The sequence below is a fragment of the Schistocerca cancellata genome, chromosome 3 (genome assembly GCF_023864275.1).
Source record: "Schistocerca cancellata isolate TAMUIC-IGC-003103 chromosome 3, iqSchCanc2.1, whole genome shotgun sequence".
NCBI classification, from domain to species: domain Eukaryota; kingdom Metazoa; phylum Arthropoda; class Insecta; order Orthoptera; family Acrididae; genus Schistocerca; species Schistocerca cancellata.
Genome location: NC_064628.1, coordinates 962,949,481 through 963,021,569, shown reverse-complemented (window position 1 = coordinate 963,021,569; position 72,089 = coordinate 962,949,481).

Here is a 72,089-nt window from a genome sequence, read left to right as displayed (position 1 = left end):
CACCTAATGACGATGGATCACTCAAATTGCGTCCCGATTCAATACATCGTCCTCCAGCAGACTTGTCTCCATGGGTCTATTGCTGCCTCGGGCACCTTATGGTCGTTCTCCCGTGAGTCTAGATTTTCGAATGGGACGAAGAACTGATAGTGAATTGTAACGTTCAGGGCCACCTAATGACGATGGATCACTCAAATTGCGTCCCAATTCAATACATCGTCCTCCAGCAGACTTGTCTCCATGGGTCTATTGCTGCCTCGGGCACCTTATGGCCGTTCTGCTGTGAGTCAAAGATTTTCGAATCGGAAGAAAAACTGATAGTGAATTGTAACGTTCAGGGCCTCCTGATGACGATGGAACACTCAAATTGCGTCCCGATTCAATACCTCGTCCTCCAGCAGACTTGTCTCCATGGGTCTAATGCTGCCTCGGGCACTTTATGGCAGTTCTGCTGTGAGTCAAAGATTTTCGAATCTGACGAAAAACTGATAGTGAATTGTAACGTTCAGGGCCACCTAATGACGATGGATCACTCAAATTGCGTCCCGATTCAATACATCGTCCTCCAGCAGACTTGTCTCCATGGGTCTATTGCTGCCTCGGGCACCTTATGGTCGTTCTCCCATGAGTCTAGATTATCGAATGGGACGAAAAACTGATAGTTAATTGTAACATTCAGGGCCTCCTAATGACGATGGAACACTCAAATTGCGTCCCGATTCAATACATCGTCCTCCAGCAGACTTGTCTTCATGGGTCTATTGCTCCCTCGGGCACCTTATGGCCGTTCTGCTGTGAGTCAAAGATTTTCGAATCGGACGAAAAACTGATAGTGAATTGTAACGTTCAGGGCCTCCTAATGACGATGGAACACTCAAATTGCGTCCCGATTCAATACCTTGTCCTCCAGCAGGCTTGTCTCCATGGGTCTATTGCTGCCTTGGGCACCTTATGGCCGTTCTGCTGTGAGTCAAAGATTTTCGAATCGGACGAAAAACTGATAGTGAATTGTAACGTTCAGGGCCACCTAATGACGATGGATCACTCAAATTGCGTCCCGATTCAATACATCGTCCTCCAGCAGACTTGTCTCCATGGGTCTATTGCTGCCTCGGGCACCTTATGGCCGTTCTGCTGTGAGTCAAAGATTTTCGAATGGGACGAAAAACTGAAAGTGAATTGTAAATTTCAGGGCCACCTAATGACGATGGATCACTCAAATTGTGTCCCGATTCAATACATCGTCCTCCAGCAGACTTGTCTCCATGGGTCTATTGCTGCCTCGGGCACCTTATGGTCGTTCTCCCGTGAGTCTAGATTATCGAATGGGACAAAAAACTGATAGTTAATTGTAACATTCAGGGCCTCCTAATGACGATGGAACACTCAAATTGCGTCCCGATTCAATACATCGTTCTCCAGCAGACTTGTCTCCATGGGTCTATTGCTGCCTCGGGCACCTTATGGGCGTTCTGCTGTGAGTCAAAGATTTTTGAATCGGACGAAAAACTGATAGTGAATTGTAACGTTCAGGGCCACCTAATGACGATGGATCACTCAAATTGCGTCCCGATTAAATACCTCGTCCTCCAGCAGACTTGTCTCCATGGGTCTATTGCTGCCTCGGGCACGTTATGGCCGTTTTGCTGTGAGTCAAAGATTTTCGAATCGGACGAAAAACTGATAGTGAATTGTAACGTTCAGGGCCACCTAATGACGATGGATCACTCAAATAGCGTCCCGATTCAATATGTCGTCCTCCAGCAGACTTGTCTCCATTGGTCTATTGCTGCCTCGGGCACCTTATGGCCGTTCTGCTGTGAGTCAAAGATTTTCGAATCGGAAGAAAAACTGACAGTGAATTGTAACGTTCAGGGCCTCCTAATGACGATGGAACACTCAAATTGCGTCCCGATTCAATACTTCGTCCTCCAGCAGACTTGTCTCCATGGGTCTATTGTTGCCTCGGGCACCTTATGGGCGTTCTGCTGTGAGTCAAAGAATTTCGAATCTAACGAAAAACTGATAGTGAATTGTAACGTTCAGGGCCACCTAATGACGATGGATCACTCAAATTGCGTCCGGATTCAATACATCGTCCTCCAGCAGACTTGTCTCCATGGGTCTATTGCTGCCTCGGGCACCTTATGGTCGTTCTCCCGTGAGTCTAGATTTTCGAATGGGACGAAGAACTGATAGTGAATTGTAACGTTCAGGGCCACCTAATGGCGATGGATCACTCAAATTGCGTCCCGATTCAATACATCGTCCTCCAGCAGACTTGTCTCCATGGGTCTATTGCTGCCTCGGGCACCTTATGGCCGTTCTGCTGTGAGTCAAAGATTTTCGAATCGGAAGAAAAACTGATAGTGAATTGTAACGTTCAGGGTCTCCTGATGACGATGGAACACTCAAATTGCGTCCCGATTCAATACCTCGTCCTCCAGCAGACTTGTCTCCATGGGTCTATTGCTGCCACGGGCACTTTATGGCAGTTCTGCTGTGAGTCAAAGATTTTCGAATCGGACGAAAAACTGATATTGAATTGTAACGTTCAGGGCCACCTAATGACGATGGATCACTCAAATTGCGTCCCGATTCAATACATCGTCCTCCAGCAGACTTGTCTCCATGGGTCTATTGCTGCCTCGGGCACCTTATGGCTGTTTTGCTGTGAGTCAAAGATTTTCGAATCGGACGAAAAACTGATAGTGAATTGTAACGTTCAGGGCCACCTAATGACGATGGATCACTCAAATAGCGTCCCGATTCAATATATCGTCCTCCAGCAGACTTGTCTCCATTGGTCTATTGCTGCCTCGGGCACCTTATGTCCGTTCTGCTGTGAGTCAAAGATTTTCGATCGGACGAAAAATTGATAGTGAATTGTAACGTTCAGGGCCACCTAATGACGATGGATTACTGAAATTGCGTCCCGATTCAATATATCGTCCTCCAGCAGAATTGTCTCCATGGGTCTATTTCTGCCTCGGGCACCTTATGGCCGTTCTGCTGTGAGTCAAAGATTTTCGAATCGGACGAAAAACTGATAGTGAATTGTAACGTTCAGGGTCTCCTAATGACGATGGAACACTCAAATTGCGTCCCGATTCAATACTTCGTCCTCCAGCAGACTTGTCTCCATGGGTCTATTGTTGCCTCGGGCACCTTATGGGCGTTCTGCTGTGAGTCAAAGAATTTCGAATCTAACGAAAAACTGATTGTGAATTGTAACGTTCAGGGCCACCTAATGACGATGGATCACTCAAATTGCGTCCCGATTCAATACATCGTCCTCCAGCAGACTTGTCTCCATGGGTCTATTGTTGCCTCGGGCACCTTATGGTCGTTCTCCCGTGAGTCTAGATTATCGAATGGGACGAAAAACTGATAGTTAATTGTAACATTCAGGGCCTCCTAATGACGATGGAACACTCAAATTGCGTCACGATTCAATACATCGACCTCCAGCAGACTTGTCTCCATGGGTCTATTGCTGCCTCGGGCACCTTATGGCCGATCTGCTGTGAGTCAAAGATTTTCGAATCGGACGAAAAATTGATAGTGAATTGTAACGTTCAGGGCCACCTAATGACGATGGATTACTGAAATTGCGTCCCGATTCATTACATCGTCCTCCAGCAGACTTGTCTCCATGGGTCTATTGCTGCCTCGGGCACGTTATGACCGTTTTGCTGTGAGTCAAAGATTTTCGAATGGGACGAAAAACTGATAGTGAATTGTAACGTTCAGGGCCACTTAATGACGATGGATCACTCAAATTGCGTCCCGATTCAATACATCGTCCTCCAGAGGACTTGTCTCCATGGGTCTATTGCTGCCTCGGGCACCTTATGGCCGTTCTGCTGTGAGTCAAAGATTTTTGAATCGGAAGAAAAACTGATAGTGAATTGTAACATTCAGGGCCTCCTAATGACGATGGAACACTCAAATTGCGTCCCGATTCAATACCTCGTCCTCCAGCAGTCTTGTCTCCATGGGTCTATTGCTGCCTCGGGCACCTTAAGGCCGTTCTGCTGTGAGTCAAAGATTTTCGAATCGGAAGAAAAACTGATAGTGAATTGTAACGTTCAGGGCCTCCTAATGACGATGGAACACTCAAATTGCGTCCCGACTCAATACCTTGTCCGCCAGCAGGCTTGTTTCCATGGGTCTATTGCTGCCTCGGGCACCTTAAGGCCGTTCTGCTGTGAGTCAAAGATTTTCGAATCGGACGAAAAACTGATAGTGAATTGTAACGTTCAGGGCCACCTAATGACGATGGATCACTCAAATTGCGTCCCGATTCAATACATCGTCCTCCAGCAGACTTGTCTCCATGGGTCTATTGCTGCCTCGGGCACCTTATGGTCGTTCTCCCGTGAGTCTAGATTATCGAATGGGACGAAAAACTGATAGTTAATTGTAACATTCAGGGCCTCCTAACGACGATGGAACACTCAAATTGCGTCCCGATTCAATACATCGTCCTCCAGCAGACTTGTCTCCATGGGTCTATTGCTGCCTCGGGCACCTTATGGCCGATCTGCTGTGAGTCAAAGATTTTCGAATCGGACGAAAAATTGATAGTGAATTGTAACGTTCAGGGCCACCTAATGACGATGGATTACTGAAATTGCGTCCCGATTCAATATACCGTCCTCCAGCAGAATTGTCTCCATGGGTCTATTGCTGCCTCGGGCACCTTATGGCCGTTCTGCTGTGAGTCAAAGATTTTCGAATCGGACGAAAAACTGATAGTGAATTGTAACGTTCAGGGCCTCCTAATGACGATGGAACACTCAAATTGCGTCCCGATTCAATACCTTGTCCGCCAGCAGGCTTGTCTCCATGGGTCTATTGCTGCCTCGGGCACCTTAAGGCCATTCTGCTGTGAGTCAAAGATTTTCGAATCGGACGAAAAACTGATAGTGAATTGTAGCGTTCAGGGCCACCTAATGACGATGGATCACTCAAATTGAGTCCCAATTCAATACATCGTCCTCCAGCAGACTTGTCTCCATGGGTCTATTGCTGCCTCGTGCACCTTATGGCCTCTCTGCTGTGAGTCAAAGATTTTCGAATCGGAAGCAAAACTGATAGTGAATTGTAACGTTCAGGGCCTCCTAATGACGATGGAACACTCAAATTGCGTCCCGATTCAATACCTCGTCCTCCAGCAGACTTGTCTCCATGGGTCTATTGCTGCCTCGGGCACCTTATGGTCGTTCTCCCGTGAGTCTAGATTATCGAATGGGACGAAAAACTGATAGTTAATTGTAACATTCAGGGCCTCCTAATGACGATGGAACACTCAAATTGCGTCCCGTTTCAATACATCGTCCTCCAGCACACTTGTCTCCATGGGTCTATTGCTGCCTCGGGCACCTTATGGCCGTTCTGCTGTGAGTCAAAGATTTTTGAATCGGACGAAAAACTGATAGTGAATAGTAACGTTCCGGGCCACCTAATGACGATGGAACACTCAAATTGCGTCCCGATTCAATACCTCGTCCTCCAGCAGACTTGTCTCCATGGGTCTATTGCTCCCTCGGGCACCTTATGGCCGTTCTGCTGTGAGTCAAAGATTTTCGAATCGGACGAAAAACTGATAGTGAATTGTAACGTTCAGGGCCTCCTAATGACGATGGAACACTCAAATTGCGTCCCGATTCAATACCTTGTCCTCCAGCAGGCTTGTCTCCATGGGTCTATTGCTGCCTTGGGCACCTTATGGCCGTTCTGCTGTGAGTCAAAGATTTTCGAATCGGACGAAAAACTGATAGTGAATTGTAACGTTCAGGGCCACCTAATGACGATGGATCACTCAAATTGCGTCCCGATTCAATACATCGTCCTCCAGCAGACTTGTCTCCATGGGTCTATTGCTGCCTCGGGCACCTTATGGCCGTTCTGCTGTGAGTCAAAGATTTTCGAATCGGACGAAAAACTGAAAGTGAATTGTAACGTTCAGGGCCACCTAATGACGATGGATCACTCAAATTGTGACCCGATTCAATACATCGTCCTCCAGCAGACTTGTCTCCATGGGTCTATTGCTGCCTCGGGCACCTTATGGTCGTTCTCCCGTGAGTCTAGATTATCGAATGGGACAAAAAACTGATAGTTAATTGTAACATTCAGGGCCTCCTAATGACGATGGAACACTCAAATTGCGTCCCGATTCAATACATCGTCCTCCAGCAGACTTGTCTCCATGGGTCTATTGCTGCCTCGGGCACCTTATGGCCGTTCTGCTGTGAGTCAAAGATTTTCGAATAGGAAGAAAAACTGATAGTGAATTGTATCGTTCAGGGCCTCCTGATGACGATGGAACACTCAAATTGCGTCCCGATTCAATACCTCGTCCTCCAGCAGACTTGTCTCCATGGGTCTATTGCTGCCTCGGGCACTTTATGGCAGTTCTGCTGTGAGTCAAAGATTTTCGAATCGGACGAAAAACTGTTAGTGAATTGTAACGTTCAGGGCCACCTAATGACGATGGATCACTCAAATTGCGTCCCGATTCAATACATCGTCCTCCAGCAGACTTGTCTCCATGGGTCTATTGCTGCCTCGGGCACCTTATGGTCGTTCTCCCATGAGTCTAGATTATCGAATGGGACGAAAAACTGATAGTTAATTGTAACATTCAGGGCCTCCTAATGACGATGGAACACTCAAATTGCGTCCCGATTCAATACATCGTCCTCCAGCAGACTTGTCTCCATGGGTCTATTGCTCCCTCGGGCACCTTATGGCCGTTCTGCTGTGAGTCAAAGATTTTCGAATCGGACGAAAAACTGATAGTGAATTGTAACGTTCAGGGCCTCCTAATGACGATGGAACACTCAAATTGCGTCCCGATTCAATACCTTGTCCTCCAGCAGGCTTGTCTCCATGGGTCTATTGCTGCCTTGGGCACCTTATGGCCGTTCTGCTGTGAGTCAAAGATTTTCGAATCGGACGAAAAACTGATAGTGAATTGTAACGTTCAGGGCCACCTAATGACGATGGATCACTCAAATTGCGTCCCGATTCAATACATCGTCCTCCAGCAGACTTGTCTCCATGGGTCTATTGCTGCCTCGGGCACCTTATGGCCGTTCTGCTGTGAGTCAAAGATTTTCGAATCGGACGAAAAACTGAAAGTGAATTGTAACGTTCAGGGCCACCTAATGACGATGGATCACTCAAATTGTGTCCCGATTCAATACATCGTCCTCCAGCAGACTTGTCTCCATGGGTCTATTGCTGCCTCGGGCACCTTATGGTCGTTCTCCCGTGAGTCTAGATTATCGAATGGGACAAAAAACTGATAGTTAATTGTAACATTCAGGGCCTCCTAATGACGATGGAACACTCAAATTGCGTCCCGATTCAATACATCGTCCTCCAGCAGACTTGTCTCCATGGGTCTATTGCTGCCTCGGGCACCTTATGGACGTTCTGCTGTGAGTCAAAGAGTTTTGAATCGGACGAAAAACTGATAGTGAATTGTAACGTTCAGGGCCACCTAATGACGATGGATCACTCAAATTGCGTCCCGATTAAATACCTCGTCCTCCAGCAGACTTGTCTCCATGGGTCTATTGCTGCCTCGGGCACGTTATGGCCGTTTTGCTGTGAGTCAAAGATTTTAGAATCGGACGAAAAACTGATAGTGAATTGTAACGTTCAGGGCCACCTAATGACGATGGATCACTCAAATAGCGTCCCGATTCAATATATCGTCCTCCAGCAGACTTGTCTCCATTGGTCTATTGCTGCCTCGGGCACCTTATGGCCGTTCTGCTGTGAGTCAAAGATTTTCGAATCGGAAGAAAAACTGATAGTGAATTGTAACGTTCAGGGCCTCCTAATGACGATGGAACACTCAAATTGCGTCCCGATTCAATACCTCGTCCTCCAGCAGACTTGTCTCCATGGGTCTATTGCTGCCTCAGGCACCTTATGGCCGTTCTGCTGTGAGTCAAAGATTTTCGAATCGGACGAAGAACTGATAGTGAATTGTAACGTTCAGGGCCTCCTAATGACGATGGAACACTCAAATTGCGTCCCGATTCAATACTTCGTCCTCCAGCAGACTTGTCTCCATGGGTCTATTGTTGCCTCGGGCACCTTATGGGCGTTCTGCTGTGAGTCAAAGAATTTCGAATCTAACGAAAAACTGATAGTGAATTGTAACGTTCAGGGCCACCTAATGACGATGGATCACTCAAATTGCGTCCCGATTCAATACATCGTCCTCCAGCAGACTTGTCTCCATGGGTCTATTGCTGCCTCGGGCACCTTATGGTCGTTCTCCCGTGAGTCTAGATTTTCGAATGGGACGAAGAACTGATAGTGAATTGTAACGTTCAGGGCCACCTAATGGCGATGGATCACTCAAATTGCGTCCCGATTCAATACATCGTCCTCCAGCAGACTTGTCTCCATGGGTCTATTGCTGCCTCGGGCACCTTATGGCCGTTCTGCTGTGAGTCAAAGATTTTCGAATCGGAAGAAAAACTGATAGTGAATTGTAACGTTCAGGGTCTCCTGATGACGATGGAACACTCTAATTGCGTCCCGATTCAATACCTCGTCCTCCAGCAGACTTGTCTCCATGGGTCTATTGCTGCCTCGGGCACTTTATGGCAGTTCTGCTGTGAGTCAAAGATTTTCGAATCGGACGAAAAACTGATAGTGAATTGTAACGTTCAGGGCCACCTAATGACGATGGATCACTCAAATTGCGTCCCGATTCAATACATCGTCCTCAAGCAGACTTGTCTCCATGGGTCTATTGCTGCCTCGGGCACCTTATGGTCGTTCTCCCGTGAGTCTAGATTATCGAATGGGACAAAAAACTGATAGTTAATTGTAACATTCAGGGCCTCCTAATGACGATGGAACACTCAAATTGCGTCCCGATTCAATACATCGTCCTCCAGCAGACTTGTCTCCATGGGTCTATTGCTGCCTCGGGCACCTTATGGGCGTTCTGCTGTGAGTCAAAGATTTTTGAATCGGACGAAAAACTGATAGTGAATTGTAACGTTCAGGGCCACCTAATGACGATGGATCACTCAAATTGCGTCCCGATTAAATACCTCGTCCTCCGGCAGACTTGTCTCCATGGGTCTATTGCTGCCTCGGGCACGTTATGGCCGTTTTGCTGTGAGTCAAAGATTTTCGAATCGGACGAAAAACTGATAGTGAATTGTAACGTTCAGGGCCACCTAATGACGATGGATCACTCAAATTGCGTCCCGATTCAATACATCGTCCTCCAGCAGACTTGTCTCCATGGGTCTATTGCTGCCTTGGGCACCTTATGGCCGTTCTGCTGTGAGTCAAAGATTTTCGAATCGGACGAAAAACTGATAGTGAATTGTAACGTTCAGGGCCACCTAATGACGATGGATCACTCAAATTGCGTCCCGATTCAATACATCGTCCTCCAGCAGACTTGTCTCCATAGGTCTATTGCTGCATCGGGCACCTTATGGCCGTTCTGCTGTGAGTCAAAGATTTACGAATCGGACGAAAAACTGAAAGTGAATTGTAACGTTCAGGGCCACCTAATGACGATGGATCACTCAAATTGCGTCCCGATTCAATACATCGTCCTCCAGCAGACTTGTCTCCATGGGTCTATTGCTGCCTCGGGCACCTTATGGTCGTTCTCCCGTGAGTCTAGATTATCGAATGGGACAAAAAACTGATAGTTAATTGTAACATTCAGGGCCTCCTAATGACGATGGAACTCTCAAATTGCGTCCCGATTCAATACATCGTCCTCCAGCAGACTTGTCTCCATGGGTCTATTGCTGCCTCGGGCACCTTATGGGCGTTCTGCTGTGAGTCAAAGATTTTTGAATCGGACGAAAAACTGATAATGAATTGTAACGTTCAGGGCCACCTAATGACGATGGATCACTCAAATTGCGTCCCGATTAAATACCTCGTCCTCCGGCAGACTTGTCTCCATGGGTCTATTGCTGCCTCGGGCACGTTATGGCCGTTTTGCTGTGAGTCAAAGATTTTCGAATCGGACGAAAAACTGATAGTGAATTGTAACGTTCAGGGCCACCTAATGACGATGGATCACTCAAATTGCGTCCCGATTCAATACATCGTCCTCCAGCAGACTTGTCTCCATGGGTCTATTGCTGCCTCGGGCACCTTATGGCCGTTCTGCTGTGAGTCAAAGATTTTCGAATCGGAAGAAAAACTGATAGTGAATTGTAACGTTCAGGGCCTCCTAATGACGATGGAACACTCAAATTGCGTCCCGATTCAATACCTCGTCCTCCAGCAGTCTTGTCTCCATGGGTCTATTGCTGCCTCGGGCACCTTATGGCCGTTCTGCTGTGAGTCAAAGAATTTCGAATCTAACGAAAAACTGATAGTGAATTGTAACGTTCAGGGCCACCTAATGACGATGGATCACTCAAATTGCGTCCCGATTCAATACATCGTCCTCCAGCAGACTTGTCTCCATGGGTCTATTGCTGCCTCGGGCACCTTATGGTCGTTCTCCCGTGAGTCTAGATTATTGAATGGGACGAAAAACTGATAGTTAATTGTAACATTCAGGGCCTCCTAATGACGATGGAACACTCAAATTGCGTCCCGATTCAATACATCGTCCTCCAGCAGACTTGTCTCCATGGGTCTATTGCTGCCTCGGGCACCTTATGGCCGATCTGCTGTGAGTCAAAGATTTTCGAATCGGACGAAAAATTGATAGTGAATTGTAACGTTCAGGGCCACCTAATGACGATGGATTACTGAAATTGCGTCCCGATTCAATATATCGTCCTCCAGCAGAATTGTCTCCATGGGTCTATTGCTGCCTCGGGCACCTTATGGCCGTTCTGCTGTGAGTCAAAGATTTTTGAATCGGACGAAAAACTGATAGTGAATTGTAACGTTCAGGGCCTCCTAATGACGATGGAACACTCAAATTGCGTCCCGATTCAATACCTTGTCCGCCAGCAGGCTTGTCTCCATGGGTCTATTGCTGCCTCGGGCACCTTAAGGCCGTTCTGCTGTGAGTCAAAGATTTTCGAATCGGACGAAAAACTGATAGTGAATTGTAACGTTCAGGGCCTCCTAATGACGATGGAACACTCAAATTGCGTCCCGATTCAATACCTTGTCCGCCAGCAGGCTTGTCTCCATGGGTCTATTGCTGCCTCGGGCACCTTAAGGCCGTTCTGCTGTGAGTCAAAGATTTTCGAATCGGACGAAAAACTGATAGTGAATTGTAACGTTCAGGGCCACCTAATGACGATGGATCACTCAAATTGCGTCCCGATTCATTACATCGTCCTCCAGCAGACTTGTCTCCATGTGTCTATTGCTGCCTCGGGCTCCTTATGGTCGTTCTCCCGTGAGTCTAGATTATCGAATGGGACGAAAAACTGATAGTTAATTGTAACATTCAGGGCCTCCTAATGACGATGGAACACTCAAATTGCGTCCCGATTCAATACATCGTCCTCCAGCAGACTTGTCTCCATGGGTCTATTGCTGCCTCGGGCACCTTATGGCCGATCTGCTGTGAGTCAAAGATTTTCGAATCAGACGAAAAATTGATAGTGAATTGTAACGTTCAGGGCCACCTAATGACGATGGATTACTGAAATTGCGTCCCGATTCAATATACCGTCCTCCAGCAGAATTGTCTCCATGGGTCTATTGCTGCCTCGGGCACCTTATGGCCGTTCTGCTGTGAGTCAAAGATTTTCGAATCGGACGAAAAACTGATAGTGAATTGTAACGTTCAGGGCCTCCTAATGACGATGGAACACACAAATTGCGTCCCGATTCAATACCTTGTCCGCCAGCAGGCTTGTCTCCATGGGTCTATTGCTGCCTCGGGCACCTTAAGGCCGTTCTGCTGTGAGTCAAAGATTTTCGAATCGGACGAAAAACTGATAGTGAATTGTAACGTTCAGGGCCACCTAATGACGATGAATCACTCAAATTGAGTCCCAATTCAATACATCGTCCTCCAGCAGACTTGTCTCCATGGGTCTATTGCTGCCTCGGGCACCTTATGGCCGTTCTGCTGTGAGTCAAAGATTTTCGAATCGGAAGAAAAACTGATAGTGAATTGTAACGTTCAGGGCCTCCTAATGACGATGGAACACTCAAATTGCGTCCCGATTCAATACCTCGTCCTCCAGCAGACTTGTCTCCATGGGTCTATTGCTGCCTCGGGCACCTTATGGTCGTTCTCCCGTGAGTCTAGATTATCGAATGGGACGAAAAACTGATAGTTAATTGTAACATTCAGGGCCTCCTAATGACGATGGAACACTCAAATTGCGTCCCGTTTCAATACATCGTCCTCCAGCAGACTTGTCTCCATGGGTCTATTGCTGCCTCGGGCACCTTATGGCCGTTCTGCTGTGAGTCAAAGATTTTTGAATCGGACGAAAAACTGATAGTGAATAGTAACGTTCCGGGCCACCTAATGACGATGGATCACTCAAATTGCGTCCCGATTAAATACCTCGTCCTCCAGCAGACTTGTCTCCATGGGTCTATTGCTGCCTCGGGCACCTTATAGTCGTTTTGCTGTGAGTCAAAGATTTTCGAATCGGACGTAAAACTGATAGTGAATTGTAACGTTCAGGGCCACCTAATGACGATGGATCACTCAAATTGCGTCCCGATTCAATACATCGTCCTCCAGCAGACTTGTCTCCATGGGTCTATTGCTGCCTCGGGCACCTTATGACCGTTCTGCTGTGAGTCAAAGATTTTCGAATCGGAAGAAAAACTGATAGTGAATTGTAACGTTCAGGGCCTCCTAATGACGATGGAACACTCAAATTGCGTCCCGATTCAATACCTCGTCCTCCAGCAGTCTTGTCTCCATGGGTCTATTGCTGCCTCGGGCACCTTATGGCCGTTCTGCTGTGAGTCAAAGAATTTCGAATCTAACGAAAAACTGATAGTGAATTGTAACGTTCAGGGCCACCTAATGACGATGGATCACTCAAATTGCGTCCCGATTCAATACATCGTCCTCCAGCAGACTTGTCTCCATGGGTCTATTGCTGCCTCGGGCACCTTATGGTCGTTCTCCCGTGAGTCTAGATTATTGAATGGGACGAAAAACTGATAGTTAATTGTAACATTCAGGGCCTCCTAATGACGATGGAACACTCAAATTGCGTCCCGATTCAATACATCGTCCTCCAGCAGACTTGTCTCCATGGGTCTATTGCTGCCTCGGGCACCTTATGGCCGATCTGCTGTGAGTCAAAGATTTTCGAATCGGACGAAAAATTGATAGTGAATTGTAACGTTCAGGGCCACCTAATGACGATGGATTACTGAAATTGCGTCCCGATTCAATATATCGTCCTCCAGCAGAATTGTCTCCATGGGTCTATTGCTGCCTCGGGCACCTTATGGCCGTTCTGCTGTGAGTCAAAGATTTTCGAATCGGACGAAAAACTGATAGTGAATTGTAACGTTCAGGGCCTCCTAATGACGATGGAACACTCAAATTGCGTCCCGATTCAATACCTTGTCCGCCAGCAGGCTTGTCTCCATGGGTCTATTGCTGCCTCGGGCACCTTAAGGCCGTTCTGCTGTGAGTCAAAGATTTTCGAATCGGACGAAAAACTGATAGTGAATTGTAACGTTCAGGGCCTCCTAATGACGATGGAACACTCAAATTGCGTCCCGATTCAATACCTTGTCCGCCAGCAGGCTTGTCTCCATGGGTCTATTGCTGCCTCGGGCACCTTAAGGCCGTTCTGCTGTGAGTCAAAGATTTTCGAATCGGACGAAAAACTGATAGTGAATTGTAACGTTCAGGGCCACCTAATGACGATGGATCACTCAAATTGCGTCCCGATTCATTACATCGTCCTCCAGCAGACTTGTCTCCATGTGTCTATTGCTGCCTCGGGCTCCTTATGGTCGTTCTCCCGTGAGTCTAGATTATCGAATGGGACGAAAAACTGATAGTTAATTGTAACATTCAGGGCCTCCTAATGACGATGGAACACTCAAATTGCGTCCCGATTCAATACATCGTCCTCCAGCAGACTTGTCTCCATGGGTCTATTGCTGCCTCGGGCACCTTATGGCCGATCTGCTGTGAGTCAAAGATTTTCGAATCAGACGAAAAATTGATAGTGAATTGTAACGTTCAGGGCCACCTAATGACGATGGATTACTGAAATTGCGTCCCGATTCAATATACCGTCCTCCAGCAGAATTGTCTCCATGGGTCTATTGCTGCCTCGGGCACCTTATGGCCGTTCTGCTGTGAGTCAAAGATTTTCGAATCGGACGAAAAACTGATAGTGAATTGTAACGTTCAGGGCCTCCTAATGACGATGGAACACACAAATTGCGTCCCGATTCAATACCTTGTCCGCCAGCAGGCTTGTCTCCATGGGTCTATTGCTGCCTCGGGCACCTTAAGGCCGTTCAGCTGTGAGTCAAAGATTTTCGAATCGGACGAAAAACTGATAGTGAATTGTAACGTTCAGGGCCACCTAATGACGATGAATCACTCAAATTGAGTCCCAATTCAATACATCGTCCTCCAGCAGACTTGTCTCCATGGGTCTATTGCTGCCTCGGGCACCTTATGGCCGTTCTGCTGTGAGTCAAAGATTTTCGAATCGGAAGAAAAACTGATAGTGAATTGTAACGTTCAGGGCCTCCTAATGACGATGGAACACTCAAATTGCGTCCCGATTCAATACCTCGTCCTCCAGCAGACTTGTCTCCATGGGTCTATTGCTGCCTCGGGCACCTTATGGTCGTTCTCCCGTGAGTCTAGATTATCGAATGGGACGAAAAACTGATAGTTAATTGTAACATTCAGGGCCTCCTAATGACGATGGAACACTCAAATTGCGTCCCGTTTCAATACATCGTCCTCCAGCAGACTTGTCTCCATGGGTCTATTGCTGCCTCGGGCACCTTATGGCCGTTCTGCTGTGAGTCAAAGATTTTTGAATCGGACGAAAAACTGATAGTGAATAGTAACGTTCCGGGCCACCTAATGACGATGGATCACTCAAATTGCGTCCCGATTAAATACCTCGTCCTCCAGCAGACTTGTCTCCATGGGTCTATTGCTGCCTCGGGCACCTTATAGTCGTTTTGCTGTGAGTCAAAGATTTTCGAATCGGACGTAAAACTGATAGTGAATTGTAACGTTCAGGGCCACCTAATGACGATGGATCACTCAAATTGCGTCCCGATTCAATACATCGTCCTCCAGCAGACTTGTCTCCATGGGTCTATTGCTGCCTCGGGCACCTTATGGCCGTTCTGCTTTGAGTCAAAGATTTTCGAATCGGAAGAAAAACTGTTAGTGAATTGTAACGTTCAGGGCCTCCTAATGACGATGGAACACTCAAATTGCGTCCCGATTCAATACCTCGTCCTCCAGCAGATTTGTCTCCATGGGTCTATTGCTGCCTCGGGCACTTTATGGCAGTTCTGCTGTGAGTCAAAGATTTTCGAATCGGACGAAAAACTGATAGTGAATTGTAACGTTCAGGGCCACCTAATGACAATGGATCACTCAAATTGCGTCCCGATTAAATACATCGTCCTCCAGCAGACTTGTCTCCATGGGTCTATTGCTGCCTCGCGCACATTATGGCCGTTCTGCTGTGAGTCAAAGATTTTCGAATCGGACGAAGAACTGATAGTGAATTGTAACGTTCAGGGCCTCCTAATGACGATGGAACACTCAAATTGCGTCCCGATTCAATACTTCGTCCTCCAGCAGACTTGTCTCCATGGGTCTATTGTTGCCTCGGGCACCTTATGGGCGTTCTGCTGTGAGTCAAAGAATTTCGAATCGAACGAAAAACTGATAGTGAATTGTAACGTTCAGGGCCACCTAATGACGATGGATCACCCAAATTGCGTCCCGATTCAATACATCGTCCTCCAGCAGACTTGTCTCCATGGGTCTATTGCTGCCTCGGGCACCTTATGGTCGTTCTCCCGTGAGTCTCGATTATCGAATGGGACGAAAAACTGATAGTTAATTGTAACATTCAGGGCCTCCTAATGACGATGGAACACTCAAATTGCATCCCGATTCAATACATCGTCCTCCAGCAGACTTGTCTCCATGGGTCTATTGCTCCCTCGGGCACCTTATGGCCGTTCTGCTGTGAGTCAAATATTTTCGAATCGGACGAAAAATTGATAGTGAATTGTAACGTTCAGGGCCACCTAATGACGATGGATTACTGAAATTGCGTCGCGATTCAATATATCGTCCTCCAGCAGAATTGTCTCCATGGGTCTATTGCTGCCTCGGGCACCTTATGGCCGTTCTGCTGTGAGTCAAAGATTCTCGAATCGGACGAAAAACTGATAGTGAATTGTAACGTTCAGGGCCTCCTAATGACGATGGAACACTCAAATTGCGTCCCGATTAAATACATCGTCCTCCAGCAGACTTGTCTCCATGGGTCTATTGCTGCCTTGGGCACCTTATGGCCGTTCTGCTGTGAGTCAAATATTTTCGAATCGGATGAAGAACTGATAGTGAATTGTAACGTTCAGGGCCACCTAATGACGATGGATCACTCAAATTGCGTCCCGATTCAATACATCGTCCTCCAGCAGACTTGTCTCCATGGGTCTATTGCTGCCTCGGGCACTTTATGGCAGTTCTGCTGTGAGTCAAAGAATTTCGAATCGGACGAAAAACTGATAGTGAATTGTAACGTTCAGGGCCACCTAATGACGATGGATCACTCAAATTGCGTCCAGATTCAATACATCGTCCTCCAGCAGACTTGTCTCCATGGGTCTATTGCTGCCTCGGGCACGTTATGGCCGTTCTGCTCTGAGTCAAAGATTTTCGAATGGGACGAAAAACTGATAGTGAATTGTAATGTTCAGGGCCATTTAATGACGATGGATCACTCAAATTGCGTCCCGATTAAATACATCGTCCTCCAGCAGACTTGTCTCCATGGGTCTATTGCTGCCTCGGGCACCTTATGGCCGTTCTGCTGTGAGTCAAAGATTTTCGAATCGGACGAAGAACTGATAGTGAATTGTAACGTTCAGGGGCTCCTAATGACGATGGAACACTCAAATTGCGTCCCGATTCAATACTTCGTCCTCCAGCAGACTTGTCTCCATGGGTCTATTGTTGCCTCGGGCACCTTATGGGCGGTCTGCTGTGAGTCAAACATTTTCGAATCGAACGAAAAACTGATAGTGAATTGTAACGTTCAAGGCCACCTAATGACGATGGATCACTCAAATTGCGTCCCGATTCAATACATCGTCCTCCAGCAGACTTGTCTCCATGGGTCGATTGCTGCCTCGGGCACCTTATGGTCGTTCTCCCGTGAGTCTAGATTATCAAATGGGACGAAAAACTGATAGTTAATTGTAACATTCAGGGCCTCCTAATGACGATGGAACACTCAAATTGCGTCCCGATTCAATACATCGTCCTCCAGCGGACTTGTCTCCATGGGTCTATTGCTGCCTCGGGCACCTTATGGCCGTTCTGCTGTGAGTCAAAGATTTTCGAATCGGACGAAAAACTGATAGTGAATTGTAACGTTCAGGGCCTCCTAACGACGATGGAACACTCAAATTGCGTTCCGATTCAATACCTTGTCCTCCAGCAGACTTGTCTCCATGAGTCTATTGCTGCCTCGGGCACCTTATGGCCGTTCTGCTGTGAGTCAAAGATTTTCAAATCGGACGAAAAACTGATAGTGAATTGTAACGTTCAGGGCCACTTAATGACGATGGATCACTCAAATTGCATCCCGATTCAATACATCGTCCTCCAGCAGACTTGTCTCCTTGGGTCTATTGCTGCCTCGGGCACCTTATGGCCGATATGCTGTGAGTCAAAGATTTTCGAATCGGACGAAAAACTGATAGTGAATTGTAACGTTCAGGGCCACCTAATGACGATGGATCACTCAAATTGCGTCCCGATTCAATACATCGTCCTCCAGCAGACTTGTCTCCATGGGTCTATTGCTGCCTCGGGCACTTTATGGCAGTTCTGCTGTGAGTCAAAGAATTTCGAATCGGACGAAAAACTGATAGTGAATTGTAACGTTCAGGGCCACCTAATGACGATGGATCACTCAAATTGCGTCCAGATTCAATACATCGTCCTCCAGCAGACTTGTCTCCATGGGTCTATTGCTGCCTCGGGCACGTTATGGCCGTTCTGCTCTGAGTCAAAGATTTTCGAATGGGACGAAAAACTGATAGTGAATTGTAATGTTCAGGGCCATTTAATGACGATGGATCACTCAAATTGCGTCCCGATTAAATACATCGTCCTCCAGCAGACTTGTCTCCATGGGTCTATTGCTGCCTCGTGCACCTTATGGCCGTTCTGCTGTGAGTCAAAGATTTTCGAATCGGACGATGAACTGATAGTGAATTGTAACGTTCAGGGGCTCCTAATGACGATGGAACACTCAAATTGCGTCCCGATTCAATACTTCGTCCTCCAGCAGACTTGTCTCCATGGGTCTATTGTTGCCTCGGGCACCTTATGGGCGGTCTGCTGTGAGTCAAACATTTTCGAATCGAACGAAAAACTGATAGTGAATTGTAACGTTCAAGGCCACCTAATGACGATGGATCACTCAAATTGCGTCCCGATTCAATACATCGTCCTCCAGCAGACTTGTCTCCATGGGTCTATTGCTGCCTCGGGCACCTTATGGTCGTTCTCCCGTGAGTCTAGATTATCGAATGGGACGAAAAACTGATAGTTAATTGTAACATTCAGGGCCTCCTAATGACGATGGAACACTCAAATTGCGTCCCGATTCAATACATCGTCCTCCAGCGGACTTGTCTCCATGGGTCTATTGCTGCCTCGGGCACCTTATGGCCGTTCTGCTGTGAGTCAAAGATTTTCGAATCGGACGACAAACTGATAGTGAATTGTAACGTTCAGGGCCACCTAATGACGATGGATTACAGAAATTGCGTCCCGATTCAATATATCGTCCCCCAGCAGAATTGTCTCCATGGGTCTATTGCTGCCTCGGGCACCTTATGGCCGTTCTGCTGTGAGTCAAAGATTTTCGAATCGGACGAAAAACTGATAGTGAATTGTAACGTTCAGGGCCTCCTAACGACGATGGAACACTCAAATTGCGTTCCGATTCAATACCTTGTCCTCCAGCAGACTTGTCTCCATGAGTCTATTGCTGCCTCGGGCACCTTATGGCCGTTCTGCTGTGAGTCAAAGATTTTCAAATCGGACGAAAAACTGATAGTGAATTGTAACGTTCAGGGCCACTTAATGACGATGGATCACTCAAATTGCATCCCGATTCAATACATCGTCCTCCAGCAGACTTGTCTCCTTGGGTCTATTGCTGCCTCGGGCACCTTATGGCCGATATGCTGTGAGTCAAAGATTTTCGAATCGGACGAAAAACTGATAGTGAATTGTAACGTTCAGGGCCACCTAATGACGATGGATCACTCAAATTGCGTCCCGATTCAATACATCGTCCTCCACCAGCTTTCTCTCCATGGGTCTATTGCTGCCTCGGGCACCTCATGGTCGTTCTCCCGTGAGTCTAGATTATCGAATGGGACGAAAAACTGATAGTGAATTGTAACTTTCAGGGCCACCTAATGACGATGGATCACTCAAATTGCGTCCCGATTTAATAGATCGTCCTCCAGCCGACTTGTCTCCATGGGTCTATTGCTGCCTCGGGCACCTTATGGCCGTTCTGCTGTGAGTCAAAGATTTTCGAATCGGACGAAAAACTGATAGTGAATTGTAACGTTCAGGACCTCCTAATGACGATGGAACACTCAAATTGCGTCCCGATTCAATACATCGTCCTCCAGCAGACTTGTCTCCATGGGTCTATTGCTGCCTCGGGCACTTTATGGCAGTTCTGCTGTGAGTCAAAGAATTTCGAATCGGACGAAAAACTGATAGTGAATTGTAACGTTCAGGGCCACCTAATGACGATGGATCACTCAAATTGCGTCCAGATTCAATACATCGTCCTCCAGCAGACTTGTCTCCATGGGTCTATTGCTGCCTCGGGCACGTTATGGCCGTTCTGCTCTGAGTCAAAGATTTTCGAATGGGACGAAAAACTGATAGTGAATTGTAATGTTCAGGGCCATTTAATGACGATGGATCACTCAAATTGCGTCCCGATTAAATACATCGTCCTCCAGCAGACTTGTCTCCATGGGTCTATTGCTGCCTCGGGCACCTTATGGCCGTTCTGCTGTGAGTCAAAGATTTTCGAATCGGACGAAGAACTGATAGTGAATTGTAACGTTCAGGGGCTCCTAATGACGATGGAACACTCAAATTGCGTCCCGATTCAATACTTCGTCCTCCAGCAGACTTGTCTCCATGGGTCTATTGTTGCCTCGGGCACCTTATGGGCGGTCTGCTGTGAGTCAAACATTTTCGAATCGAACGAAAAACTGATAGTGAATTGTAACGTTCAAGGCCACCTAATGACGATGGATCACTCAAATTGCGTCCCGATTCAATACATCGTCCTCCAGCAGACTTGTCTCCATGGGTCGATTGCTGCCTCGGGCACCTTATGGTCGTTCTCCCGTGAGTCTAGATTATCGAATGGGACGAAAAACTGATAGTTAATTGTAACATTCAGGGCCTCCTAATGACGATGGAACACTCAAATTGCGTCCCGATTCAATACATCGTCCTCCAGCGGACTTGTCTCCATGGGTCTATTGCTGCCTCGGGCACCTTATGGCCGTTCTGCTGTGAGTCAAAGATTTTCGAATCGGACGAAAAACTGATAGTGAATTGTAACGTTCAGGGCCTCCTAACGACGATGGAACACTCAAATTGCGTTCCGATTCAATACCTTGTCCTCCAGCAGACTTGTCTCCATGAGTCTATTGCTGCCTCGGGCACCTTATGGCCGTTCTGCTGTGAGTCAAAGATTTTCAAATCGGACGAAAAACTGATAGTGAATTGTAACGTTCAGGGCCACTTAATGACGATGGATCACTCAAATTGCATCCCGATTCAATACATCGTCCTCCAGCAGACTTGTCTCCTTGGGTCTATTGCTGCCTCGGGCACCTTATGGCCGATATGCTGTGAGTCAAAGATTTTCGAATCGGACGAAAAACTGATAGTGAATTGTAACGTTCAGGGCCACCTAATGACGATGGATCACTCAAATTGCGTCCCGATTCAATACATCGTCCTCCAGCAGACTTGTCTCCATGGGTCTATTGCTGCCTCGGGCACTTTATGGCAGTTCTGCTGTGAGTCAAAGAATTTCGAATCGGACGAAAAACTGATAGTGAATTGTAACGTTCAGGGCCACCTAATGACGATGGATCACTCAAATTGCGTCCAGATTCAATACATCGTCCTCCAGCAGACTTGTCTCCATGGGTCTATTGCTGCCTCGGGCACGTTATGGCCGTTCTGCTCTGAGTCAAAGATTTTCGAATGGGACGAAAAACTGATAGTGAATTGTAATGTTCAGGGCCATTTAATGACGATGGATCACTCAAATTGCGTCCCGATTAAATACATCGTCCTCCAGCAGACTTGTCTCCATGGGTCTATTGCTGCCTCGGGCACCTTATGGCCGTTCTGCTGTGAGTCAAAGATTTTCGAATCGGACGATGAACTGATAGTGAATTGTAACGTTCAGGGGCTCCTAATGACGATGGAACACTCAAATTGCGTCCCGATTCAATACTTCGTCCTCCAGCAGACTTGTCTCCATGGGTCTATTGTTGCCTCGGGCACCTTATGGGCGGTCTGCTGTGAGTCAAACATTTTCGAATCGAACGAAAAACTGATAGTGAATTGTAACGTTCAAGGCCACCTAATGACGATGGATCACTCAAATTGCGTCCCGATTCAATACATCGTCCTCCAGCAGACTTGTCTCCATGGGTCTATTGCTGCCTCGGGCACCTTATGGTCGTTCTCCCGTGAGTCTAGATTATCGAATGGGACGAAAAACTGATAGTTAATTGTAACATTCAGGGCCTCCTAATGACGATGGAACACTCAAATTGCGTCCCGATTCAATACATCGTCCTCCAGCGGACTTGTCTCCATGGGTCTATTGCTGCCTCGGGCACCTTATGGCCGTTCTGCTGTGAGTCAAAGATTTTCGAATCGGACGACAAACTGATAGTGAATTGTAACGTTCAGGGCCACCTAATGACGATGGATTACAGAAATTGCGTCCCGATTCAATATATCGTCCCCCAGCAGAATTGTCTCCATGGGTCTATTGCTGCCTCGGGCACCTTATGGCCGTTCTGCTGTGAGTCAAAGATTTTCGAATCGGACGAAAAACTGATAGTGAATTGTAACGTTCAGGGCCTCCTAACGACGATGGAACACTCAAATTGCGTTCCGATTCAATACCTTGTCCTCCAGCAGACTTGTCTCCATGAGTCTATTGCTGCCTCGGGCACCTTATGGCCGTTCTGCTGTGAGTCAAAGATTTTCAAATCGGACGAAAAACTGATAGTGAATTGTAACGTTCAGGGCCACTTAATGACGATGGATCACTCAAATTGCATCCCGATTCAATACATCGTCCTCCAGCAGACTTGTCTCCTTGGGTCTATTGCTGCCTCGGGCACCTTATGGCCGATATGCTGTGAGTCAAAGATTTTCGAATCGGACGAAAAACTGATAGTGAATTGTAACGTTCAGGGCCACCTAATGACGATGGATCACTCAAATTGCGTCCCGATTCAATACATCGTCCTCCACCAGCTTTCTCTCCATGGGTCTATTGCTGCCTCGGGTACCTCATGGTCGTTCTCCCGTGAGTCTAGATTATCGAATGGGACGAAAAACTGATAGTGAATTGTAACTTTCAGGGCCACCTAATGACGATGGATCACTCAAATTGCGTCCCGATTTAATAGATCGTCCTCCAGCCGACTTGTCTCCATGGGTCTATTGCTGCCTCGGGCACCTTATGGCCGTTCTGCTGTGAGTCAAAGATTTTCGAATCGGACGAAAAACTGATAGTGAATTGTAACGTTCAGGACCTCCTAATGACGATGGAACACTCAAATTGCGTCCCGATTCAATACATCGTCCTCCAGCAGACTTGTCTCCATGGGTCCATTGCTGCCTCGGGCACTTTATGGCTGTTCTGCTGTAAGTCAAAGATTTTCGAATCGGACGAAAAACTGATAGTGAATTGTAACATTCAGTGCCACCTAATGACGATGGACCACACAAATTGCGTCCCGATCCAATACATCGTCCTCCAGCCGACTTGACTCCATGGGTCTATTGCTGCCTCGGGCACCTTATGGCCGTTCTGCTGTGAGTCAAAGATTTTCGAATCGGACGAAAAACTGATTGTGAATTGTAACGTTCAGGGCCTCCTAATGACGATGGAACACTCAAATTGCGTCACGTATCAATACATCGTCCTCCAGCAGACTTGTCTCCATGGGTCTATTGCTGCCTCGGGCACCTTATGGCCGTTCTGCTGTGAGTCAAAGATTTTCGAATCGGACGAAAATCTGATAGTGAATTGTAACGTTCAGGGCCTCCTAATGACGATGGAACACTCAAATTGCGTCCCGATTCAATACATCGTCCTCCAGCAGACTTGTCTCCATGGGCCTATTGCTGCCTCGGGCACCTTATGGCCGTTCTGCTCTGAGTCAAAGATTTTCGAATCGGACGAAAAACTGATAGTGAATTGTAACGTTCAGGGTCACCTAATGACGATGGATTACTGAAATTGCGTCCCGATTCAATATATCGTCCTCCAGTAGAATTGTCTCCATGGGTCTATTGCTGCCTCGGGCACCTTATGGGCGTTCTGCTGTGAGTCAATGATTTTCGAATCGGACGAAAAACTGATAGTGAATTGTAACGTTCAGGGCCACCTAATGACGATGGATCACTCAAATTGCATCCCGATTCAATACGTCGTCCTCCAGCAGACTTGCCTCCATGGGTCTATTGCTGCCTCGGGCACCTTATGGCCGTTATGCTGTGAGTCAAAGATTTTCGAATCGGACGAAAAACTGATAGTGAATTGTAACGTTCACGGCCACCTAATGACGATGGATCACTCAAATTGCGTCCCGATTCAATACATCGTCCTCCAGCAGAATTGTCTCCACGGGTGTATTGCTGCCTCGGGCACCTTATGGTCGTTCTCCCGTGAGTCTAGATTATCGAATGGGACGAAAAACTGATAGTTAATTCTAACAATCAGTGCCTCCTAATGACGATGGAACACTCAAATTGCGTCCCGATTCAATACATCGTCCTCCAGCAGACTTGTCTCCATGGGACTATTGCTGCCTCGGGCACCTTATGGCCGTTCTGCTGTGCGTCAAAGATTTTCGAATCGGACGAAAAACTGATAGTGAATTGTAACGTTCAGGGCCACCTAATGACGATGGATCACTCAAATTGCGTCCCGATTCAATACATCGTCCTCCAGCAGACTTGTCTCCATGGGTCTATTGCTGCCTCGGGCACCTCATGGTCGTTCTCCCGTGAGTCTAGATTATCGAATGGGACGAAAAACTGATAGTTAATTGTAACATTCAGGGCCTCCTAATGACGATGGAACACTCAAATTGCGTCCCGATTCAATACATCGTCCTCTAGCAGACTTGTCTCCATGGGTCTATTGCTGCCTCGGGCACCTTATGGCCGTTCTGCTGTGAGTCAAAGATTTTCGAATCGGACGGAAAACTGATAGTGAATTGTAACTTTCAGGGCCACCTAATGACGACGGATCACTCAAATTGCGTCCCGATTTAATACATCGTCCTCCAGCCGACTTGTCTCCATGGGTCTATTGCTGCCTCGGGCACCTTATGGCCGTTCTGCTGTGAGTCAAAGATTTTCGAATCGGACGAAAAACTGATAGTGAATTGTAACGTTTAGGGCCTCCTAATGACGATGGAACACTCAAATTGCGTCCCGATTCAATACATCGTTTTCCAGCAGACTTGTCTCCATGGGTCTATTGCTGCCTCGGGCACCTTATGGCCGTTCTGCTGAAAGTCAAAGATTTTCGAATCGGACGAAAAACTGATAGTGAATTGTAACATTCAGTTCCACCTAATGACAATGGACCACACAAATTGCGTCCCGATCCAATACATCGTCCTCCAGCCGACTTGACTATTGCTGCCTCGGCACCTTATGGCCGTTCTGCTGTGAGTCAAAGATTTTCGAATCGGACGAAAAACTGATAGTGAATTGTAACGTTCAAGGCCTCCTAATGACGATGGATCACTCAAATTGCGTCCCGATTCAATACATCGTCCTCCAGCAGACTTGTCTTCATGGGTCTATTGCTGCCTTGGGCACCTTATGGCCGTTCTGCTGTGAGTCAAAGATTTTCGAATCTGACGAAAAACTGATAGTGAATTGTAATATTCAGGGCCACCTAATGACGATGGATCACTAAAATTGCGTCCCGATTCAATACATCGTCCTCCAGCAGACTTGTCTTCATGGGTCTATTGCTGCCTCGGGCACCTTATGGCCGTTCTGCTGTGAGTCTAGATTATCGAATGGGACGAAAAACTGATAGAGAATTGTAACGTTCATGGCCACCTAATGACGATGGATCACTCAAATTGCGTCCCGATTCAATACATCGTCCTCCAGCAGACTTGTCTCCATGTGTCTATTGTTGCCTCGGGCACCTTATGGCCGTTCTGCTATGAGTCAAAGATTTTCGAATCGGACGAAAAACTGATAGTGAATTGTAACGTTCAGGGCCACCTAATGACGATGGATCACTCAAATTGCGTCCCGATTCAATACATCGTCCTCCAGCAGACTTGTCTCCATGGGTCTATTGCTGCCTCGGGCACCTTATGGCCGTTCTGCTGTGACTCAAAGATTTTCGAATCGGACGAAAGACTGATAGTGAATTGTAACGTTCAGGGCCACCTAATGACGATGGATCACTCAAATTGCGTCCCGATTCAATACATCGTCCTCCAGCAGACTTGTCTCCATGGGTCTATTGCTGCCTCGGGCACCTTATGGCCGTTCTGCTGTGAGTCAAAGATTTTCGAATCGGACGAAAAACTGATAGGGAATTGTAACTTTCAGGGCCACCTAATGACGATGGATCACTCAAATTGCGTCCCGATTCAATACATCGTCCTCCAGCCGACTTGTCTCCATGGGTCTATTGCTGCCTCGGGCACCTTATGGCCGTTCTGCTGTGAGTCTAGATTATCGAATGGGACGAAAAACTGATAGAGAATTGTAACGTTCATGGCCACCTAATGACGATGGATCACTCAAATTGCGTCCCGATTCAATACATCGTCCTCCAGCAGACTTGTCTCCATGTGTCTATTGTTGCCTCGGGCACCTTATGGCCGTTCTGCTATGAGTCAAAGATTTTCGAATCGGACGAAAAACTGATAGTGAATTGTAACGTTCAGGGCCACCTAATGACGATGGATCACTCAAATTGCGTCCCGATTCAATACATCGTCCACCAGCAGACTTGTCACCATGCGTGTATTACTGCCTCGGGCACCTTATGGCCGTTCTGCTGTGACTCAAAGAATTTCGAATCGGACGAAAGACTGATAGTGAATTGTAACGTTCAGGGCCACCTAATGACGATGGATCACTCAAATTGCGTCCCGATTCAATACATCGTCCTCCAGCAGACTTGTCTCCATGGGTCTATTGCTGCCTCGGGCACTTTATGGCCGTTCTGCTGTGAGTCAAAGATTTTCGAATCGGACGAAAAACTGATAGTGAATTGTAACGTTCATGGCCTCCTAATCACGATGGAACACTCAAATTGCGTCCCGATTCAATACATCGTCCTCCAGCAGACTTGTCTCCATGGGTCTATTGCTGCCTCGGGCACCTTATGGCCGTTCTGCTGTGAGTCAAAGAATTTCGAATCGGACGAAAAACTGATGGTGAATTGTAACGTTCAAGGCCTCCTAATGACGATGGATCACTCAAATTACGTCCCGATTCAATACATCGTCCTCCAGCAGACTTGTCTTCATGGGTCTATTGCTGCCTTGGGCACCTTATGGCCGTTCTGCTGTGAGTCAAAGATTTTCGAATCTGACGAAAAACTGATAGTGAATTGTAACATTCAGGGCCACCTAATGACGATGGATCACTAAAATTGCTTCCCGATTCAATACATCGTCCTCCAGCAGACTTGTCTCCATGGGTCTATTGCTGCCTCGGGCACCTTATGGCCGTTCTGCTGTGAGTCTAGATTATCGAATGGGACGAAAAACTGATAGTGAATTGTAACGTTCAGGGCCACCTAATGACGATGGATCACTCAAATTGCGTCCCGATGCAATACATCGTCCTCCAGCAGACTTGTCTCCATGGGTCTATTGCTGCCTCGGGCACCTTATGGCCGTTCTTTTGTGAGTCAAAGATTTTCTAATCGGACAAAAAACTGACAGTGAATTGTAACGTTTAGGGCCACCTAATGACGATGGATCACTCAAATTGCGTCCCGATTCAATACATCGTCCTCCAGCAGACTTGTCTCCATGGGTCTATTGCTGCCTCGGGCACCTTATGGTCTTTCTCCCGTGAGTCTAGATTATCGAATGGGACGAAAAACAGATAGTTAATTGTAACATTCAGGGCCTCCTAATGACGATGGAACACTCAAATTGCGTCATGATTCAATACATCGTCCTCCAGCAGACTTGTCTCCATGGGTCTATTGCTGCCTCGGGCACCTTATGGCCGTTCTGCTGTGAGTCAAAGATTTTCGAATCGGACGAAAAACTGAAAGTGAATTGTAACATTCAGGGCCACCTAATGACGATGAATCACTCAAATTGCGTCCCGATTCAATACATCGTCCACCAGCAGACTTGTCACCATGCGTCTATTACTGCCTCGGGCACCTTATGGCCGTTCTGCTGTGACTCAAAGATTTTCGAATCGGACGAAAGACTGATAGTGAATTGTAACGTTCAGGGCCACCTAATGACGATGGATCACTCAAATTGTGTCCCGATTCAATACGTCGTCCTCCAGCAGACTTGTCTCCATGGGTCTATTGCTGCCTCGAGCACCTTATGGCCGTTCTGCTGTGAGTCAAAGATTTTCGAATCGGACGAAAAACTGATAGGGATATGTAACTTTCAGGGCCACCTAATGACGATGGATCACTCAAATTGCGTCCCGATTCAATACATCGTCCTCCAGCCGACTTGTCTCCATGGGTCTATTGCTGCCCCGGGCACCTTATGGCCGTTCTGCTGTGAGTCAAAGATTTTCGAATCGGATGAAAAACTGATAGTGAATTGTAACATTCAGTTCCACCTAATGACGATGGACCACACAAATTGCGTCCCGATTCAATACATCGTCCTCCAGCCGACTTGACTCCATGGGTCTATTGCTGCCTCGGGCACCTTATGGCCGTTCTGCTGTGAGTCTAGTTTATCGAATGGGACGAAAAACTGATAGTGAATTGTAACGTTCAGGGCGACCTAAAGACGATGGATCACTCAAATTGCGTCCCGATTCAATACATCGTCCTCCAGCAGACTTGTCTCCATGGGTCTATTGCTGCCTCGGGCACCTTATGGCCGTTCTGCTGTGAGTCTAGATTATCGAATGGGACGAAAAACTGATAAAGAATTGTAACGTTCATGGCCACCTAATGACGATGGATCACTCAAATTGCGTCCCGATTCAATACATCGTCCACCAGCAGACTTGTCACCATGCGTCTATTACTGCCTCGGGCACCTTATGGACGTTCTGCTGTGACTCAAAGATTTTCGAATCGGACGAAAGACTGATAGTGAATTGTAACGTTTAGGGCCACCTAATGACGATGGATCACTCAAATTGCGTCCCGATTCAATACATCGTCCTCCAGCAGACTTGTCTCCTTGGGTCTATTGCTGCCTCGGGCACTTTATGGCCGTTCTGCTGTGAGTCAAAGATTTTCGAATCGGACGAAAAACTGATAGTGAATTGTAACGTTCATGGCCTCCTATTGACGATGGAACACTCAAATTGCGTCCCGATTCAATACATCGTCCTCCAGCAGACTTGTCTCCATGGGTCTATTGCTGCCTCGGGCACCTTATGGCCGTTCTGCTGTGAGTCAAAGATTTTCGAATCGGACGAAAAACTGATAGTGAATTGTAACGTTCAAGGCCTCCTAATGACGATGGATCACTCAAATTGCGTCCCGATTCAATACATCGTCCTCCAGCAGACTTGTCTTCATGGGTCTATTGCTGCCTTGGGCACCTTATGGCCGTTCTGCTGTGAGTCAAAGATTTTCGAATCTGACGAAAAACTGATAGTGAATTGTAACATTCAGGGCCACCTAATGACGATGGATCACTAAAATTGCGTCCCGATCAATACATCGTCCTCCAGCAGATTTGTCTCCATGGGTCTATTGCTGCCTCGGGCACCTTATGGCCGTTCTGCTGTGAGTCTAGATTATCGAATGGGACGAAAAACTGATAGAGAATTGTAACGTTCATGGCCACCTAATGACGATGGATCACTCAAATTGCGTCCCGATTCAATACATCGTCCTCCAGCAGACTTGTCTCCATGTGTCTATTGTTGCCTCGGGCACCTTATGGCCGTTCTGCTATGAGTCAAAGATTTTCGAATCGGACGAAAAACTGATAGTGAATTGTAACGTTCAGGGCCACCTAATGACGATGGATCACTCAAATTGCGTCCCGATTCAATACATCGTCCTCCAGCAGACTTGTCTCCATGGGTCTATTGCTGCCTCGGGCACCTTATGGCCGTTCTGCTGTGACTCAAAGATTTTCGAATCGGACGAAAAACTGATAGTGAATTGTAACGTTCAGGGCCCCCTAATGACGATGGAACACTCAAATTGCGTCCCGATTCAATACATCGTCCTCCAGCAGACTTGTCTCCATGGGTCAATTGCTGCCTCGGGCACTTTATGGCCGTTCTGCTGTGAGTCAAAGATTTTCGAATCGGACGAAAAACTGATAGTGAATTGTAACGTTCATGGCCTCCTAATGACGATGGATCACTCAAATTGCGTCCCGATTCAATACATCGTCCTCCAGCAGACTTGTCTCCATGGGTCTATTGCTGCCTCGGGCACCTTATGGCCGTTCTGCTGTGAGTGAAAGATTTTCGAATCGGACGAAAAACTGATAGTGAATTGTAACGTTCAAGGCCTCCTAATGACGATGGATCACTCAAATTGCGTCCCGATTCAATACATCGTCCTCCAGCAGACTTGTCTTCATGGGTCTATTGCTGCCTTGGGCACCTTATGGCCGTTCTGCTGTGAGTCAAAGATTTTCGAATCTGACGAAAAACTGATAGTGAATTGTAACATTCAGGGCCACCTAATGACGATGGATCACTCAAATTGCGTCCCGATTCAATACATCGTCCTCCAGCAGACTTGTCTCCATGGGTCTATTGCTGCCTCGGGCACCTTCTGCTGTGAGTCTAGATTATCGAATGGGACGAAAAACTGATAGTGAATTGTAACGTTCAGGGCCACCTAATGACGATGGATCACTCAAATTGCGTCCCGATTCAATACATCGTCCTCCAGCAGGCTTGTCTCCATGGGTCTATTGCTGCCTCGGGCACCTTATGGCCGTTCTTTTGTGAGTCAAAGATTTTCGAATCGGACAAAAAACTGACAGTGAATTGTAACGTTTAGGGCCACCTAATGACGATGGATCACTCAAATTGCGTCCCGATTCAATACATCGTCCTCCAGCAGACTTGTCTCCATGGGTCTATTGCTGCCTCGGGCACCTTATGGTCGTTCTCCCGTGAGTCTAGATTATCGAATGGGACGAAAAACTGATAGTTAATTGTAACATTCAGGGCCTCCTAATGACGATGGAACACTCAAATTGCGTCATGATTCAATACATCGTCCTCCAGCAGACTTGTCTCCATGGGTCTATTGCTGCCCGGGCACCTTATGGCCGTTCTGCTGTGAGTCAAAGATTTTCGAATCGGACGAAAAACTGAAAGTGAATTGTAACATTCAGGGCCACCTAATGACGATGGATCACTCAAATTGCGTCCCGATTCAATACATCGTCCACCAGCAGACTTGTCACCATGCGTCTATTACTGCCTCGGGCACCTTATGGCCGTTCTGCTGTGACTCAAAGATTTTCGAATCGGACGAAAGACTGATAGTGAATTGTAACGTTCAGGGCCACCTAATGACGATGGATCACTCAAATTGCGTCCCGATTCAATACATCGTCCTCCAGCAGACTTGTCTCCATGGGTCTATTGCTGCCTCGGGCACCTTATGGCCGTTCTGCTGTGAGTCAAAGATTTTCGAATCGGACGAAAAACTGATAGGGAATTGTAACTTTCAGGGCCACCTAATGACGATGGATCACTCAAATTGCGTCCCGATTCAATACATCGTCCTCCAGCCGACTTGTCTCCATGGGTCTATTGCTGCCTCGGGCACCTTATGGCCGTTCTGCTGTGTGTCAAAGATTTTCGAATCGGATGAAAAACTGATAGTGAATTGTAACATTCAGTTCCACCTAATGACAATGGACCACACAAATTGCGTCCCGATTCAATACATCGTCCTCCAGCCGACTTGACTCCATGGGTCTATTGCTGCCTCGGGCACCTTATGGCCGTTCTGCTGTGAGTCTAGTTTATCGAATGGGACGAAAAACTGATAGTGAATTGTAACGTTCAGGGCGACCTAAAGACGATGGATCAGTCAAATTGCGTCCCGATTCAATACATCGTCCTCCAGCAGACTTGTCTCCATTGGTCTATTGCTGCCTCGGGCACCTTATGGCCGTTCTGCTGTGAGTCTAGATTATCGAATGGGACGAAAAACTGATAGAGAATTGTAACGTTCATGGCCACCTAATGACGATGGATCACTCAAATTGCGTCCCGATTCAATACATCGTCCACCAGCAGACTTGTCACCATGCGTCTATTACTGCCTCGGGCACCTTATGGCCGTTCTGATTTTCGAATCGGACGAAAGACTGATAGTGAATTGTAACGTTCAGGGCCACCTAATGACGATGGATCACTCAAATTGCGTCCCGATTCAATACATCGTCCTCCAGCAGGCTTGTCTCCATGGGTCTATTGCTGCCTCGGGCACCTTATGGCCGTTCTTTTGTGAGTCAAAGATTTTCGAATCGGACAAAAAACTGACAGTGAATTGTAACGTTTAGGGCCACCTAATGACGATGGATCACTCAAATTGCGTCCCGATTCAATACATCGTCCTCCAGCAGACTTGTCTCCATGGGTCTATTGCTGCCTCGGGCACCTTATGGTCGTTCTCCCGTGAGTCTAGATTATCGAATGGGACGAAAAACTGATAGTTAATTGTAACATTCAGGGCCTCCTAATGACGATGGAACACTCAAATTGCGTCATGATTCAATACATCGTCCTCCAGCAGACTTGTCTCCATGGGTCTATTGCTGCCTCGGGCACATTATGGCCGTTCTGCTGTGAGTCAAAGATTTTCGAATCGGACGAAAAACTGAAAGTGAATTGTAACATTCAGGGCCACCTAATGACGATGGATCACTCAAATTGCGTCCCGATTCAATACATCGTCCACCAGCAGACTTGTCACCATGCGTCTATTACTGCTTCGGGCACCTTATGGCCGTTCTGCTGTGACTCAAAGATTTTCGAATCGGACGAAAGACTGATAGTGAATTGTAACGTTCAGGGCCACCTAATGACGATGGATCACTCAAATTGCGTCCCGATTCAATACATCGTCCTCCAGCAGACTTGTCTCCATGGGTCTATTGCTGCCTCCGGCACCTTATGGCCGTTCTGCTGTGAGTCAAAGATTTTCGAATCGGACGAAAAACTGATAGGGAATTGTAACTTTCAGGGCCACCTAATGACGATGGATCACTCAAATTGCGTCCCGATTCAATACATCGTCCTCCAGCCGACTTGTCTCCATGGGTCTATTGCAGCCTCGGGCACCTTACGGCCGTTCTGCTGTGTGTCAAAGATTTTCGAATCGGATGAAAAACTGATAGTGAATTGTAACATTCAGTTCCACCTAATGACGATGGACCACACAAATTGCGTCCCGATTCAATACATCGTCCTCCAGCCGACTTGACTCCATGGGTCTATTGCTGCCTCGGGCACCTTATGGCCGTTCTGCTGTGAGTCTAGTTTATCGAATGGGACGAAAAACTGATAGTGAATTGTAACGTTCAGGGCGACCTAAAGACGATGGATCACTCAAATTGCGTCCCGATTCAATACATCGTCCACCAGCAGACTTGTCACCATGCGTCTATTACTGCCTCGGGCACCTTATGGCCGTTCTGCTGTGACTCAAAGATTTTCGAATCGGACGAAAGACTGATAGTGAATTGTAACGTTCAGGGCCACCTAATGACGATGGATCACTCAAATTGCGTCCCGATTCAATACATCGTCCTCCAGCAGACTTGTCTCCTTGGGTCTATTGCTGCCTCGGACACCTTATGGCCGTTCTGCTGTGACTCAAAGATTTTCGAATCGGACGAAAAACTGATAGTGAATTGTAACGTTCAGGGCCTCCTAATGACGATGGAACACTCAAATTGCGTCCCGATTCAGTACATCGTCCTCCAGCAGACTTGTCTCCATGGGTCTATTGCTGCCTCGGGCACCTTATGGCCGTTCTGCTGTGAGTCAAAGATTTTCGAATCGGACGAAAAACTGATAGTGAATTGTAACATTCAGGGCCACCTAATGACGATGGACCACACAAATTGCGTCCCGATTCAATACATCGTCCTCCAGCCGACTTGACTCCATGGGTCTATTGCTGCCTCGGGCACCTTATGGCCGTTCTGCTGTGAATCTAGATTATCGAATGGGACGAAAAACTGATAGTGAATTGTAACGTTCAGGGCCTCCTAATGACGATGGATCACTCACATTGCGTCCCGATTCAATACATCGTCCTCCAGCAGGCTTGTCTCCATGGGTCTATTGCTGCCTCGGGCACCTTATGGCCGTTCTGCTGTGAGTCAAAGATTTTCGAATCGGACAAAAAACTGACTGTGAATTGTAACGTTTAGGGCCACCTAATGACGATGGATCACTCAAATTGCGTCCCGAATCAATACATCGTCCTCCAGCAGACTTGTCTCCATGGGTCTATTGCTGCCTCGGGCACCTTATGGTCGTTCTCCCGTTAGTCTAGATTATCGAATGGGACGAAAAACTGATAGTTAATTGTAACATACAGGGCCTCCTAATGACGATGGAACACTCAAATTGCGTCCCGATTCAATACATCGTCCTCCAGCAGACTTGTCTCCATGGGTCTATTGCTGCCTCGGGCACCTTATGGCCGTTCTGCTGTGAGTCTAGTTTATCGAATGGGACGAAAAACTGATAGTGAATTGTAACGTTCAGGGCGACCTAAAGACGATGGATCACTCAAATTGCGTCCCGATTCAATACATCGTCCTCCAGCAGACTTCTGTCCATTGGTCTATTGCTGCCTCGGGCACCTTATGGCCGTTCTGCTGTGAGTCTAGATTATAGAATGGGACGAAAAACTGATAGAGAATTGTAACGTTCATGACCACCTAATGACGATGGATCACTCAAATTGCGTCCCGATTCAATACATCGTCCACCAGCAGACTTGTCACCATGCGTCTATTACTGCCTCGGGCACCTTATGGCCGTTCTGCTGTGACTCAAAGATTTTCGAAACGCGACGAAAGACTGATAGTGAATTGTAACGTTCAGGGCCACCTAATGACGATGGATCACTCAAATTGCGTCCCGATTCAATACATCGTCCTCCAGCAGACTTGTCTCCATGGGTCTATTGCTGCCTCGGGCACTTTATGGCCGTTCTGCTGTGAGTCAAAGATTTTCGAATCGGACGAAAAACTGATAGTGAATTGTAACGTTCATGGCCTCCTAATGACGATGGAACACTCAAATTGCGTCCCGATTCAATACATCGTCCTCCAGCAGACTTGTCTCCATGGGTCTATTGCTGCCTCGGGCACCTTATGGCCGTTCTGCTGTGAGTCAAAGATTTTCGAATCGGACGAAAAACTGATAGTGAATTGTAACGTTCAAGGCCTCCTAATGACGATGGATCACTCAAATTGCGTCCCGATTCAATACATCGTCCTCCAGCAGACTTGTCTTCATGGGTCTATTGCTGCCTTGGGCACCTTATGGCCGCACTGCTGTGAGTCAAAGATTTTCGAATCTGACGAAAAACTGATAGTGAATTGTAACATTCAGGGCCACCTAATGACGATGGATCACTAAAATTGCGTCCCGATTCAATACATCGTCCACCAGCAGACTTGTCACCATGCGTCTATTACTGCCTCGGGCACCATATGGCCGTTCTGCTGTGACTCAAAGATTTTCGAATCGGACGAAAGACTGATAGTGAATTGTAACGTTCAGGGCCACCTAATGACGATGGATCACTCAAATTGCGTCCCGATTCAATACATCGTCCTCCAGCAGACTTGTCTCCATGGGTCTATTGCTGCCTCGGGCACCTTATGGCCGTTCTGCTGTGAGTCAAAGATTTTCGAATCGGACGAAAAACTGATAGGGAATTGTAACTTTCAGGGCCACCTAATGACGATGGATCACTCAAATTGCGTCCCGATTCAATACATCGTCCTCCAGCCGACTTGTCTCCATGGGTCTATTGCTGCCTCGGGCACCTTATGGCCGTTCTGCTGTGTGTCAAAGATTTTCGAATCGGATGAAAAACTGATAGTGAATTGTAACATTCAGTTCCACCTAATGACGATGGACCACACAAATTGCGTCCCGATTCAATACATCGTCCTCCAGCCGACTTGACTCCATGGGTCTATTGCTGCCTCGGGCACCTTATGGCCGTTCCGCTGTGAGTCTAGTTTATCGAATGGGACGAAAAACTGATAGTGAATTGTAACGTTCAGGGCGACCTAAAGACGATGGATCACTCAAATTGCGTCATGATTCAATACATCGTCCTCCAGCAGACTTCTCTCCATTGGTCTATTGCTGCCTCGGGCACCTTATGGCCGTTCTGCTGTGAGTCTAGATTATCGAATGGGACGAAAAACTGATAGAGAATTGTAACGTTCATGGCCACCTAATGACGATGGATCACTCAAATTGCGTCCCGATTCAATACATCGTCCACCAGCAGACTTGTCACCATGCGTCTATTACTGCCTCGGGCACCTTATGGCCGTTCTGCTGTGACTCAAAGATTTTCGAATCGGACGAAAGACTGATAGTGAATTGTAACGTTCAGGGCCACCTAATGACGATGGATCACTCAAATTGCGTCCCGATTCAATACATCGTCCTCAAGCAGACTTGTCTCCTTGGGTCTATTGCTGCCTCGGGCACCTTATGGCCGTTCTGCTGTGACTCAAGATTTTCGAATCGGACGAAAAACTGATAGTGAATTGTAACGTTCAGGGCCTCCTAATGACGATGGAACACTCAAATTGCGTCCCGATTCAATACATCGTCCTCCAGCAGACTTGTCTCCATGGGTCTATTGCTGCCTCGGGCACCTTATGGCCGTTCTGCTGTGAGTCAAAGATTTTCGAATCGGACGAAAAACTGATAGTGAATTGTAACATTCAGGGCCACCTAATGACGATGGACCACACAAATTGCGTCCCGATTCAATACATCGTCCTCCAGCCGACTTGACTCCATGGGTCTATTGCTGCCTCGGGCACCTTATGGCCGTTCTGCTGTGATTCTAGATTATCGAATGGGACGAAAAACTGATAGTGAATTGTAACGTTCAGGGCCTCCTAATGACGATGGATCACTCACATTGCGTCCCGATTCAATACATCGTCCTCCAGCAGGCTTGTCTCCATGGGTCTATTGCTGCCTCGGGCACCTTATGGCCGTTCTGCTGTGAGTCAAAGATTTTCGAATCGGACAAAAAACTGACAGTGAATTGTAACGTTTAGGGCCACCTAATGACGATGGATCACTCAAATTGCGTCCCGATTCAATACATCGTCCTCCAGCAGACTTGTCTCCATGGGTCTATTGCTGCCTCGGGCACCTTATGGTCGTTCTCCCGTGAATCTAGATTATCGAATGGGACGAAAAACTGATAGTTAATTGTAACATTCAGGGCCTCCTAATGACGATGGAACACTCAAATTGCGTCCCGATTCAATACATCGTCCTCCAGCAGACTTGTCTCCATGGGTCTATTGCTGCCTCGGGCACCTTATGGCCGTTCTGCTGTGAGTCAAAGATTTTCGAATCGGACGAAAAACTGATAGGGAATTGTAACTTTCAGGGCCACCTAATGATGATGGATCACTCAAATTGCGTCCCGATTCAATACATCGTCCTCCAGCCGACTTGTCTCCATGGGTCTATTGCTGCCTCGGGCAGCTTATGGCCGTTCTGCTGTGAGTCAAAGTTTTTCACATCGGATGAAAAACTGATAGTGAATTGTAACATTCAGTTCCACCTAATGACGATGGACCACACAAATTGCGTCCCGATTCAATACATCGTCCTCCAGCCGACTTGACTCCATGGGTCTATTGCTGCCTCGGGCACCTTATGGCCGTTCTGCTGTGAGTCTAGTTTATCGAATGGGACGAAAAACTGATAGTGAATTGTAACGTTCAGGGCGACCTAAAGACGATGGATCACTCAAATTGCGTCCCGATTCAATACATCGTCCTCCAGCAGACTTCTCTCCATTGGTCTATTGCTGCCTCGGGCACCTTATGGCCGTTCTGCTGTGAGTCTAGATTATCGAATGGGACGAAAAACTGATAGAGAATTGTAACGTTCATGACCACCTAATGACGATGGATCACTCAAATTGCGTCCCGATTCAATACATCGTCCACCAGCAGACTTGTCACCATGCGTCTATTACTGCCTCGGGCACCTTATGGCCGTTCTGCTGTGACTCATAGATTTTCGAAACGCGACGAAAGACTGATAGTGAATTGTAACGTTCAGGGCCACCTAATGACGATGGATCACTCAAATTGCGTCCCGATTCAATACATCGTCCTCCAGCAGACTTGTCTCCATGGGTCTATTGCTTCCTAGGGCACTTTATGGCCGTTCTGCTGTGAGTCAAAGATTTTCGAATCGGACGAAAAACTGATAGTGAATTGTAACGTTCATGGCCTCCTATTGACGATGGAACACTCAAATTGCGTCCCGATTCAATACATCGTCCTCCAGCAGACTTGTCTCCATGGGTCTATTGCTGCCTCGGGCACCTTATGGCCGTTCTGCTGTGAGTCAAAGAGTTTCGAATCGGACGAAAAACTGATAGTGAATTGTAACGTTCAAGGCCTCCTAATGACGATGGATCACTCAAATTGCGTCCCGATTCAATACATCGTCCTCCAGCAGACTTGTCTTCATGGGTCTATTGCTGCCTTGGCCACCTTATGGCCGTTCTGCTGTGAGTCAAAGATTTTCGAATCTCACGAAAAACTGATAGTGAATTGTAACATTCAGGGCCACCTAATGACGATGGATCACTAAAATTGCGTCCCGATTCAATACATCGTCCTCCAGGAGACTTGTCTCCATGGGTCTATTGCTGCCTCGGGCACCTTATGGCCGTTCTGCTGTGAGTCTAGATTATCGAATGGGACGAAAAACTGATAGTGAATTGTAACGTTCAGGGCCGCCTAATGACGATGGATCACTCAAATTGCGTCCCGATTCAATACATCGTCCTCCAGCAGGCTTGTCTCCATGGGTCTATTGCTGCCTCGGGCACCTTGTGGCCGTTCTTTTGTGAGTCAAAGATTTTCGAATCGGACAAAAAACTGACAGTGAATTGTAACGTTTAGGGCCACCTAATGACGTTGGATCACTCAAATTGCGTCCCGATTCAATACATCGTCCTCCAGCAGACTTGTCTCCATGGGTCTATTGCTGCCTCGGGCACCTTATGGTCGTTCTCCCGTGAGTCTAGATTATCGAATGGGACGAAAAACTGATAGTTAATTGTAACATTCAGGGCCTCCTAATGACGATGGAACACTCAAATTGCGTCATGATTCAATACATCGTCCTCCAGCAGACTTGTCTCCATGGGTCTATTGCTGCCTCGGGCACCTTATGGCCGTTCTGCTGTGAGTCAAAGATTTTCGAATCGGACGAAAAACTGAAAGTGAATGGTAATATTCAGGGCCACCTAATGACGATGGATCACTCAAATTGCGTCCCGATTCAATACATCGTCCACCAGCAGACTTGTCACCATGCGTCTATTACTGCCTCGGGCACCTTATGGCCGTTCTGCTGTGACTCAAAGATTTTCGAATCGGACGAAAGACTGATAGTGAATTGTAACGTTCAGGGCCACCTAATGACGATGGATCACTCAAATTGCGTCCCGATTCAATACATCGTCCTCCAGCAGACTTGTCTCCATGGGTCTATTGCTGCCTCGGGCACCTTATGGCCGTTCTGCTGTGAGTCAAAGATTTTCGAATCGGACGAAAAACTGATAGGGAATTGTAACTTTCAGGGCCACCTAATGACGATGGATCAATCAAATTGCGTCCCGATTCAATACATCGTCCTCCAGCCGACTTGTCTCCATGGGTCTATTGCTGCCGCGGGCACCTTATGGCCGTTCTGCTGTGAGTCAAAGATTTTCGAATCGGATGAAAAACTGATAGTGAATTGTAACATTCAGTTCCACCTAATGACGATGGACCACACAAATTGCGTCCCGATTCAATACATCGTCCTCCAGCCGACTTGACTCCATGGGTCTATTGCTGCCTCGGGCACCTTATGGCCGTTCTGCTGTGAGTCTAGTTTATCGAATGGGACGAAAAACTGATAGTGAATTGTAACGTTCAGGGCGACCTAAAGACGATGGATCACTCTAATTGCGTCCCGATTCAATACATCGTCCTCCAGCAGACTTCTCTCCATTGGTCTATTGCTGCCTCGGGCACCTTATGGCCGTTCTGCTGTGAGTCAAAGATTTTCGAATCTGACGAAAAACTGATAGTGAATTGTAACATTCAGGGCCACCTAATGACGATGGATCACTAAAATTGCGTCCCGATTCAATACATCGTCCTCCAGGAGACTTGTCTCCATGGGTCTATTGCTGCCTCGGGCACCTTATGCCGTTCTGCTGTGAGTCTAGATAATCGAATGGGACGAAAAACTGATAGTGAATTGTAACGTTCAGGGCCACCTAATGACGATGGATCACTCAAATTGCGTCCCGATTCAATACATCGTCCTCCAGCAGGCTTGTCTCCATAGGTCTATTGCTGCCTCGGGCACCTTATGGCCGTTCTTTTGTGAGTCAAAGATTTTCGAATCGGACAAAAAACTGACAGTGAATTGTAACGTTTAGGGCCACCTAATGACGATGGATCACTCAAATTGCGTCCCGATTCAATACATCGTCCTCCAGCAGACTTGTCTCCATGGGTCTATTGCTGCCTCGGGCACCTTATGGTCGTTCTCCCGTGAGTCTAGATTATCGAATGGGACGAAAAACTGATAGTTAATTGTAACATTCAGGGCCTCCTAATGACGATGGAACACTCAAATTGCGTCCCGATTCAATACATCGTCCTCCAGCAGACTTGTCTCCATGGGTCTATTGCTGCCTCGGGCACCTTATGGCCGTTCTGCTGTGAGTCAAAGATTTTCGAATCGGACGAAAAACTGATAGGGAATTGTAACTTTCAGGGCCACCTAATGATGATGGATCACTCAAATTGCGTCCCGATTCAATACATCGTCCTCCAGCCGACTTGTCTCCATGGGTCTATTGCTGCCTCGGGCAGCTTATGGCCGTTCTGCTGTGAGTCAAAGTTTTTCACATCGGATGAAAAACTGATAGTGAATTGTAACATTCAGTTCCACCTAATGACGATGGACCACACAAATTGCGTCCCGATTCAATACATCGTCCTCCAGCCGACTTGACTCCATGGGTCTATTGCTGCCTCGGGCACCTTATGGCCGTTCTGCTGTGAGTCTAGTTTATCGAATGGGACGAAAAACTGATAGTGAATTGTAACGTTCAGGGCGACCTAAAGACGATGGATCACTCAAATTGCGTCCCGATTCAATACATCGTCCTCCAGCAGACTTCTCTCCATTGGTCTATTGCTGCCTCGGGCACCTTATGGCCGTTCTGCTGTGAGTCTAGATTATCGAATGGGACGAAAAACTGATAGAGAATTGTAACGTTCATGACCACCTAATGACGATGGATCACTCAAATTGCGTCCCGATTCAATACATCGTCCACCAGCAGACTTGTCACCATGCGTCTATTACTGCCTCGGGCACCTTATGGCCGTTCTGCTGTGACTCAAAGATTTTCGAAACGCGACGAAAGACTGATAGTGAATTGTAACGTTCAGGGCCACCTAATGACGATGGATCACTCAAATTGCGTCCCGATTCAATACATCGTCCTCCAGCAGACTTGTCTCCATGGGTCTATTGCTTCCTAGGGCACTTTATGGCCGTTCTGCTGTGAGTCAAAGATTTTCGAATCGGACGAAAAACTGATAGTGAATTGTAACGTTCATGGCCTCCTATTGACGATGGAACACTCAAATTGCGTCCCGATTCAATACATCGTCCTCCAGCAGACTTGTCTCCATGGGTCTATTGCTGCCTCGGGCACCTTATGGCCGTTCTGCTGTGAGTCAAAGAGTTTCGAATCGGACGAAAAACTGATAGTGAATTGTAACGTTCAAGGCCTCCTAATGACGATGGATCACTCAAATTGCGTCCCGATTCAATACATCGTCCTCCAGCAGACTTGTCTTCATGGGTCTATTGCTGCCTTGGCCACCTTATGGCCGTTCTGCTGTGAGTCAAAGATTTTCGAATCTCACGAAAAACTGATAGTGAATTGTAACATTCAGGGCCACCTAATGACGATGGATCACTAAAATTGCGTCCCGATTCAATACATCGTCCTCCAGGAGACTTGTCTCCATGGGTCTATTGCTGCCTCGGGCACCTTATGGCCGTTCTGCTGTGAGTCTAGATTATCGAATGGGACGAAAAACTGATAGTGAATTGTAACGTTCAGGGCCGCCTAATGACGATGGATCACTCAAATTGCGTCCCGATTCAATACATCGTCCTCCAGCAGGCTTGTCTCCATGGGTCTATTGCTGCCTCGGGCACCTTGTGGCCGTTCTTTTGTGAGTCAAAGATTTTCGAATCGGACAAAAAACTGACAGTGAATTGTAACGTTTAGGGCCACCTAATGACGTTGGATCACTCAAATTGCGTCCCGATTCAATACATCGTCCTCCAGCAGACTTGTCTCCATGGGTCTATTGCTGCCTCGGGCACCTTATGGTCGTTCTCCCGTGAGTCTAGATTATCGAATGGGACGAAAAACTGATAGTTAATTGTAACATTCAGGGCCTCCTAATGACGATGGAACACTCAAATTGCGTCATGATTCAATACATCGTCCTCCAGCAGACTTGTCTCCATGGGTCTATTGCTGCCTCGGGCACCTTATGGCCGTTCTGCTGTGAGTCAAAGATTTTCGAATCGGACGAAAAACTGAAAGTGAATGGTAATATTCAGGGCCACCTAATGACGATGGATCACTCAAATTGCGTCCCGATTCAATACATCGTCCACCAGCAGACTTGTCACCATGCGTCTATTACTGCCTCGGGCACCTTATGGCCGTTCTGCTGTGACTCAAAGATTTTCGAATCGGACGAAAGACTGATAGTGAATTGTAACGTTCAGGGCCACCTAATGACGATGGATCACTCAAATTGCGTCCCGATTCAATACATCGTCCTCCAGCAGACTTGTCTCCATGGGTCTATTGCTGCCTCGGGCACCTTATGGCCGTTCTGCTGTGAGTCAAAGATTTTCGAATCGGACGAAAAACTGATAGGGAATTGTAACTTTCAGGGCCACCTAATGACGATGGATCAATCAAATTGCGTCCCGATTCAATACATCGTCCTCCAGCCGACTTGTCTCCATGGGTCTATTGCTGCCGCGGGCACCTTATGGCCGTTCTGCTGTGAGTCAAAGATTTTCGAATCGGATGAAAAACTGATAGTGAATTGTAACATTCAGTTCCACCTAATGACGATGGACCACACAAATTGCGTCCCGATTCAATACATCGTCCTCCAGCCGACTTGACTCCATGGGTCTATTGCTGCCTCGGGCACCTTATGGCCGTTCTGCTGTGAGTCTAGTTTATCGAATGGGACGAAAAACTGATAGTGAATTGTAACGTTCAGGGCGACCTAAAGACGATGGATCACTCTAATTGCGTCCCGATTCAATACATCGTCCTCCAGCAGACTTCTCTCCATTGGTCTATTGCTGCCTCGGGCACCTTATGGCCGTTCTGCTGTGAGTCAAAGATTTTCGAATCTGACGAAAAACTGATAGTGAATTGTAACATTCAGGGCCACCTAATGACGATGGATCACTAAAATTGCGTCCCGATTCAATACATCGTCCTCCAGGAGACTTGTCTCCATGGGTCTATTGCTGCCTCGGGCACCTTATGGCCGTTCTGCTGTGAGTCTAGATAATCGAATGGGACGAAAAACTGATAGTGAATTGTAACGTTCAGGGCCACCTAATGACGATGGATCACTCAAATTGCGTCCCGATTCAATACATCGTCCTCCAGCAGGCTTGTCTCCATAGGTCTATTGCTGCCTCGGGCACCTTATGGCCGTTCTTTTGTGAGTCAAAGATTTTCGAATCGGACAAAAAACTGACAGTGAATTGTAACGTTTAGGGCCACCTAATGACGATGGATCACTCAAATTGCGTCCCGATTCAATACATCGTCCTCCAGCAGACTTGTCTCCATGGGTCTATTGCTGCCTCGGGCACCTTATGGTCGTTCTCCCGTGAGTCTAGATTATCGAATGGGACGAAAAACTGATAGTTAATTGTAACATTCAGGGCCTCCTAATGACGATGGAACACTCAAATTGCGTCATGATTCAATACATCGTCCTCCAGCAGACTTGTCACCATGCGTCTATTACTGCCTCGGGCACCTTATGGCCGTTCTGCTGTGACTCAAAGATTTTCGAAACGCGACGAAAGACTGATAGTGAATTGTAACGTTCAGGGCCACCTAATGACGATGGATCACTCAAATTGCGTCCCGATTCAATACATCGTCCTCCAGCAGACTTGTCTCCATGGGTCTATTGCTGCCTCGGGCACTTTATGGCCGTTCTGCTGTGAGTCAAAGATTTTCGAATCGGACGAAAAACTGATAGTGAATTGTAACGTTCATGGCCTCCTAATGACGATGGAACACTCAAATTGCGTCCCGATTCAATACATCGTCCTCCAGCAGACTTATCTCCATGGGTCTATTGCTGCCTCGGGCACCTTATGGCCGTTCTGCTGTGAGTCAAAGAGTTTCGAATCGGACGAAAAACTGATAGTGAATTGTAACGTTCAAGGCCTCCTAATGACGATGGATCACTCAAATTGCGTCCCGATTCAATACATCGTCCTCCAGCAGACTTGTCTTCATGGGTCTATTGCTGCCTTGGCCACCTTATGGCCGTTCTGCTGTGAGTCAAAGATTTTCGAATCTGACGAAAAACTGATAGTGAATTGTAACATTCAGGGCCACCTAATGACGATGGATCACTAAAATTGCGTCCCGATTCAATACATCGTCCTCCAGGAGACTTGTCTCCATGGGTCTATTGCTGCCTCGGGCACCTTATGGCCGTTCTGCTGTGAGTCTAGATTATCGAATGGGACGAAAAACTGATAGTGAATTGTAACGTTCAGGGCCACCTAATGACGATGGATCACTCAAATTGCGTCCCGATTCAATACATCGTCCTCCAGCAGGCTTGTCTCCATGGGTCTATTGCTGCCTCGGGCACCTTATGGCCGTTCTTTTGTGAGTCAAAGATTTTCGAATCGGACAAAAAACTGACAGTGAATTGTAACGTTTAGGGCCACCTAATGACGATGGATCACTCAAATTGCGTCCCGATTCAATACATCGTCCTCCAGCAGACTTGTCTCCATGGGTCTATTGCTGCCTCGGGCACCTTATGGTCGTTCTCCCGTGAGTCTAGATTATCGAATGGGACGAAAAACTGATAGTTAATTGTAACATTCAGGGCCTCCTAATGACGATGGAACACTCAAATTGCGTCATGATTCAATACATCGTCCTCCAGCAGACTTGTCTCCATGGGTCTATTGCTGCCTCGGGCACCTTATGGCCGTTCTGCTGTGAGTCAAAGATTTTCGAATCGGACGAAAAACTGAAAGTGAATTGTAATATTCAGGGCCACCTAATGACGATGGATCACTCAAATTGCGTCCCGATTCAATACATCGTCCACCAGCAGACTTGTCACCATGCGTCTATTACTGCTTCGGGCACCTTATGGCCGTTCTGCTGTGACTCAAAGATTTTCGAATCGGACGAAAGACTGATAGTGAATTGTAACGTTCAGGGCCACCTAATGACGATGGATCACTCAAATTGCGTCCCGATTCAATACATCGTCCTCCAGCAGACTTGTCTCCATGGGTCTATTGCTGCCTCGGGCACCTTATGGCCGTTCTGCTGTGAGTCAAAGATTTTCGAATCGGACGAAAAACTGATAGGGAATTGTAACTTTCAGGGCCACCTAATGACGATGGATCAATCAAATTGCGTCCCGATTCAATACATCGTCCTCCAGCCGACTTGTCTCCATGGGTCTATTGCTGCCGCGGGCACCTTATGGCCGTTCTGCTGTGAGTCAAAGATTTTCGAATCGGATGAAAAACTGATAGTGAATTGTAACATTCAGTTCCACCTAATGACGATGGACCACACAAATTGCGTCCCGATTCAATACATCGTCCTCCAGCCGACTTGACTCCATGGGTCTATTGCTGCCTCGGGCACCTTATGGCCGTTCTGCTGTGAGTCTAGTTTATCGAATGGGACGAAAAACTGATAGTGAATTGTAACGTTCAGGGCGACCTAAAGACGATGGATCACTCAAATTGCGTCCCGATTCAATACATCGTCCTCCAGCAGACTTCTCTCCATTGGTCTATTGCTGCCTCGGGCACCTTATGGCCGTTCTGCTGTGAGTCAAAGATTTTCGAATCTGACGAAAAACTGATAGTGAATTGTAACATTCAGGGTCACCTAATGACGATGGATCACTAAAATTGCGTCCCGATTCAATACATCGTCCTCCAGGAGACTTGTCTCCATGGGTCTATTGCTGCCTCGGGCACCTTATGGCCGTTCTGCTGTGAGTCTAGATTATCGAATGGGACGAAAAACTGATAGTGAATTGTAACGTTCAGGGCCACCTAATGACGATGGATCACTCAAATTGCGTCCCGATTCAATACATCGTCCTCCAGCAGGCTTGTCTCCATAGGTCTATTGCTGCCTCGGGCACCTTATGGCCGTTCTTTTGTGAGTCAAAGATTTTCGAATCGGACAAAAAACTGACAGTGAATTGTAACGTTTAGGGCCACCTAATGACGATGGATCACTCAAATTGCGTCCCGATTCAATACATCGTCCTCCAGCAGACTTGTCTCCATGGGTCTATTGCTGCCTCGGGCACCTTATGGTCGTTCTCCCGTGAGTCTAGATTATCGAATGGGACGAAAAACTGATAGTTAATTGTAACATTCAGGGCCTCCTAATGACGATGGAACACTCAAATTGCGTCATGATTCAATACATCGTCCTCCAGCAGACTTGTCTCCATGGGTCTATTGCTGCCTCGGGCACCTTATGGCCGTTCTGCTGTGAGTCAAAGATTTTCGAATCGGACGAAAAACTGACAGTGAATTGTAACATTCAGGGCCACCTAATGACGATGGATCACTCAAATTGCGTCCCGATTCAATACATCGTCCACCAGCAGACTTGTCACCATGCGTCTATTACTGCCTCAGGCACCTTATGGCCGTTCTGCTGTGACTCAAAGATTTTCGAATCGGACGAAAGACTGATAGTGAATTGTAACGTTCAGGGCCACCTAATGACGATGGATCACTCAAATTGCGTCCCGATTCAATACATCGTCCTCCAGCAGACTTGTCTCCATGGGTCTATTGCTGCCTCGGGCACCTTATGGGCGTTCTGCTGTGAGTCAAAGATTTTCGAATCGGACGAAAAACTGATAGGGAATTGTAACTTTCAGGGCCACCTAATGACGATGGATCAATCAAATTGCGTCCCGATTCAATACATCGTCCTCCAGCCGACTTGTCTCCATGGGTCTATTGCTGCCGCGGGCACCTTATGGCCGTTCTGCTGTGAGTCAAAGATTTTCGAATCGGATGAAAAACTGATAGTGAATTGTAACATTCAGTTCCACCTAATGACGATGGACCACACAAATTGCGTCCCGATTCAATACATCGTCCTCCAGCCGACTTGACTCCATGGGTCTATTGCTGCCTCGGGCACCTTATGGCCGTTCTGCTGTGAGTCTAGTTTATCGAATGGGACGAAAAACTGATAGTGAATTGTAACGTTCAGGGCGACCTAAAGACGATGGATCACTCAAATTGCGTCCCGATTCAATACATCGTCCTCCAGCAGACTTCTCTCCATTGGTCTATTGCTGCCTCGGGCACCTTATGGCCGTTCTGCTGTGAGTCTAGATTATCGAATGGGACGAAAAACTGATAGAGAATTGTAACGTTCATGACCACCTAATGACGATGGATCACTCAAATTGCGTCCCGATTCAATACATCGTCCACCAGCAGACTTGTCACCATGCGTCTATTACTGCCTCGGGCACCTTATGGCCGTTCTGCTGTGACTCAAAGATTTTCGAAACGCGACGAAAGACTGATAGTGAATTGTAACGTTCAGGGCCACCTAATGACGATGGATCACTCAAATTGCGTCCCGATTCAATACATCGTCCTCCAGCAGACTTGTCTCCATGGGTCTATTGCTGCCTCGGGCACTTTATGGCCGTTCTGCTGTGAGTCAAAGATTTTCGAATCGGACGAAAAACTGATAGTGAATTGTAACGTTCATAGCCTCCTAATGACGATGGAACACTCAAATTGCGTCCCGATTCAATACATCGTCCTCCAGCAGACTTGTCTTCATGGGTCTATTGCTGCCTTGGCCACCTTATGGCCGTTCTGCTGTGAGTCAAAGATTTTCGAATCTGACGAAAAACTGATAGTGAATTGTAACATTCAGGGCCTCCTAATGACGATGGAACACTCAAATTGCGTCATGATTCAATACATCGTCCTCCAGCAGACTTGTCTCCATGGGTCTATTGCTGCCTCGGGCACCTTATGGCCGTTCTGCTGTGAGTCAAAGATTTTCGAATCGGACGAAAAACTGAAAGTGAATTGTAATATTCAGGGCCACCTAATGACGATGGATCACTCAAATTGCGTCCCGATTCAATACATCGTCCACCAGCAGACTTGTCACCATGCGTCTATTACTGCCTCGGGCACCTTATGGCCGTTCTGCTGTGACTCAAAGATTTTCGAATCGGACGAAAGACTGATAGTGAATTGTAACGTTCAGGGCCACCTAATGACGATGGATCACTCAAATTGCGTCCCGATTCAATACATCGTCCTCCAGCAGACTTGTCTCCATGGGTCTATTGCTGCCTCGGGCACCTTATGGCCGTTCTGCTGTGAGTCAAAGATTTTCGAATCGGACGAAAAACTGATAGGGAATTGTAACTTTCAGGGCCACCTAATGACGATGGATCAATCAAATTGCGTCCCGATTCAATACATCGTCCTCCAGCCGACTTGTCTCCATGGGTCTATTGCTGCTGCGGGCACCTTATGGCCGTTCTGGTGTGAGTCAAAGATTTTCGAATCGGATGAAAAACTGATAGTGAATTGTAACATTCAGTTCCACCTAATGACGATGGACCACACAAATTGCGTCCCGATTCAATACATCGTCCTCCAGCCGACTTGACTCCATGGGTCTATTGCTGCCTCGGGCACCTTATGGCCGTTCTGCTGTGAGTCTAGTTTATCGAATGGGACGAAAAACTGATAGTGAATTGTAACGTTCAGGGCGACCTAAAGACGATGGATCACTCAAATTGCGTCCCGATTCAATACATCGTCCTCCAGCAGACTTCTCTCCATTGGTCTATTGCTGCCTCGGGCACCTTATGGCCGTTCTGCTGTGAGTCAAAGATTTGCGAATCTGACGAAAAACTGATAGTGAATTGTAACATTCAGGGCCACCTAATGACGATGGATCACTAAAATTGCGTCCCGATTCAATACATCGTCCTCCAGGAGACTTGTCTCCATGGGTCTATTGCTGCCTCGGGCACCTTATGGCCGTTCTGCTGTGAGTCTAGATTATCGAATGGGACGAAAAACTGATAGTGAATTGTAACGTTCAGGGCCACCTAATGACGATGGATCACTCAAATTGCGTCCCGATTCAATACATCGTCCTCCAGCAGGCTTGTCTCCATAGGTCTATTGCTGCCTCGGGCACCTTATGGCCGTTCTTTTGTGAGTCAAAGATTTTCGAATCGGACAAAAAACTGACAGTGAATTGTAACGTTTAGGGCCACCTAATGACGATGGATCACTCAAATTGCGTCCCGATTCAATACATCGTCCTCCAGCAGACTTGTCTCCATGGGTCTATTGCTGCCTCGGGCACCTTATGGTCGTTCTCCCGTGAGTCTAGATTATCGAATGGGACGAAAAACTGATAGTTAATTGTAACATTCAGGGCCTCCTAATGACGATGGAACACTCAAATTGCGTCATGATTCAATACATCGTCCTCCAGCAGACTTGTCTCCATGGGTCTATTGCTGCCTCGGGCACCTTATGGCCGTTCTGCTGTGAGTCAAAGATTTTCGAATCGGACGAAAAACTGACAGTGAATTGTAACATTCAGGGCCACCTAATGACGATGGATCACTCAAATTGCGTCCCGATTCAATACATCGTCCACCAGCAGACTTGTCACCATGCGTCTATTACTGCCTCGGGCACCTTATAGCCGTTCTGCTGTGACTCAAAGATTTTCGAATCGGACGAAAGACTGATAGTGAATTGTAACGTTCAGGGCCACCTAATGACGATGGATCACTCAAATTGCGTCCCGATTCAATACATCGTCCTCCAGCAGACTTGTCTCCATGGGTCTATTGCTGCCTCGGGCACCTTATGGGCGTTCTGCTGTGAGTCAAAGATTTTCGAATCGGACGAAAAACTGATAGGGAATTGTAACTTTCAGGGCCACCTAATGACGATGGATCAATCAAATTGCGTCCCGATTCAATACATCGTCCTCCAGCCGACTTGTCTCCATGGGTCTATTGCTGCCGCGGGCACCTTATGGCCGTTCTGCTGTGAGTCAAAGATTTTCGAATCGGATGAAAAACTGATAGTGAATTGTAACATTCAGTTCCACCTAATGACGATGGACCACACAAATTGCGTCCCGATTCAATACATCGTCCTCCAGCCGACTTGACTCCATGGGTCTATTGCTGCCTCGGGCACCTTATGGCCGTTCTGCTGTGAGTCTAGTTTATCGAATGGGACGAAAAACTGATAGTGAATTGTAACGTTCAGGGCGACCTAAAGACGATGGATCACTCAAATTGCGTCCCGATTCAATACATCGTCCTCCAGCAGACTTCTCTCCATTGGTCTATTGCTGCCTCGGGCACCTTATGGCCGTTCTGCTGTGAGTCTAGATTATCGAATGGGACGAAAAACTGATAGAGAATTGTAACGTTCATGACCACCTAATGACGATGGATCACTCAAATTGCGTCCCGATTCAATACATCGTCCACCAGCAGACTTGTCACCATGCGTCTATTACTGCCTCGGGCACCTTATGGCCGTTCTGCTGTGACTCAAAGATTTTCGAAACGCGACGAAAGACTGATAGTGAATTGTAACGTTCAGGGCCACCTAATGACGATGGATCACTCAAATTGCGTCCCGATTCAATACATCGTCCTCCAGCAGACTTGTCTCCATGGGTCTATTGCTGCCTCGGGCACTTTATGGCCGTTCTGCTGTGAGTCAAAGATTTTCGAATCGGACGAAAAACTGATAGTGAATTGTAACGTTCATAGCCTCCTAATGACGATGGAACACTCAAATTGCGTCCCGATTCAATACATCGTCCTCCAGCAGACTTGTCTTCATGGGTCTATTGCTGCCTTGGCCACCTTATGGCCGTTCTGCTGTGAGTCAAAGATTTTCGAATCTGACGAAAAACTGATAGTGAATTGTAACATTCAGGGCCTCCTAATGACGATGGAACACTCAAATTGCGTCATGATTCAATACATCGTCCTCCAGCAGACTTGTCTCCATGGGTCTATTGCTGCCTCGGGCACCTTATGGCCGTTCTGCTGTGAGTCAAAGATTTTCGAATCGGACGAAAAACTGAAAGTGAATTGTAATATTCAGGGCCACCTAATGACGATGGATCACTCAAATTGCGTCCCGATTCAATACATCGTCCACCAGCAGACTTGTCACCATGCGTCTATTACTGCCTCGGGCACCTTATGGCCGTTCTGCTGTGACTCAAAGATTTTCGAATCGGACGAAAGACTGATAGTGAATTGTAACGTTCAGGGCCACCTAATGACGATGGATCACTCAAATTGCGTCCCGATTCAATACATCGTCCTCCAGCAGACTTGTCTCCATGGGTCTATTGCTGCCTCGGGCACCTTATGGCCGTTCTGCTGTGAGTCAAAGATTTTCGAATCGGACGAAAAACTGATAGGGAATTGTAACTTTCAGGGCCACCTAATGACGATGGATCAATCAAATTGCGTCCCGATTCAATACATCGTCCTCCAGCCGACTTGTCTCCATGGGTCTATTGCTGCTGCGGGCACCTTATGGCCGTTCTGGTGTGAGTCAAAGATTTTCGAATCGGATGAAAAACTGATAGTGAATTGTAACATTCAGTTCCACCTAATGACGATGGACCACACAAATTGCGTCCCGATTCAATACATCGTCCTCCAGCCGACTTGACTCCATGGGTCTATTGCTGCCTCGGGCACCTTATGGCCGTTCTGCTGTGAGTCTAGTTTATCGAATGGGACGAAAAACTGATAGTGAATTGTAACGTTCAGGGCGACCTAAAGACGATGGATCACTCAAATTGCGTCCCGATTCAATACATCGTCCTCCAGCAGACTTCTCTCCATTGGTCTATTGCTGCCTCGGGCACCTTATGGCCGTTCTGCTGTGAGTCAAAGATTTGCGAATCTGACGAAAAACTGATAGTGAATTGTAACATTCAGGGCCACCTAATGACGATGGATCACTAAAATTGCGTCCCGATTCAATACATCGTCCTCCAGGAGACTTGTCTCCATGGGTCTATTGCTGCCTCGGGCACCTTATGGCCGTTCTGCTGTGAGTCTAGATTATCGAATGGGACGAAAAACTGATAGTGAATTGTAACGTTCAGGGCCACCTAATGACGATGGATCACTCAAATTGCGTCCCGATTCAATACATCGTCCTCCAGCAGGCTTGTCTCCATAGGTCTATTGCTGCCTCGGGCACCTTATGGCCGTTCTTTTGTGAGTCAAAGATTTTCGAATCGGACAAAAAACTGACAGTGAATTGTAACGTTTAGGGCCACCTAATGACGATGGATCACTCAAATTGCGTCCCGATTCAATACATCGTCCTCCAGCAGACTTGTCTCCATGGGTCTATTGCTGCCTCGGGCACCTTATGGTCGTTCTCCCGTGAGTCTAGATTATCGAATGGGACGAAAAACTGATAGTTAATTGTAACATTCAGGGCCTCCTAATGACGATGGAACACTCAAATTGCGTCATGATTCAATACATCGTCCTCCAGCAGACTTGTCTCCATGGGTCTATTGCTGCCTCGGGCACCTTATGGCCGTTCTGCTGTGAGTCAAAGATTTTCGAATCGGACGAAAAACTGACAGTGAATTGTAACATTCAGGGCCACCTAATGACGATGGATCACTCAAATTGCGTCCCGATTCAATACATCGTCCACCAGCAGACTTGTCACCATGCGTCTATTACTGCCTCGGGCACCTTATAGCCGTTCTGCTGTGACTCAAAGATTTTCGAATCGGACGAAAGACTGATAGTGAATTGTAACGTTCAGGGCCACCTAATGACGATGGATCACTCAAATTGCGTCCCGATTCAATACATCGTCCTCCAGCAGACTTGTCTCCATGGGTCTATTGCTGCCTCGGGCACCTTATGGGCGTTCTGCTGTGAGTCAAAGATTTTCGAATCGGACGAAAAACTGATAGGGAATTGTAACTTTCAGGGCCACCTAATGACGATGGATCAATCAAATTGCGTCCCGATTCAATACATCGTCCTCCAGCCGACTTGTCTCCATGGGTCTATTGCTGCCGCGGGCACCTTATGGCCGTTCTGCTGTGAGTCAAAGATTTTCGAATCGGATGAAAAACTGATAGTGAATTGTAACATTCAGTTCCACCTAATGACGATGGACCACACAAATTGCGTCCCGATTCAATACATCGTCCTCCAGCCGACTTGACTCCATGGGTCTATTGCTGCCTCGGGCACCTTATGGCCGTTCTGCTGTGAGTCTAGTTTATCGAATGGGACGAAAAACTGATAGTGAATTGTAACGTTCAGGGCGACCTAAAGACGATGGATCACTCAAATTGCGTCCCGATTCAATACATCGTCCTCCAGCAGACTTCTCTCCATTGGTCTATTGCTGCCTCGGGCACCTTATGGCCGTTCTGCTGTGAGTCTAGATTATCGAATGGGACGAAAAACTGATAGAGAATTGTAACGTTCATGACCACCTAATGACGATGGATCACTCAAATTGCGTCCCGATTCAATACATCGTCCACCAGCAGACTTGTCACCATGTGTCTATTACTGCCTCGGGCACCTTATGGCCGTTCTGCTGTGACTCAAAGATTTTCGAAACGCGACGAAAGACTGATAGTGAATTGTAACGTTCAGGGCCACCTAATGACGATGGATCACTCAAATTGCGTCCCGATTCAATACATCGTCCTCCAGCAGACTTGTCTCCATGGGTCTATTGCTGCCTCGGGCACTTTATGGCCGTTCTGCTGTGAGTCAAAGATTTTCGAATCGGACGAAAAACTGATAGTGAATTGTAACGTTCATGGCCTCCTAATGACGATGGAACACTCAAATTGCGTCCCGATTCAATACATCGTCCTCCAGCAGACTTGTCTTCATGGGTCTATTGCTGCCTTGGCCACCTTATGGCCGTTCTGCTGTGAGTCAAAGATTTTCGAATCTGACGAAAAACTGATAGTGAATTGTAACATTCAGGGCCACCTAATGACGATGGATCACTAAAATTGCGTCCCGATTCAATACATCGTCCTCCAGGAGACTTGTCTCCATGGGTCTATTGCTGCCTCGGGCACCTTATGGCCGTTCTGCTGTGAGTCTAGATTATCGAATGGGACGAAAAACTGATAGTGAATTGTAACGTTCAGGGCCACCTAATGACGATGGATCACTCAAATTGCGTCCCGATTCAATACATCGTCCTCCAGCAGGCTTGTCTCCATGGGTCTATTGCTGCCTTGGGCACCTTATGGCCGTTCTTTTGTGAGTCAAAGATTTTCGAATCGGACAAAAAACTGACAGTGAATTGTAACGTTTAGGGCCACCTAATGACGATGGATCACTCAAATTGCGTCCCGATTCAATACATCGTCCTCCAGCAGACTTGTCTCCATGGGTCTTTTGCTGCCTCGGGCACCTTATGGTCGTTCTCCCGTGAGTCTAGATTATCGAATGGGACGAAAAACTGATAGTTAATTGTAACATTCAGGGCCTCCTAATGACGATGGAACACTCAAATTGCGACATGATTCAATACATCGTCCTCCAGCAGACTTGTCTCCATGGGTCTATTGCTGCCTCGGGCACCTTATGGCCGTTCTGCTGTGAGTCAAAGATTTTCGAATCGGACGAAAAACTGAAAGTGAATTGTAATATTCAGGGCCACCTAATGACGATGGATCACTCAAATTGCGTCCCGATTCAATACATCGTCCACCAGCAGACTTGTCACCATGCGTCTATTACTGCCTCGGGCACCTTATGCCCGTTCTGCTGTGACTCAAAGATTTTCGAATCGGACGAAAGACTGATAGTGAATTGTAACGTTCAGGGCCACCTAATGACGATGGATCACTCAAATTGCGTCCCGATTCAATACATCGTCCTCCAGCAGACTTGTCTCCATGGGTCTATTGCTGCCTCGGGCACCTTATGGCCGTTCTGCTGTGAGTCAAAGATTTTCGAATCGGACGAAAAACTGATAGGGAATTGTAACTTTCAGGGCCACCTAATGACGATGGATCAATCAAATTGCGTCCCGATTCAATACATCGTCCTCCAGCCGACTTGACTCCATGGGTCTATTGCTGCCTCGGGCACCTTATGGCCGTTCTGCTGTGAGTCTAGTTTATCGAATGGGACGAAAAACTGATAGTGAATTGTAACGTTCAGGGCGACCTAAAGACGATGGATCACTCAAATTGCGTCCCGATTCAATACATCGTCCTCCAGCAGACTTGTCTTCATGGGTCTATTGCTGCCTTGGCCACCTTATGGCCGTTCTGCTGTGAGTCAAAGATTTTCGAATCGGACGAAAAACTGATAGGGAATTGTAACTTTCAGGGCCACCTAATGACGATGGATCAATCAAATTGCGTCCCGATTCAATACATCGTCCTCCAGCCGACTTGACTCCATGGGTCTATTGCTGCCTTGGCCACCTTATGGCCGTTCTGCTGTGAGTCAAAGATTTTCGAATCGGACGAAAGACTGATAGTGAATTGTAACATTCAGGGCCACCTAATGACGATGGATCACTAAAATTGCGTCCCGATTCAATACATCGTCCTCCAGGAGACTTGTCTCCATGGGTCTATTGCTGCCTCGGGCACCTTATGGCCGTTCTGCTGTGAGTCTAGATTATCGAATGGGACGAAAAACTGATAGTGAATTGTAACGTTCAGGGCCACCTAATGACGATGGATCACTCAAATTGCGTCCCGATTCAATACATCGTCCTCCAGCAGGCTTGTCTCCATGGGTCTATTGCTGCCTCGGGCACCTTATGGCCGTTCTTTTGTGAGTCAAAGATTTTCGAATCGGACAAAAAACTGACAGTGAATTGTAACGTTTAGGGCCACCTAATGACGATGGATCACTCAAATTGCGTCCCGATTCAATACATCGTCCTCCAGCAGACTTGTCTCCATGGGTCTTTTGCTGCCTCGGGCACCTTATGGTCGTTCTCCCGTGAGTCTAGATTATCGAATGGGACGAAAAACTGATAGTTAATTGTAACATTCAGGGCCTCCTAATGACGATGGAACACTCAAATTGCGTCATGATTCAATACATCGTCCTCCAGCAGACTTGTCTCCATGGGTCTATTGCTGCCTCGGGCACCTTATGGCCGTTCTGCTGTGAGTCAAAGATTTTCGAATCGGACGAAAAACTGAAAGTGAATTGTAATATTCAGGGCCACCTAATGACGATGGATCACTCAAATTGCGTCCCGATTCAATACATCGTCCACCAGCAGACTTGTCACCATGCGTCTATTACTGCCTCGGGCACCTTATGGCCGTTCTGCTGTGACTCAAAGATTTTCGAATCGGACGAAAGACTGATAGTGAATTGTAACGTTCAGGGCCACCTAATGACGATGGATCACTCAAATTGCGTCCCGATTCAATACATCGTCCTCCAGCAGACTTGTCTCCATGGGTCTATTGCTGCCTCGGGCACCTTATGGCCGTTCTGCTGTGAGTCAAAGATTTTCGAATCGGACGAAAAACTGATAGGGAATTGTAACTTTCAGGGCCACCTAATGACGATGGATCAATCAAATTGCGTCCCGATTCAATACATCGTCCTCCAGCCGACTTGACTCCATGGGTCTATTGCTGCCTCGGGCACCTTATGGCCGTTCTGCTGTGAGTCTAGTTTATCGAATGGGACGAAAAACTGATAGTGAATTGTAACGTTCAGGGCGACCTAAAGACGATGGATCACTCAAATTGCGTCCCGATTCAATACATCGTCCTCCAGCAGACTTCTCTCCATTGGTCTATTGCTGCCTCGGGCACCTTATGGCCGTTCTGCTGTGAGTCAAAGATTTTCGAATCTGACGAAAAACTGATAGTGAATTGTAACATTCAGGGCCACCTAATGACGATGGATCACTAAAATTGCGTCCCGATTCAATACATCGTCCTCCAGGAGACTTGTCTCCATGGGTCTATTGCTGCCTCGGGCACCTTATGGCCGTTCTGCTGTGAGTCTAGATTATCGAATGGGACGAAAAACTGATAGTGAATTGTAACGTTCAGGGCCACCTAATGACGATGGATCACTCAAATTGCGTCCCGATTCAATACATCGTCCTCCAGCAGGCTTGTCTCCATAGGTCTATTGCTGCCTCGGGCACCTTATGGCCGTTCTTTTGTGAGTCAAAGATTTTCGAATCGGACAAAAAACTGACAGTGAATTGTAACGTTTAGGGCCACCTAATGACGATGGATCACTCAAATTGCGTCCCGATTCAATACATCGTCCTCCAGCAGACTTGTCTCCATGGGTCTATTGCTGCCTCGGGCACCTTATGGTAGTTCTCCCGTGAGTCTAGATTATCGAATGGGACGAAAAACTGATAGTTAATTGTAACATTCAGGGCCTCCTAATGACGATGGAACACTCAAATTGCGTCATGATTCAATACATCGTCCTCCAGCAGACTTGTCTCCATGGGTCTATTGCTGCCTCGGGCACCTTATGGCCGTTCTGCTGTGAGTCAAAGATTTTCGAATCGGACGAAAAACTGAAAGAGAATTGTAACATTCAGGGCCACCTAATGACGATGGATCACTCAAATTGCGTCCCGATTCAATACATCGTCCACCAGCAGACTTGTCACCATGCGTCTATTACTGCCTCGGGCACCTTATGGCCGTTCTGCTGTGACTCAAAGATTTTCGAATCGGACGAAAGACTGATAGTGAATTGTAACGTTCAGGGCCACCTAATGACGATGGATCACTCAAATTGCGTCCCGATTCAATACATCGTCCTCCAGCAGACTTGTCTCCATGGGTCTATTGCTGCCTCGGGCACCTTATGGGCGTTCTGCTGTGAGTCAAAGATTTTCGAATCGGACGAAAAACTGATAGGGAATTGTAACTTTCAGGGCCACCTAATGACGATGGATCAATCAAATTGCGTCCCGATTCAATACATCGTCCTCCAGCCGAATTGTCTCCATGGGTCTATTGCTGCCGCGGGCACCTTATGGCCGTTCTGCTGTGAGTCAAAGATTTTCGAATCGGATGAAAAACTGATAGTGAATTGTAACATTCAGTTCCACCTAATGACGATGGACCACACAAATTGCGTCCCGATTCAATACATCGTCCTCCAGCCGACTTGACTCCATGGGTCTATTGCTGCCTCGGGCACCTTATGGCCGTTCTGCTGTGAGTCTAGTTTATCGAATGGGACGAAAAACTGATAGTGAATTGTAACGTTCAGGGCGACCTAAAGACGATGGATCACTCAAATTGCGTCCCGATTCAATACATCGTCCTCCAGCAGACTTCTCTCCATTGGTCTATTGCTGCCTCGGGCACCTTATGGCCGTTCTGCTGTGAGTCTAGATTATCGAATGGGACGAAAAACTGATAGAGAATTGTAACGTTCATGGCCACCTAATGACGATGGATCACTCAAATTGCGTCCCGATTCAATACATCGTCCTCCAGCAGGCTTGTCTCCATGGGTCTATTGCTGCCTCGGGCACCTTATGGCCGTTCTTTTGTGAGTCAAAGATTTTCGAATCGGACAAAAAACTGACAGTGAATTGTAACGTTTAGGGCCACCTAATGACGATGGATCACTCAAATTGCGTCCCGATTCAATACATCGTCCTCCAGCAGACTTGTCTCCATGGGTCTTTTGCTGCCTCGGGCACCTTATGGTCGTTCTCCCGTGAGTCTAGATTATCGAATGGGACGAAAAACTGATAGTTAATTGTAACATTCAGGGCCTCCTAATGACGATGGAACACTCAAATTGCGTCATGATTCAATACATCGTCCTCCAGCAGACTTGTCTCCATGGGTCTATTGCTGCCTCGGGCACCTTATGGCCGTTCTGCTGTGAGTCAAAGATTTTCGAATCGGACGAAAAACTGAAAGTGAATTGTAATATTCAGGGCCACCTAATGACGATGGATCACTCAAATTGCGTCCCGATTCAATACATCGTCCACCAGCAGACTTGTCACCATGCGTCTATTACTGCCTCGGGCACCTTATGGCCGTTCTGCTGTGACTCAAAGATTTTCGAATCGGACGAAAGACTGATAGTGAATTGTAACGTTCAGGGCCACCTAATGACGATGGATCACTCAAATTGCGTCCCGATTCAATACATCGTCCTCCAGCAGACTTGTCTCCATGGGTCTATTGCTGCCTCGGGCACCTTATGGCCGTTCTGCTGTGAGTCAAAGATTTTCGAATCGGACGAAAAACTGATAGGGAATTGTAACTTTCAGGGCCACCTAATGACGATGGATCAATCAAATTGCGTCAAGATTCAATACATCGTCCTCCAGCCGACTTGACTCCATGGGTCTATTGCTGCCTCGGGCACCTTATGGCCTTTCTGCTGTGAGTCTAGTTTATCGAATGGGACGAAAAACTGATAGTGAATTGTAACGTTCAGGGCGACCTAAAGACGATGGATCACTCAAATTGCGTCCCGATTCAATACATCGTCCTCCAGCAGACTTCTCTCCATTGGTCTATTGCTGCCTCGGGCACCTTATGGCCGTTCTGCTGTGAGTCAAAGATTTTCGAATCTGACGAAAAACTGATAGTGAATTGTAACATTCAGGGCCACCTAATGACGATGGATCACTAAAATTGCGTCCCGATTCAATACATCGTCCTCCAGGAGACTTGTCTCCATGGGTCTATTGCTGCCTCGGGCACCTTATGGCCGTTCTGCTGTGAGTCTAGATTATCGAATGGGACGAAAAACTGATAGTGAATTGTAACGTTCAGGGCCACCTAATGACGATGGATCACTCAAATTGCGTCCCGATTCAATACATCGTCCTCCAGCAGGCTTGTCTCCATAGGTCTATTGCTGCCTCGGGCACCTTATGGCCGTTCTTTTGTGAGTCAAAGATTTTCGAATCGGACAAAAAACTGACAGTGAATTGTAACGTTTAGGGCCACCTAATGACGATGGATCACTCAAATTGCGTCCCGATTCAATACATCGTCCTCCAGCAGACTTGTCTCCATGGGTCTATTGCTGCCTCGGGCACCTTATGGTCGTTCTCCCGTGAGTCTAGATTATCGAATGGGACGAAAAACTGATAGTTAATTGTAACATTCAGGGCCTCCTAATGACGATGGAACACTCAAATTGCGTCATGATTCAATACATCGTCCTCCAGCAGACTTGTCTCCATGGGTCTATTGCTGCCTCGGGCACCTTATGGCCGTTCTGCTGTGAGTCAAAGATTTTCGAATCGGACGAAAAACTGAAAGAGAATTGTAACATTCAGGGCCACCTAATGACGATGGATCACTCAAATTGCGTCCCGATTCAATACATCGTCCACCAGCAGACTTGTCACCATGCGTCTATTACTGCCTCGGGCACCTTATGGCCGTTCTGCTGTGACTCAAAGATTTTCGAATCGGACGAAAGACTGATAGTGAATTGTAACGTTCAGGGCCACCTAATGACGATGGATCACTCAAATTGCGTCCCGATTCAATACATCGTCCTCCAGCAGACTTGTCTCCATGGGTCTATTGCTGCCTCGGGCACCTTATGGGCGTTCTGCTGTGAGTCAAAGATTTTCGAATCGGACGAAAAACTGATAGGGAATTGTAACTTTCAGGGCCACCTAATGACGATGGATCAATCAAATTGCGTCCCGATTCAATACATCGTCCTCCAGCCGACTTGTCTCCATGGGTCTATTGCTGCCGCGGGCACCTTATGGCCGTTCTGCTGTGAGTCAAAGATTTTCGAATCGGATGAAAAACTGATAGTGAATTGTAACATTCAGTTCCACCTAATGACGATGGACCACACAAATTGCGTCCCGATTCAATACATCGTCCTCCAGCCGACTTGACTCCATGGGTCTATTGCTGCCTCGGGCACCTTATGGCCGTTCTGCTGTGAGTCTAGTTTATCGAATGGGACGAGAAACTGATAGTGAATTGTAACGTTCAGGGCGACCTAAAGACGATGGATCACTCAAATTGCGTCCCGATTCAATACATCGTCCTCCAGCAGACTTCTCTCCATTGGTCTATTGCTGCCTCGGGCACCTTATGGCCGTTCTGCTGTGAGTCTAGATTATCGAATGGGACGAAAAACTGATAGAGAATTGTAACGTTCATGGCCACCTAATGACGATGGATCACTCAAATTGCGTCCCGATTCAATACATCGTCCACCAGCAGACTTGTCACCATGCGTCTATTACTGCCTCGGGCACCTTCTGGCCGTTCTGCTGTGACTCAAAGATTTTCGAATCGGACGAAAGACTGATAGTGAATTGTAACGTTCAGGGCCACCTAATGACGATGGATCACTCAAATTGCGTCCCGATTCAATACATCGTCCTCCAGCAGACTTGTCTCCTTGGGTCTATTGCTGCCTCGGGCACTTTATGGCCGTTCTGCTGTGAGTCAAAGATTTTCAAATCGGACGAAAAACTGATAGTGAATTGTAACGTTCATGGCCTCCTATTGACGATGGAACACTCAAATTGCGTCCCGTTTCAATACATCGTCCTGCAGCAGACTTGTCCCCATGGGTCTATTGCTGCCTCGGGCACCTTATGGCCGTTCTGCTGTGAGTCTAGATTATCGAATGGGACGAAAAACTGATAGAGAATTGTAACGTTCATGGCACCTAATGACGATGGATCACTCAAATTGCGTCCCGATTCAATACATCGTCCTCCAGCAGACTTGTCTCCATGTGTCTATTGTTGCCTCGGGAACCTTATGGCCGTTCTGCTATGAGTCAAAGATTTTCGAATCGGACGAAAAACTGATAGTGAATTGTAACATTCAGGGCCACCTAATGACGATGGATCACTAAAATTGCGTCCCGATTCAATACATCGTCCTCCAGCAGACTTGTCTCCATGGGTCTATTGCTGCCTCGGGCACCTGATGGCCGTTCTGCTGTGAGTCTAGATTATCAAATGGGACGAAAAACTGATAGTGAATTGTAACGTTCAGGGCCACCTAATGACGATGGATCACTCAAATTGCGTCCCGATTCAATACATCGTCCTCCAGCAGGCTTGTCTCCATGGGTCTATTGCTGCCTCGGGCACCTTATGGCCGTTCTTTTGTGAGTCAAAGATTTTCGAATCGGACAAAAAACTGACAGTGAATTGTAACGTTTATGGCCACCTAATGACGATGGATCACTCAAATTGCGTCCCGATTCAATACATCGTCCTGCAGCAGACTTGTCTCCATGGGTCTATTGCTGCCTCGGGCACCTTATGGTCGTTCTCCCGTGAGTCTAGATTATCGAATGGGACGAAAAACTGATAGTTAATTGTAACATTCAGGGCCTCCTAATGACGATGGAACACTCAAATTGCGTCATGATTCAATATATCGTCCTCCAGCAGACTTGTCTCCATGGGTCTATTGCTGCCTCGGGCACCTTATGGCCGTTCTGCTGTGAGTCAAAGATTTTCGAATCGGACGAAAAACTGAAAGTGAATTGTAACATTCAGGGCCAACTAATGACGATGGATCACTCAAATTGCGTCCCGATTCAATACATCGTCCTCCAGCAGACTTGTCTCCATGGGTCTATTGCTGCCTCGGGCACCTTATGGCCGTTCTGCTGTGCCTCAAAGATTTTCGAATCGGACGAAAAACTGATATTGAATTGTAACGTTCAAGGCATCCTAATGACGATGGAACACTCAAATTGCGTCCCGATTCAATACAACGTCCTCCAGCAGACTTGTCTCCATGGGTCTATTGCTGCCTCGGGCACTTTATGGCCGTTCTGCTGTGAGTCAAAGATTTTCGAATCGGACGAAAAACTGATAGTGAATTGTAACGTTCAAGGCCTCCTAATGACGATGGATCACTCAAATTGCGTCCCGATTCAATACATCGTCCTCCAGCAGACTTGTCTTCATGGGTCTATTGCTGCCTTGGGCACCTTATGGCCGTTCTGCTGTGAGTCAAAGATTTTCGAATCTGACGAAAAACTGATAGTGAATTGTAACATTCAGGGCCACCTAATGACGATGGATCACTAAAATTGCGTCCCGATTCAATACATCGTCCTCCAGCAGACTTGTCTCCATGGGTCTATTGCTGCCTCGGGCACCTGATGGCCGTTCTGCTGTGAGTCTAGATTACCGAATGGGACGAAAAACTGATAGTGAATTGTAACGTTCAGGGCCACCTAATGACGATGGATCACTCAAATTGCGTCCCGATTCAATACATCGTCCTCCAGCAGGCTTGTCTCCATGGGTCTATTGCTGCCTCGGGCACCTTATGGCCGTTCTTTTGTGAGTCAAAGATTTTCGAATCGGACAAAAAACTGACAGTGAATTGTAACGTTTATGGCCACCTAATGACGATGGATCACTCAAATTGCGTCCCGATTCAATACATCGTCCTCCAGCAGACTTGTCTCCATGGGTCTATTGCTGCCTCGGGCACCTTATAGTCGTTCTCCCGTGAGTCTAGATTATCGAATGGGACGAAAAACTGATAGTTAATTGTCACATTCAGGGCCTCCTAATGACGATGGAACACTCAAATTGCGTCATGATTCAATACATCGTCCTCCAGCAGACTTGTCTCCATGGGTCTATTGCTGCCTCGGGCACCTTATGGCCGTTCTGCTGTGAGTCAAAGATTTTCGAATCGGACGAAAAACTGAAAGTGAATTGTAACATTCAGGGCCAACTAATGACGATGGATCACTCAAATTGCGTCCCGATTCAATACATCGTCCACCAGCAGACTTGTCACAATGCGTCTATTACTGCCTCGGGCACCTTATGGCCGTTCTGCTGTGACTCAAAGATTTTCGAATCGGACGAAAGACTGATAGTGAATTGTAACGTTCAGGGCCACCTAATGACGATGGATCACTCAAATTGCGTCCCGATTCAATACATCGTCCTCCAGCAGACTTGTCTCCATGGGTCTATTGCTGCCTCGGGCACCTTATGGCCGTTCTGCTGTGAGTCAAAGATTTTCGAATCGGACGAAAAACTGATAGGGAATTGTAACTTTCAGGGCCACCTAATGACGATGGATCACTCAAATTGCGTCCCGATTCAATACATCGTCCTCCAGCCGACTTGTCTCCATGGGTCTATTGCTGCCTCGGGCACCTTATGGCCGTTCTGCTGTGAGTCAAAGATTTTCGAATCGGATGGAAAACTGATAGTGAATTGTAACATTCAGTTCCACCTAATGACGATGGACCACACAAATTGCGTCCCGATTCAATACATCGTCCTCCAGCCGACTTGACTCCATGGGTCTATTGCTGCCTCGGGCACCTTATGGCCGTTCTGCTGTGAGTCTAGTTTATCGAATGGGACGAAAAACTGATAGTGAATTGTAACGTTCAGGGCGACCTAAAGACGATGGATCACTCAAATTGCGTCCCGATTCAATACATCGTCCTCCAGCAGACTTCTCTCCATTGGTCTATTGCTGCCTCGGGCACCTTATGGCCGTTCTGCTGTGAGTCTAGATTATCGAATGGGACGAAAAACTGATAGAGAATTGTAACGTTCATGGCCACCTAATGACGATGGATCACTCAAATTGCGTCCCGATTCAATACATCGTCCACCAGCAGACTTGTCACCATGCGTCTGTTACTGCCTCGGGCACCTTATGGCCGTTCTGCTGTGACTCAAAGATTTTCGAATCGGACGAAAGACTGATAGTGAATTGTAACGTTCAGGGCCACCTAATGACGATGGATCACTCAAATTGCGTCCCGATTCAATACATCGTCCTCCAGCAGACTTGTCTCCTTGGGTCTATTGCTGCCTCGGGCACTTTATGGCCGTTCTGCTGTGAGTCAAAGATTTTCGAATCGGACGAAAAACTGATAGTGAATTGTAACGTTCATGGCCTCCTATTGACGATGGAACACTCAAATTGCGTCCCGATTCAATACATCGTCCTCCAGCAGACTTGTCTCCATGGGTCTATTGCTGCCTCGGGCACCTTATGGCCGTTCTGCTGTGAGTCAAAGATTTTCGAATCGGACGAAAAACTGATAGTGAATTGTAACGTTCAAGGCCTCCTAATGACGATGGATCACTCAAATTGCGTCCCGATTCAATACATCGTCCTCCAGCAGACTTGTCTTCATGGGTCTATTGCTGCCTTGGGCACCTTATGGCCGTTCTGCTGTGAGTCAAAGATTTTCGAATCTGACGAAAAACTGATAGTGAATTGTAACATTCAGGGCCATCTTATGACGATGGATCACTAAAATTGCGTCCCGATTCAATACATCGTCCTCCAGCAGACTTGTCTCCATGGGTCTATTGCTGCCTCGGGCACCTTATGGCCGTTCTGCTGTGAGTCTAGATTATCGAATGGGACGAAAAACTGATAGAGAATTGTAACGTTCATGGCCACCTAATGACGATGGATCACTCAAATTGCGTCCCGATTCAATACATCGTCCTCCAGCAGACTTGTCTCCATGTGTCTATTGTTGCCTCGGGCACCTTATGGCCGTTCTGCTATGAGTCAAAGATTTTCGAATCGGACGAAAAACTGATAGTGAAATGTAACGTTCAGGGCCACCTAATGACGATGGATCACTCAAATTGCGTCCCGATTCAATACATCGTCCTCCAGCAGACTTGTCTCCATGGGTCTATTGCTGCCTCGGCCACCTTATGGCCGTTCTGCTGTGACTCAAAGATTTTCGAATCGGACGAAAAACTGATAGTGAATTGTAACGTTCTGGGCCTCCTAATGACGATGGAACACTCAAATTGCGTCCCGATTCAATACATCGTCCTCCAGCAGACTTGTCTCCATGGGTCTATTGCTGCCTCGGGCACCTTATGGCCGTTCTGCTGTGAGTCAAAGATTTTCTAATCGGACGAAAAACTGATAGTGAATTGTAACATTCAGGGCCACCTAATGACGATGGACCACACAAATTGCGTCCCGATTCAATACATCGTCCTCCAGCCGACTTGACTCCATGGGTCTATTGCTGCCTCGGGCACCTTATGGCCGTTCTGCTGTGAGTCTAGATTATCAAATGGGACGAAAAACTGATAGTGAATTGTAACGTTCAGGGCCACCTAATGACGATGGATCACTCAAATTGCGTCCCGATTCAATACATCGTCCTCCAGCAGGCTTGTCTCCATGGGTCTATTGCTGCCTCGGGCACCTTATGGCCGTTCTGCTGTGAGTCAAAGATTTTCGAATCGGACAAAAAACTGACAGTGAATTGTAACGTTTAGGGCCACCTAATGACGATGGATCACTCAAATTGCGTCCCGATTCAATACATCGTCCTCCAGCAGACTTGTCTCCATGGGTCTATTGCTGCCTCGGGCACCTTAAGGCCGTTATGCTGACTCAAAGATTTTCGAATCGGACGAAAAACTGATAGTGAATTGTAACGTTCAGGGCCTCCTAATGACGATGGAACACGCAAATTGCGTCCCGATTCAATACATCGTCCTCCAGCAGACTTGACTCCATGGGTCTATTGCTGCCTCGGGCACCTTATGGCCGTTCTGCTGTGAGTCAAAGATTTTCGAATCGGACGAAAAACTGATAGTGAATTGTAACCTTCAGGGCCACCTAATGACGATGGACCACACAAATTGCATCCCGATTCAATACATCGTCCTCCAGCCGACTTGACTCCATGGGTCTATTGCTGCCTCGGGCACCTTATGGCCGTTCTGCTGTGAGTCTAGAGTATCGAATGGGACGAAAAACTGATAGTGAATTGTAACGTTCAGGGCCACCTAATGACGATGGATCACTCAAATTGCGTCCCGATTCAATACATCGTCCTCCAGCAGACTTGTCTCCATGGGTCTATTGCTGCCTCGGGCACCTTATGGCCGTTCTGCTGTGAGTCTAGATTATCGAATGGGACGAAAAACTGATAGTTAATTGTAACATTCAGGGCCTCCTAATGACGATGGAACACTCAAATTGCGTCCCGATTCAATACATCGTCCTCCAGCAGACTTGTCTCCATGGGTCTATTGCTGCCTCGGGCACCTTATGGCCGTTCTGCTGTGAGTCAAAGATTTTCGAATCGGACGAAAAACTGAAAGTGAATTGTAACATTCAGGGCCACCTAATGACGATGGATCACTCAAATTGCGTCCCGATTCAATACATCGTCCACCAGCAGACTTGTCACCATGCGTCTATTACTGCCTCGGGCACCTTATGGCCGTTCTGCTGTGACTCAAAGATTTTCGAATCGGACGAAAGACTGATAGTGAATTGTAACGTTCAGGGCCACCTAATGACGATGGATCACTCAAATTGCGTCCCGATTCAATACATCGTCCTCCAGCAGACTTGTCTCCATGGGTCTATTGCTGCCTCGGGCACCTTATGGCCGTTCTGCTGTGAGTCAAAGATTTTCGAATCGGACGAAAAACTGATAGGGAATTGTAACTTTCAGGGCCACCTAATGACGATGGATCACTCAAATTGCGTCCCGATTCAATACATCGTCCTCCAGCCGACTTGTCTCCATGGGTCTATTGCTGCCTCGTGCACCTTATGGCCGTTCTGCTGTGAGTCAAAGATTTTCGAATCGGATGAAAAACTGATAGTGAATTGGAACATTCAGTTCCACCTAATGACGATGGACCACACAAATTGCGTCCCGATTCAATACATCGTCCTCCAGCCGACTTGACTCCATGGGTCTATTGCTGCCTCGGGCACCTTATGGCCGTTCTGCTGCTAGTCTAGTTTATCGAATGGGACGAAAAACTGATAGTGAATTGTAACGTTCAGGGCGACCTAAAGACGATGGATCACTCAAATTGCGTCCCGATTCAATACATCGTCCTCCAGCAGACTTGTCTCCATGGGCCTATTGCTGCCTCGGGCACCTTATGGCCGTTCTGCTGTGAGTCAAAGATTTTCGAATCGGACGAAAAACTGATAGTGAATTGTAGCATTCAGGGCCACCTAATGACGATGGACCACACAAATTGCGTCCCGATTCAATACATCGTCCTCCAGCCGACTTGACTCCATGGGTCTATTGCTGCCTCGGGCACCTTATGGTCGTTCTGCTGTGAGTCTAGATTATCGAATGGGACGAAAAACTGATAGTGAATTGTAACGTTCAGGGCCACCTAATGACGATGGATCACTCAAATTGCGTCCCGATTCAATACATCGTCCTCCAGCAGGCTTGTCTCCATGGGTCTATTGCTGCCTCGGGCACCTTATGGCCGTTCTGCTGTGAGTCAAAGATTTTCGAATCGGACGAAAAACTGATAGGGAATAGTAACTTTCAGGGCCACCTAATGACGATGGATCACTCAAATTGCGTCCCGATTCAATACATCGTCGTCCAGACGACTTGTCTCCATAGGTCTATTGCTGCCTCGTGCACCTTATGGCCGTTCTGCTGTGAGTCAAAGATTTTCGAATCGGATGAAAAACTGATAGTGAATTGTAACATTCAGTTCCACCTAATGACGATGGACCACACAAATTGCGTCCCGATTCAATACATCGTCCTCCAGCCGACTTGACTCCATGGGTCTATTGCTGCCTCGGGCACCTTATGGCCGTTCTGCTGCTAGTCTAGTTTATCGAATGGGACGAAAAACTGATAGTGAATTGTAACGTTCAGGGCGACCTAAAGACGATGGATCACTGAAATTGCGTCCCGATTCAATACATCGTCCTCCAGCAGACTTGTCTCCATGGGCCTATTGCTGCCTCGGGCACCTTATGGCCGTTCTGCTGTGAGTCAAAGATTTTCGAATCGGACGAAAAACTGATAGTGAATTGTAACATTCAGGGCCACCTAATGACGATGGACCACACAAATTGCGTCCCGATTCAATACATCGTCCTCCAGCAGACTTGTCTCCATGGGTCTATTGCTGCCTCGGGCACCTTATGGCCGTTCTGCTGTGAGTCAAAGATTTTCGAATCGGACGAAAAACTGAAAGTGAATTGTAACAGTCAGGGCCACCTAATGACGATGGATCACTCAAATTGCGTCCCGATTCAATACATCGTCCACCAGCAGACTTGTCACCATGCGTCTATTACTGCCTCGGGCACCTTATGGCCGTTCTGCTGTGACTCAAAGATTTTCGAATCGGACGTAAGACTGATAGTGAATTGTAACGTTCAGGGCCACCTAATGACGATGGATCACTCAAATTGCGTCCCGATTCAATACATCGTCCTCCAGCAGACTTGTCTCCATGGGTCTATTGCTGCCTCGGGCACCTTATGGCCGTTCTGCTGTGAGTCAAAGATTTTCGAATCGGACGAAAAACTGATAGGGAATTGTAACTTTCAGGGCCACCTAATGTCGATGGATCACTCAAATTGCGTCCCGATTCAATACATCGTCCTCCAGCAGACTTGTCTCCATGGGTCTATTGCTGCCTCCGGCACCTTATGGCCGTTCTGCTGTGAGTCAAAGATTTTCGAATCGGACGAAAAACTGATAGGGAATTGTAACTTTCAGAGCCACCTAATGACGATGGATCACTCAAAATTCGTCCCGATTCAATACATCGTCCTCCAGCAGACTTGTCTCCATGGGTCTATTGCTGCCTCGGGCACCTTATGGCCGTTCTGCTGTGAGTCAAAGATTTTCGAATCGGATGAAAAACTGATAGTGAATTGTAACATTCAGTTCCACCTAATGACGATGGACCACACAAATTGCGTCCCGATTCAATACATCGTCCTCCAGCCGACTTGACTCCATGGGTCTATTGCTGCCTCGGGCACCTTATGTCCGTTCTGCTGTGAGTCTAGTTTATCGAATGGGACGAAAAACTGATAGTGAATTGTAACGTTCAGGGCGACCTAAAGACGATGGATCACTCAAATTGCGTCCCGATTCAATACATCGTCCTCCAGCAGACTTCTCTCCATTGGTTTATTGCTGCCTCGGGCACCTTATGGCCGTTCTGCTGTGAGTCTAGATTATCGAATGGGACGAAAAACTGATAGTGAATTGTAACGTTCATGGCCACCTAATGACGATGGATCACTCAAATTGCGTCCCGATTCAATACATCGTCCTCCAGCAGACTTGTCTCCATGTGTCTATTGTTGCCTCGGGCACCTTATGGCCATTCTGCTATGAGTCAAAGATTTTCGAATCGGACGAAAAACTGATAGTGAATTGTAACGTTCATGGCCTCCTAATGACGATGGATCACTCAAATTGCGTCCCGATTCAATACATCGTCCTCCAGCAGACTTGTCTCCATGGGTCTATTGCTGCCGAGGGCACCTTATGGCCGTTCTGCTGTGCCTCAAAGATTTTCGAATCGGACGAAAAACTGATAGTGAATTGTAACGTTCAGGGCCTCCTAATGACGATGGAACACTCAAATTGCGTCCCGATTCAATACATCGTCCTCCAGCAGACTTGTCTCCATGGGACTATTGCTGCCTCGGGCACCTTATGGCCGTTCTGCTGTGAGTCAAAGATTTTCGAATCGGACGAAAAACTGATAGAGAATTGTAACGTTCATGGCCACCTAATGACGATGGATCAATCAAATTGCGTCCCGTTTCAATAAATCGTCCTCCAGCAGACTTGTCTCCATGGGTCTATTGCTGCCTCGGGCACCTTATGGCCGTTCTGCTGTGAGTCAAAGATTTTCGAATCGGACGAAAAACTGAAAGTGAATTGTATTATTCAGGGCCACCTAATGACGATGGATCACTCAAATTGCGTCCCGATTCAATACATCGTCCACCAGCAGACTTGTCACCATGCGTCTATTACTGCCTCGGGCACCTTATGGCCGTTCTGCTGTGAGTCAAAGATTTTCGAATCGGACGAAAAACTGATAGTGAATTGTTACGTTCAGGGCCACCTAATGACGATGGATCACTCAAATTGCGTCCCGATTCAATACATCGTCCTCCAGCAGACTTGTCTCCATGGATCTATTGCTGCCTCGGGCACCTTATGGTCGTTCTCCCGTGAGTCTAGATTATCGAATGGGACGAAAAACTGATAGTTAATTGTAACATTCAGGGCCTCCTAATGACGATGGAACACTCAAATTGCGTCCCGATTCAATACATCGACCTCCAGCAGACTTGTCTCCATGGGTCTATTGCTGCCTCGGGCACCTTCTGGCCGTTCTGCTATGAGTCAAAGATTTTCGAATCGGACGAAAAACTGATAGTGAATTGTAACGTTCAGGGCCACCTAATGACGATGGATCACTCAAATTGCGTCCCGATTCAATACATCGTCCTCCAGCAGACTTGTCTCCATGGGTCTATTGCTGCCTCGGGCACCTTATGGCCGTTCTGCTGTGACTCAAAGATTTTCGAATCGGACGAAAAACTGATAGTGAATTGTAACGTTCAGGGCCTCCTAATGACGATGGAACACTCACATTGCGTCCCGATTCAATACATCGTCCTCCAGCAGACTTGTCTCCATGGGTCTATTGCTGCCTCGGGCACCTTATGGCCGTTCTGCTGTGAGTCAAAGATTTTCGAATCGGACGAAAAACTGATAGTGAATTGTAACATTAAGGGCCACCTAATGACGATGGACCACACAAATTGCGTCCCGATTCAATACATCGTCCTCCAGCCGACTTGACTCCATGG